Source organism: Malus sylvestris, chromosome 11, assembly GCF_916048215.2.
Source record: "Malus sylvestris chromosome 11, drMalSylv7.2, whole genome shotgun sequence".
Lineage (NCBI taxonomy): Eukaryota > Viridiplantae > Streptophyta > Magnoliopsida > Rosales > Rosaceae > Malus > Malus sylvestris.
This window is the reverse complement of record NC_062270.1, coordinates 17,880,313-17,952,401: the sequence shown is the minus strand read 5'-3', so window position 1 is coordinate 17,952,401 and position 72,089 is coordinate 17,880,313. Positions and strand designations below refer to the sequence as shown.

General features: G+C 35.6%; 1 protein-coding gene and 2 pseudogenes across 1 annotated transcript; 1 reads left to right on the top strand and 2 right to left on the bottom strand.

Moving 5' to 3' along the window:
* Positions 1–5,772: 5,772 nt before the first annotated feature.
* Positions 5,773–6,975, bottom strand: LOC126591638 (uncharacterized; annotated as a pseudogene).
* A 28,098-nt stretch (positions 6,976–35,073) lies between these two features.
* Positions 35,074–37,960, top strand: LOC126591637 (borneol dehydrogenase, mitochondrial-like). Its single transcript, XM_050257413.1, has 2 exons — positions 35,074–35,227; positions 37,025–37,960. The coding sequence occupies exons 1-2, from the start codon at positions 35,187–35,189 to the stop codon at positions 37,797–37,799; spliced, it is 816 nt and encodes a 271-aa protein (XP_050113370.1). The 5' UTR covers positions 35,074–35,186; the 3' UTR covers positions 37,800–37,960.
* Positions 37,961–45,434: 7,474 nt separating this feature from the next.
* Positions 45,435–46,804, bottom strand: LOC126590282 (uncharacterized; annotated as a pseudogene).
* Positions 46,805–72,089: the final 25,285 nt, after the last annotated feature.

The window sequence follows — 72,089 nt, the reverse complement described above, 5'->3', positions numbered from 1 at the left end:
AATATTGTGTGAACTCAAAGAAAATTTGAACTGAGGAAAAGATGTGTAAATTAACTTGCTTTCTTTGTCTTCGGAGTCTTCTTCTTTTAGACTTGGAAAATGAGACTTGAATGATTGAGTTTCTTTACTATTGAAGCACGGGATGGAAGATGACTTGCTTTTACTATTGATAAATAGTGAACTTATCGAAATAATTATTGCTTTTATTGTAGAATGTGTTGAGTGATTCCTGCTGACTAATTGATTCCTTGTTTTTACTGTCAAAATAATGTCTGAATGTGAATAATGTTTGAATGCTTCACATTGTATCTTGAAATGATGATTGAACTCCTCACATAGTGATTGATTGTGTTCACATGGCTTGACTTGTTGATTCACATGGCTTTATGCAAATAGGTCTTGTGCATCTTGGTAATCAGCCCACCTGGTACTTTGACTGTTTGGCTTTACCAGTTGCTGTGATGAAGTATCTGATGTCTTGGAGGAAGTTTCATCTTCTTCGTCTTCAGAGTTTAACTGTAATTGTAACTCAGTTGCCTGTGACTGTAACTTTGCTGCTTGAGCAAGAAGTTTATGTCCAAAGTCTTCAATTTCTACAACTTTGTGCTTTGATTTTGATGACTCGGAAGACTTTGACTTTCCTTTGAGTGAGAAAGATGGAGAGATGTCTGATAATGATTGTGTTTTGATAACTGGGTGTGGTTCAACTAGAAATTCACTAAGAACCTGTTTAATGATTCTTTGCTGATTGAATTTGTCCCAGCATTTAACTGATCTGACTCTATGAACTTCTTCATTGTTTCCTCCATACCCCCATTTTAAAATCCATGGAACTTTATATTTGGCCCTCAAAATTAAAAGAAGCGGTATTTTCTTGTTGAATAGGCTTCTGTCGAATCTTGACTGATAATGGTTAATTCTATGCATGAGTAATTCCAGGATAAGACTGGTTATTAGGTCATGAACTGACCACTACTTGGAGAACCAAGCTGGGAATATTCGTTGAAATTTCTTGTTGAAATTGATAAACCAAGAGTGACTGAAATCCTCTTTCTAATAGAGGAAAGTATTTGTCCATGCATTGATGTAATCATAATAATTATACTGAATATTGGGTGGTTAAGTGTGAAGCGACTTGTGTTTGTAAATAGGGATTCCCAATTCCTTTTTTGACATGATATTTTCAATGTGTAAATTATGATAAAGAATGTTGTTTTCATCTATGTGACTAGTGATAGATTTAATGGTTATTAATTCGGTTTCAAAGAGAATGCTTTTGTAAAATCCAAGGGTCTTGTATGACTCTTCCAGTCAGTAGTGGAAATTTGGGGGAAACCAGAATCTAGCTAACTTTGCTAGTATTGGGTTTGGAATAAGATATGGAGGGTAACTGAACAAATATTCACTACATGATTTTTGAATGCAGGGAGAGGTTTGACTGTAATTGATCATTGGTTGTGATGGTCTTATTGAGGTTTTGTAAGGATCATAAGGTTTGACTAAGGCTAATTGATAATTTGGTTGGAAATTCCTTACGGTAAAACCTAAGGGAGTAAAACGGTTTACTGAGTTACTGGCTAAGTAAGGTACAAGGCATGACTCTTGTTTAACTAATTCTTTTTTTACTGGGTTAAGAGAGGCAGGAAGCCTTCTTTGATAAGGATTTCGTCCTGATATTTTTTTGCTGCAGAAACTCACTTTTTAGGAAATCAAAAATGGAATTTTGGCTGCCTTTTATGTATTCAATTTCGAAAAAAAAAAAAAACTTAATATTGACTACCATCGTGCAAACATTTGTTTTGGTGTAATGTTTTGAATATCTTTTTGTAAAACATGTTTTGCACTTTTACAATCGACTCTTACTAAAAAAAATTTGATTTAACAAATCATCTTGAAATTTTGATATGCATACTACTATAGATAATATTTCTTTTTAATAGAATTCCAGACTTTTGAATGGAAACGAATAATTTGTTCAGGAGAACCGAGATGAGTTGACTGTTTAAGAATACCTCTGTAACCAATTTCAGAGGCATCACTTTCAACAATTTTGAATGAATTGATTGTAGAAATACCAAGACAAGGTCATGTCTGGACATGAAACTTGATTTGTTTGACTGTGGAAGTATGATAATGATTTGCATTGTTCTCTCAATTTTGGGTAGAAGTTTGCAACATAATTTAATGATCCTAGAAATCGTTGGAGTTGGATTTTTTCAGTGATTTCATCTAGGAATTTATCTGCAAACTGGATGACTTTGTCTATGTCACAGCCCATCCTGAGATATATTAGTTTCGATGGTATGAAATGTCTAAATTGCCCTTGGACATTGAGTTTGTTATGTGGTGTTGTGGCTAAGTTTGGGTTTAAACTTAATTGGTTAGTTCCTAAGTTTTTGGAATTTAAGTTAGTAATTTTTTGTTGTGATTAGTGACCCAAATTGGACCACACACACCCACACCTTCTATTGACCTTTCTCTCTCCTCCCTTTCTCGGATCTTTTTCCATTTTCGTACAACTCGTACGGATGAACCTCAAACCAACCCATTTTTGCATAGATCGAGCTCGTGATTAGTACCATCACTTTCATCTCGTCATCACGAACTCAACCATACCATTTTTAGGACTTGGAAGCTTCGAAAAACCTGTGAAAAACCCTACCCCGAAATTGGCACTGTTCATGCACGTTCAAATGAAGAGTTTTTAGAGGATTTTAAGCTCACAAGGAGCTTTATAAGGTCTTCACGAAGCTCGGGGTAGCTCGCTGGGTAGTTTTAGAGGTTGAGATTGTTAGTTTCAAGTTTGGCCGGTTTCTCTCGAATTTCTCTGACGAGATCCTGTGATCTTTGGGGCTTTAAACCGATAAGGAAATGTTCTACAAGTTAAGAGCTTCATTTTGGTACTAGTTTCATGAAATTTGGATGAAAAATGGGTGAGATAAAGGTTTAAAAATTTTCCAATTTTTCCGGCGACGGCAACGGTCCGACGAACCAAGGAAGAAGACGACGGAATATTCTGTCAAGTTTGACGGAATATTCTGTCAAGTTTGACGGAATATTCCAACGACGTGAGGTTAGTTTTAACGGTATATGCTACTTTTTAATGAAATATTCCCTAACGCCGTTAAGGTTACCGTCAGTGTGCAAGGCACATGGGCGGCGCATCTGGCCGTGCCTTGGCCAGCGCGTGGGTGGCCGAAAAAATTTTCTAAAAATATAAGGATGTTCGTGAGGTTGTGTAAATCACGTTGGTATATTCAAACATCCCATTTGAGCAATGTATGAGAAGTTATTAGCTAGTATTGGTTATGTGCTTTAAATTAATGTATTTATAGTTGTTTCGCATATAGGGGAGACTTATCCCGAGGACGAGCGCAGTTAAGGGCGACTCGGGGGCTACGACCCTTCGACATACCAGTGAGTGGGCTTTTGGTTTTCAGTATATACTTATATACTTGATATTTTCCCAGAAAATGCGTTTAAATGAAAGTATGCCTTGAAATGCCATGCATATAAATTTATATTCCGTATATGAACTGGTATATGATGCATATTATATAATTGTGGTGTTGTGGACGCTCAGGTAAGCCCATGTGAGTTATGAAGTGTGATTGTGATTAAAGTTGTGATTGAGAAACATTGAGCTCATAAATTTGCACTTAGGGTGATTGTGATTTAGCCAGAGATATGACACATGCCTGTTTATAATGTCACCCCCGCACCATATGCTCACATTGGATCCAATTTAGGTGCACAGTCTTGTCGTACAAACCATCATAGGTGGTTTTGACTTGTAGGTGACTAGCAATTTATCGCCCAGCTATCATGAGAACATAGTATTGAGCATAATTATATTACACCCAGTCTTATCGTACAAACCCTTTTAGTGGTTTCGACTTATGTGCAATGTAGTACCATATAGGTAAGCTAGATTGAATAATGAGCTATGAATTTAGCTGTACAGACTTATGCAGGGGTTCCGGCTAATATGTTATTTTCCATGAATTTATTTTCACCTGAGTTACTTATTCTATTTTATGTTTTGGCATGGCATACTTAAGAATATGGTTATGTGAAGCATGATTTGAATTGAAATATACATATATATATATATATATTTATTTATTTATGAATATGTTTATATTCTATTCTGGGAAAATTATACATATTTTACGGCGAGGGGTTAGAGCATTTTAATGATGAAATGGTTGTGAAAGACATTTTTTTTTGCCCACTCACATTTTCTATTTTGGGCCCCTCTAGGTTTTAGGTAGACTTGCGGTTGGTGGCGTATGAGGATTTCGGCGGTTCTGACATAATAAAATAATTGTAGGACATTTTTTGGTACTGTATAACTAGTACTTGTCCTATTGGACTGCACCTAGACTTTCTATGCTGTGATTAGGAGTATTTACACTTGTATCTCACTCGTAGCACTTCCTGTTTATTAGTGCACATTAGTAGTTTTCGGTTTTTATTGATTCGTATATTTCTTATCTTTATTGCTTCCGCACTATGCACATGGCTACATTACCCTCATGTGACGGCCATCATGCTTCGATCTCGGTTGGGGTGTGTCAGTCTATGGGTTAGATTGTTGACTAATGGATGTTGTATCCTAAAAATATTATGTTAGTTTGAGACAATTTTATTTTTACGGATGAAACAACTAACCCGTTTGGCTTAATTATTTTGGTGAACATGTTTAAATGTTTCCAATGTTCATTAATTAACTAACCATAATAGAAATAGGAGAAATTGAATTGAGGAGGAGTTGGAATGAGGAGAAGTCAGAATTTGATTCATGTTGAAGTTGTTTACTTAAATGTTCTAGAATCGGAATAGAAATTACACTAATTCTATAATGCTGTTTACTAATTCAGCATAATCGGAATATAAACCAGTATGATTACTAAAATTCCCTTATCCCAAATCAAATATTTATATACTTTTTTAATAAAATTTGATATACGATATAATAGTAAGAAATCAAAATTAAATTGCTTTTTTATTTCATATACACACTAAAATGTTTTTTTTTTTTTTAAATCTTTTTTTTTAATAAATTTAAGTATTTACTTTAATATTTAAATTTTCTGGTTCAAGTTGTAGTTTCTTCTCTTCGGAATATGCATGGAGTTTTGCATAATATGAATGAGCATGGAGTTGTGCATGATGTGAATGAGCATGGAGTTGTGCATAATGTGAATGAGCATGGAGTTGTGCTTAATGAGCTACAAAGACATGGAACGAGGTTGTTAGGAGCATTTTCAATCTTAACTCTTCAAGGATATATTTTGTTACATAATGTCAATGAGTAGAAGGAATGATTTTTACCATTTTGAATCAAAAAACTTGATTCCCCTTAAACTAAAGAGATCTTTAGGAGGCGGATTTTGTATAATAGTAAATAAATGAAGAAAAAAATTAGGAACAAACAAAGAGTAGGAAATAACTTCATTAAAGATAATATTTTACATCAAAGTACATCTATCTAACCATCATAACCAACCTAAACAAACTAGTCATACCCTGCACGGGCATCATATTATCAATAAAATATTCATAACCTGCCTACACATTAGATTGTCAACAAAATATTCCTAACCTGCCTAAACATCATAATATCAACAAAAAGTAGTTCTTCACCATCATGGTGTCATCTAATCAGTCATTAGATATACAAAACATTCACAAATTTCCCTAATATGTCATCATGGCAGCGAGCATGTCATAGCAAAAAACTAGTATTCACATTTTTTGGACCGTCACTTAGATGTCATTATGCATCCAAGTCTACAACAAAGTAATCACATAGGCACTCTTCCTCTCATCAAACATGTTGAAAAAGAACCTCAAAAGGTCATGTTCTTTGGCCAAGAAGTTGGTGACTTGAAATAATTCCATGGGAGCCAAAGACTCCATTTTGCTCAACTCACAGTTAAGTTTTTCTTGCACTTCAGTCAGATTTATATCGGTTGACAGTGCATGAGCTAGACCATCAATCTTAGGTCCCACATCGGATATAACTTTAGCCATAATAGAGAACTGCTTAGCCATTGCATCCCCTACTTTTGCCCTCTTACGACCTCTGTTTAATCTGTTACTTTCTGCATTCCTTTATTGTTGGGTATTTGGTGTTGAGAAAGAAGTATCAAAATCATTTCCACTTTCATCCTCGCCTTCAATTTGATTGACATTGGCATCTTCAGGTCTAACTTGTTCTTCATCGTCATCTGCGTTACCAGTATTTGCACCCACAACACGATCTTTTGCATAAATCTCTCCCAAACTATGGTAGTGTGGAAAAGGCTTATCATACAATCCTCTTACATCCTTTTTACCCTACAAACAAAAAACACAAAAAATAAGGCACGTAAGAAAACTATAAAACAAAACACAATAAAATAAAACACAAAATACATTCAGATATATGTGCAGCAAGATTCACCAATTTGATTTTATAAAGATACATATGTGCAGCTAGAGTTACCAATTAGCCGATTGGCTTTTATAAAGATTGATACCAATTTGCATTGGTATCATCTACTGATTAGCTTATTGGCATTTATATAGATTGATACCAATTTGCATTTATAAAGATTCACCATAATTTGCATTTATTCATTCAAATGTCCTTACAGGATAAATACAATTTTTGTCTAGTACTGATAAATATTAAAGTTTTCTTAAATTAGCAAGGGCATATATATGCATACAGTCGTAGTCTCGTCACACACACTTTTCTCACAAGCCAACATCATTTTCTCTTCATTCCACTCAAACCCACTGAGAGTTAGCATTTCAGTTAAGGCAAAATATTTTTGCCTTCAACGTGTTGATGCGTGATTCAATGTGGGGAGACGCCTTTAATTTGTATCCTGGGAGTTTGGCTTCCATCATAGCTTCTATCTTCCCCAAATAACCATTCTTGAAACTAGTGTCAGCTCGCCAAGTCGGGTCACTATGCAACTCAACCAATATTTTATCCTCATTTTGCAGATGAAAACAGACGCCATTCTACATAACAATATTAGAAATCATAAGCATTCCAAATTGATTTTGATTACAAATAGGTGTCTTTCTTTAACTTAGAAACAAATACAACATTCCAAATGTTATTACACAAACCGTTTTTGACATAAATAGACCATTCAAAATGTCTTTCTTGACTTAGAAACAAACACTGATGTCTTTCTTAACTTAGAAACAAATAGACCATTCAAAATGTCACTACACAAACAATGATGTCTTTCTTAACTTAAAAACAAAAGAAGCATTCCAAATGTTATTACAAACATTATAATATAAAAAGACACACTATTGTTCCATATTTCTTGTGCAAGGTTATTCCTCCATGCAGCCCACTCATTGGAGGACTCAACAGTGGTAATATAGTAATTCGCATCTGAATTCCCATCTTGAAATTGCCCGTCCGCATCAGCTTCTATAGGATCTACAACCATCTCACTCTTTATAAAATTATGGAGCATACAACACACTGAAATTATGCAATGGTGTGTCCTAATGTCGTAAAAGGATGGGCTCCTAAGAATTTCCCAACGCATTTTCAATAGCTCAAAACATATTTCAAGGACATTCCGAGTACTTGAGTGTTTCATATTAAAAAACTCAGCCAGTGTTGTAGGACGATAACCATCTTTCCACCCATTCAAATGATAACGGGTTCGTCTATAAGGTGCAAGAAAACCTTTTCCGTTTGTGTAGCCACCATCAACTAAATAGTAACAAACTATTGTTGACAAAGAATTAAATTGTCAAACTTACAACCCTATATCACTTGCAATTCAAAAGATAAGAATTTTAATTACTAAAAAAAGTTGTGAATGTTACCATTGGGGACTTTCAATCCATTTCTCATATTCACAACATCTCTAAGAACTTGACCATCATGTGCGGACCCTTCCCATCCAGGTAAAACATATATAAACTGCATGTATGTTGTGCAGACTCCCAAAAAATTCGTTACTATTTCATTTTTCCTTGTTCTGTACTTTTGGTTTACATTCTGGTACATGCACCTTAACCGGTGTTCCATCTAGTGCACCTAAGTAATTCCATAGTACATAGGACACTAAATTAACAAACTAAACTGTGAAATAAAAAACTAGTAATTACTAAGTAGTGTAGACATGTATATACTACATACCTTAAACCATTTCCACTTTGGGTCAGTTGAGTTCTTAGGGATAGGTTCAGGTGTTTTCCACAAATCCTTTTGGCATCAAATCATTGCTTTAATACACTCATGGAAATACTTACTAATTGTTTGACCAGACCTTCTAAAGTGATGGTTAACTATGCTATTCTTAAGATGGTGTGCAAGATTGTATAGAAACAATGCAACCATCTCCTTTATAAACACATTTTGAGTAGCTCATAGCTGTCCTCTAGTCACCAGAACTTGGACATAATTTATGACAGGATCATCTATCTATTCGTAGTTCAGCAATACATGTCACCTCATTCTCATAAATTAAACCATGTAAGTATTCTAATTGCTTTTAAACTCTTATAATTGTTTGAGAAGGTAAGGGACTTCTAAGACACTTTTGGAAATGATACCAAGAATAGAAACAAGAAGTAGCACATGCAACAAATATAGTTCGAAGATAGACAATCAACACATTCAACGTAGCATGTAATTTCTTCTTTGTGGACAAACTTAGAAGAGCCATTGGTCTACATGATATAATGAAGAAGAAAAAAATGTCATGAAGGACTTCAATTAACAAGTTAATAAACATATTGGCAAATTGAAATAAATTAACAGCACAGAACACAATCAATCACAAAAATTTATATTTTTTTTCCTCCATACCTAGTCTCACAATTAATGGAAAAATAACAACATAAATCATAGGATACCTGCAACCAATGAAGAGAGCTCAACCACAACCTTGTCCTCACTCTTCCTAATTTCATAAAGATGATGAATATTTGATTAATAAACATTTGTGAGCATAAAGAATTAGGGATAAAGTACTCTTCCTAAACATGACATTATTAGGATGTGGGCAAAAGGGATGAGGTTGGAGTGTATAAAGGGGCTGAGGTTGGTTCTTTATGCTCAGTGCCAACATGGAAGATAATACAAAGGGCTAGGCTTGGTGCTTATCAAGGATGCGGCAAGACTAAAAACTAAAAACTCAAAATGAAACCAATTACTCCATCATGAACTCCTTTCCACGAAGAATTGAAAACTAAAAATTCAACACAGAGAAAAAAACGTAGAAAAAGTAGGGATTTACCTGTCTGTAATTGTGACGAGAGCTGGGGCTTAGAGAAAGGAGTTGCGGTGAAAAGAGAAATGACAGTCTAAGGTTAATGGGTTTATAAAGGATAGTCTTAGAAAAAAAAAAGTGAGGGCATAAAGGGAACAAAAGTGTCATTCCGATTGCCCAAGCAATTAGGAATCCAAATACCATGTTAATCTAAGGAATCCAAATTCTTCAAATTTTAGAATTGAATTCCAAAATTTTTTGTGGGTCCCACTTTTTCATTTACTCTCCAAGTTTAGCAAACAAATGTATACCTCATAATCAGAATTCAATTTCGTGTTTTGATTCCGATTACTGTTATGTAAACGCGCTCTGATTGTTTTTGAAATATTGGTTTTCTTTAATTGGTTTATATTTTTGAGTTCTGCTCTGGAAGAGAACTTAAATTTTACTTCTTGACTCATAGTAGTGGTAGAAATTCCATCATAGTGTACTGTAAAAGAAAACAATAGGGCTATGAAAGGAAATCCTAAAATGATATGTGTCAATGTAAATTTCCACCATCTTCAGTCTTGACAAAAATGCTCCTGCAAAACAATCAACACCTTTAATCAAAGGCCTAACCCTCACGCGCCCATAAGGTGGGGGGTTAGGCTAATGGATCTCCGATGCCTAAGTTAGTTTTCCTGAAAAGAGTAAATGTTTAGGGCTTTTAGGGGTAGTAAAAGCTCACCGAAATTTGAAAGAGATGGAGGTATTTATAGGGGAGTGGTCAACCATGGTGTTAGGGTTTTACCCTACACATGGCGGCATCCTATTGGCAAAGGTTTATGAAGAAATATTCCCAAGATATTAAATAGGAAATAATATCTTGAGAAGATGGAGTAAATATCCCAAATTGATTTAAATAGGGATTATTTACTTGAATAGAGTAAATCTTCATTTGGGAATCCATTAAAGACATTATTTGGGTAATTAATCTTTATCTTTAATGCTTTGACTTTTCCTTGCGAAAGGTAGGTGAGCTATGGGCAATCGTATTCAATTGCATGGACCTTCAGGGGTGCTGAGCTGCACGCGGAAGTATCTGAGGAGTCTGCCTATTTAATGAGGGCAATCTTGTCTTTCTTGAGCAAAAGTCCATGTGTCGCTTCTGTAGTGAAAAATATGATTTTACTAAGTTTATTTGAGCAACATCTAATCATGCAATTAACAATTAAAGATGGAATCATGCTTGTATGTACTCAAAAACAAAACTTTGCCCATTAAAGTTCAAAGCCTAGTAGTTGTGAACCAAGAATCAACTCAAATAAAATAGAAAGGAGTTGAGATTTGTTATACCTTTGTTGAATTCTCTTTGTATAAGCAAAGGTTAATCACCCAAGAAAGTGAGGCTTCACTCCTTGCTTCTTGGCTTCATGGATTTCTTGGAGGAGGATGGAAGAATGGATTCTCCATGTTCCCAAGAAAGGGAACCTCTAAGTTTCCACACCAAGGAGAGACTTAAAGAAGAGATGAGTGACTTGGGGAGGATTTGATGCTAGTGAAATCCCCGCCCCCCTAAGTGCCTGCGTCCTAGAGAGAAAATGAGTGCTTTTATGGCCACTCACATTGGAGTAGCATAAATGAATTTGTCCTATAAATTTCCTTTTATAGCCACTCACATTGGAGTAGCATAGTTGAAATTAAACCAAATCCTATGTATGGTTGGCCTTGGGGTTATTATTGGGCATTTGGGCACTTTGTATTTAAGTTGTCATACAACTTAAGTTATTGGGCTTGACTACTCAAAGCCCATTGGGCCTTGAGGCCCAAATCTAACCCGAGGTCTAAAATGAACTTATTCGTTTGAATAATTAATATATTAATTAATCCTAGCGATAAATAATTAAACTATTTAATTATCATTACTCAACTCCGTTGTTTCTTCAATCTCTACCTTACACGGTGTACGATCCATTAGGTTCTAATTAGTGAGGTAGTGAGTGATTAGAACTCTTACTAATTGATTGTGAACTGAAACTTACTTTCAATTCTCCCTTTAACGAAGATTAGTGATTGCTAATCTTCAGGGCTTTTACAAACAATGAATTCTCATGGTTACCTAAGCTAAGCAGAAGAGGTGGACAACCTATTCAGTTTGTGATTAGAATGCAATACAATCCTTCTCGAAACCAATACTCTTAATCACATTGTTTGGATGATAGTTAATTCATGCCTTCTATACAATGTGATCCTCTCGTTATATGATTACCTAAAATGTGATTTGGAACATACTTCCCAAATCGTATTCATATGCTATGGCCATAGACTCTTATTCATATCATAGAGTATTCTCTTTCAATGGTTTGAAGGTTAGGATATATGTATGAAAGAGAATGGTCTCATGAATCTAACGTCTTTAGATCACATTCTCCTAATTACATATTCCTCAGACTTATTGTTTAAGCATACAACATTTATATGAGATGGCTTTAAACAATAATTTTTGCTCTTATATTAAGCTAGTTTAGTTTAACATGTCAAATATCTGTAAAGTATCATCATATGATTGGATTTAGGACACAATTCCAATAGCTTCTAGAATTTTTGGGGATTATTATAGGCTCCACAATATGGCCTGATATGTTTTTATTAGAACAAATGGTGTTTTAAAACAAACATTGTCTTGACAAGTGTGTGCTTTTAGTATTTCGTAATTTAATTGCATTGGCGAATGGTTGATTGCGCCAAGGATTTCAGTTGATTTATGAAAGTATTTGGTTGGAATTATTCCTTCCTGAATACAATTCAAATCTACTCCTGAATCGATTAGGGCAATTGTTTCTAATTGGAAATCTTCAATTATTATTTTGACTTTTGAATGCCATTTTCTTATTCTAATTTTGTTAAGTAAACTTAAAATTAAACTTTTGGTCGAACCTTATCATTTTCCTCATGGTTGTTTTCTCTTGGTTCTTCGTCAGATGAGGACGAAGTTGATTCATTGTTTTGTTTAAATTCTTGTGTTAATTAATTTTTGTGTTTGAATGAAGTTGAAATGTGATATAATTTCTTGATTGTTTGTCTTGAGGATTTTTATTTCTTCCTTAATTTTGTTTACTTCGTATTGTAAATCTTTAACTGTAATTTCCTTTTTTGGTTTATTAAATGTTTCCAAGGTTGTACTGAGACATATTTTACTTTGTGGAGTTGGCTGCTGACTGGTGCTAGCTTTTTCTTAACTTACTAATTTCTTTAATTTTTTCAAGTAATGGGATTTTAATTCTAGATCATTGATTTTACTTAATTAATTCAATTAATAAACCTTCGTGTTTTTCTTGTTTGTTTAAAAATGAAATTATTTCACAACAACTATCTCAACATCCCATATTTATGTCGGGGGAGTCAAAGTTGTTTGAATGGTTAGACTCTGTGGAGTTAGAATCGAACTCTTGTTCATTTTCACTTTGGTATGTGTCTTTTAACTCTAGTACCTGGATTAATTCGGTTTTCTCTTCTTCAGATATTTTTAACTAATTAATTGTCTTTTTGACTCTGCATTTGTTTGCATAGTAGCCAAATTTACCACATTTATAACAATTACCTTTGTTTTGGTCTTTGAAATAATTTTTATTAAATGAATTTTCCTTCCAATTTTTGTTAGGTTTGCTTTTGTCATAGAATTTATTGGTGTTAAAATTCTTTTTTTGTTGTACATGTCATATTTGTGAATTTTTTATTTGGGTATTTACTGAGATATCTTTTGGTTCTTTTCTTTTTACTAGAAGCGGCAATAAGGGGTAAACCATATTGTTCATAAAATGTTCCTAACTTATATTTGGCTATTGATTTATCTTTGTTTACGTGTTTTGTTATTTTCATATCAATATAAATTTTTAATCCTTCCTTCTCGATAATATTAATAATATTTCCATAAGTAAGGGTATTATATGGTATGATACCTTATTCGTTGACTAAAACTTGCATGATTTTGTGTGCAAACAAGTTTGGTAATCCATTTATGAACTTTTCTTTCCAAAATGACTCTTTATTTTCTTCTCTAAGCATTACTCTAGACATTAAAACGTCTTTGTACCACCTAAAATCGCTTAAAGTGGGGTATATTAGATTACTTAGTTGATCATTTATTATGGAGGTTACGTTACTTGGTGTTCCTACGAAGTGTTCAATTATTGTGAAGAGTCATGTGCAAGCAGCACCTGGGACTCCCATACCGATTCTTTCATCGAATATAGAGGTTCCATCTTCATCCCTTTTTACTGCATGTTTTATTGCATTTCTGGATTGTTCCATAAGATGTTTTTCCCACCAGGAATATAATATTCCTGTAAATCCAGTGATTAAGAGATCAACAACTTCTTATTGATTGAGATTATGATTGTGTTTGGGCCCAAAATATCGGTTTGGGCCGAATTTAGAGTTGTTCTCGGCCTAGAGGCCGTACTTAGGAGTCACTGGGGGTCATCCGATTTATGGGCCATATAGCCAAGGCCAGCCGTGTCCTATTAGGAATCCATGGGTAGTGGAATCCTGATACGAGAATGAGTTTTAACAGGATAAGGATGTTGAAGTTTGGGATTGAATGCAGCCTGATAAGGGGGTTGAGTTCAAAGTCCTAGTAGGAGTAGGACTGGCCGAGATAAGGTTGGATCGAGGGAATGAGTTCTAATTCGAGTATGGTTGTGATTCGATTGGAAGCAAGTTGACTACTATAAATAGAGGGATGAGGACATCATTAAAGCCCTCTCCAATTCAACACACAAACTGCCCTGTGCAAACCTTTGCTTTCATGAAACCTTTTAACAACCTTGAGATTTTTATTTTCCTTTTCCGCTGACACATATTCAGTTTGGATAAACAGCACTGTGAAGGCAACCGGTGATACCTTCAGTTTGGATAAACAACATTGTAGCCGTAGAACCAGCTGACTGCCGTAGAACCAAACATCCACCCACTACACCCATTACATCCACTCATGACCAAACATCCATCCACTCATTACCAAACATCCACCCACTACACCCATTACATCCACTCATTACCACAACATACACCACTACCACCTTAATTAAATGGTGTTCCTCTCCCTAGCCTATAAATACATCCACCCTTCACCATAACAAGGGGGAGGAGAAAAGATCCATCAAAAGACACTACATTCACATCTCACAACTCCATACACTTACACTTTCATTCCTTGGCCGGGAAAACACAATCCACCCATCCACCCTTCACCATAACTCACCTATATCCATCCACCACCATAATTTACCACTCATCCATCAAACCACACCTTGTGCCGCAACAAAGAGAAGAAGGAGGACCCTTGGACGTGCTTGTCATTCAAGTTGGATTGTTGGAGCGTTTTTAGGTGTTTTCATTCTTTTGTTTTCAATGTCTGAATTCGTTTATCTTTGCTTTGTGAGTATGAGGAACTAAACCCCCCTTAGCTAGGGGGGAATTCGAAACCATGTTCATGCTTGCAATATGATTTGATTACCTTCAGTTGTGATTTCATAAGTTATGAATTCAATTTGTTTAATTGCTTGATTGATAACTTATTCGTGTATGTTTATTAAGAGTGCACACTTAGTTTGCATGCATGAATATGATGCTAGAGTATAAGGGAGTTTCACCTAATAGTTACAAACTTATATTCACAAGTAGTGGAGGTCGCTTATAAACGATTGCATTAAATAAATTCTTAGCAAGAGTTTCATGCTTATCATAGTAATGAATGCCTTGTCAATACTTATAGTTTTCATAATGCTTAATGATCTTTGATTGTATCTTTATTGTGTTGTTCATGTAAAGAACTTTTGAAGAATGCTTGAATTGTTGTATGCGCTTTCCCATCCCATTCAATAACTTAAGGAGAACTTGAAGGTTAATTTAAGCGGACTTAATTAACCTGGGGTGTTGAGTTTCATGATTGATCGAAAGAACAACTGAAAATTGGTTTATGTGCAAGTATGTCATGTGTGGAGAAGAACCTCCTAGCTAGCCTTCCATCCATTCAATTTACTCAAATTCGTGCAGATTTCATGAGTTCTTTAATTTACTTGTTTTGTTTTCAAATTCGTCAAAACCAAAACCCCCTTTACTTTAAAGTGTTTTATTAGTCAAAATCTGTTTTGATTTGTAATTTAAGGTGTCCCAAAAGTGTGTTAGAGTCCAAATCTGCCCAGTTTGTGTTTTTAGGCAGATTTGAACGTTTTTAGCTTGTTTTTAGTCCTTTGAGTTTGTTTTAAGTTATTTGAGTCTAGTTTAGTGTTTTTAACTTTGTTTATATGTTTTTAAGTCAGTTTAGAGGTTTTAGCAAGCCCTCCTAATCCCTGGTTTAGAATGATCCCTACTTGCATTTATACTACAATTTGACAACAAGAGGGTTTAATTTGTGTGTTAAGTTAATTTTCGCATCAGCCGACTGGTTATCTATCCAAGTCTCGGTAGAGAAAGACTTTCGGGACTTTATTGGCAGAGGTCATCTCATTAGCCTTTTTGGTGAGGTGAGGTGTTACAATTTACTAGGGCTCGGCTCATTGAACACCAAGTTGTTTTATGATTGGATACTCATAAGTAAACTTTAGAGTTCAGCATTCTGACGGCCGAATCACATTTACCATCAAGACATATTTCTGTTTTGAGTATCTGTGCCCCTATACTCTTGTGTCAATTCGGCGTGCTTATACCCTTACAAATATAATCACTGTGACCGAATACGGCGCCAACAATTTGTGAACTTCGCAAAATTAATAGCCTTTTCTTTAGACTCTGGAACTCGACGACCGAGAGTGTTCCTTCCTCAACTGCAGTCTCAAGATCAAGAAGTCAGCCGCGCGCTCAGTGCAACATCAACACATTTTACTCCTCGGCCGAGGTTGACCAATGAGTTGGCACGCCCCGCATCATTCAAAGGATGTAGTTAGCTCATTAGTTACTCGGCCTGCTGATGGGAAAATTATCTTAACACACAAATTTAACCCTCTTTTGACAATTGTAGTACAAGTATAAGTAGGGATCGTTCTGGACCGAGGATTAGGAGGGCTTGCTAATAACCTCTAAACTGACTCAAAAACATAAAACTAAACTTTAAAAACACTTAACAAGACTCACAAGACTCAAAGAAAACTTAAAATACTCAAAACAGCTTAAAACAACCAAATAAACTTAAACTAGACACTAGGAATGACTTTGGACGAAAATTGACTTTTACTTGAATCAAAACACTTAAAAACACAAACTAAAACAGATTTGAAACACTTTGAAACAAGAAACTAAAAAGGGGGTTTTGATTTGGATGAAGTTGAAACAAACAAACAAGTATGAAAAACTAGACAAATTGTAAAATAAATTTGAGAAATAAGATGATGGATGGGGTAGCTAAAGGCTTTTTCTCCTCACATGACATGTATGCAAATAACTTGATTTCCAGTTACTACTTCATTGAATTATGAACGACAATGCTCCAAATTAACCGTGACATCACTAGTTAACTCTCAGATTTTCCTTGTTTTATTGGATTGGATGACATCATTTGACAACCTAAAAGATTCTTCAAAAGTTCCCTACATGACATCATAATAGAGATACAATCAAAGATCATTACGTTTAATGAAATCATAAGCATTAACAAAGCACTTGCAACTATGACATCATGTCGCTTATGCTAGGAATTGAACTTAACACGATTATTTATAAGTGACCTTCACTACATGTGAATATAAGTTTGTAACGATTATGTGAAACTTCCTTATATTCTAGCAACAGATTTATGCATGCCAATTAAGTGTTGATCGTTAATTAACAAATACAAATAAGTTTTCAATCAAATAGTTAAGCCAATTGCATTCATGATTCAAGAGTTCATAACTGGAATTTATCAAATTATATTGCACACATAATCATGGCTTTGAAATCACCCCTAGCCAAGAGGGGTTTGGCCACTCATATTTACAACAAAATGAAAGGACATGAATTTAAACATTAGAAACAAAAGAAAGAAAACACTTAAACGCTCCAACGATCCAAGTTGGACAGCAAGCACATCCAAGCACTTTCCTTCCCTTCCTTTGCTATGGCACAAGGTGTTGGTGAGTGTTTGAAGGTTTGTTTATATGGAGGAATGGATATAAAGATGAATGGATGTGTTTGGATGAAGGTTGTATTGAAATGGGGATGAATGATCAAGCAAAAACTCAACTATATGGCTGCCACACACACCTTTTATAGAGGAAGTGCACGGCAATGGAGGGAAATTGGTGGTGTTTGAAATGATTCAAGGGTGAAAATGAAGTAATGATGCAAAGCATGGGGGTAAAATGGAGTAGTGTTGCAACAATGAGTGCATTGAGTGGTGTTTGAAATGATTCAAAGGTGAAAGTGAAGTGATGATGCAAAGCATGGGGGGTAAAATGGAGTGGTGTTGCAGCTAGGGAACATGAATGATTGTGCACATGGTAGAGAAAGGAAAGGGAGGTGGAATGGTGCAAAAATAAGTCAAAGGTGCAGCAAGACTCATGATGCAAGGCATGAGATTCCAAATGTGGTGGATAATGCATCAATGAGTGCATGTAGTGGAGGTAAAAGTTGTATGAAATCTGATGGGTGAAGGGGACAAGAAATGTGTAGCAATTGAGTGCAATGATTTAATGTTTTGATGCATGAAATCAGAAATAATGAAGGAGACAAGGGTGGTGCACGGCATGGGTGGATAATGAGTGCAAGAAATCTGGTGCATGAAGGGGACAAGGGTGATTATGCATGGTATGGGTGGAAAGGTGAGTAAGTGGTGAATCAATGAGTGCAAAGATGTGAAAGAATGATTGTGCACATGGTAGACAAAGGAAAGGAAGTGGAATGATGCAACAAATGAGTCAATGGAGGGAACATGGATGATAATGCACGGCATAGGAATCCAAAGGGAGTGCAATGGTGGTGCACGACAATGATGCAAAGGTGAATGGTGGAGTGACACCCCTTTGTGGCTGAGCTCTTTGTCCTTTTTACATTAATTCTTCTTTCTTTTTAACACATTTCTAGCCTCTTTAGCCTTCAATTTCATCCATCCACCTTGCTCCATGCATGTGTTATCCATTCCAAGCCCAAAACTGCTCCAAAATGCATCTTATTGCTTTATAAGGCCTATGGACCTACAAACACACGAAAATAGCTTAAAATACATAATTAACTAATAAAGAACAACATAAATGCATGAGAACAAGCTAACTCAGTCGCATAAATATGCTCCTATCACTTGCGCGCGTAGGCTTGGTAGTTTTTAGAGTCAATAGATTGGTAACATAACTATTAGCAACCATAGACACATGTTGTATTTTTTTTAAAATATCTTGTTTGGATAAACCATCTATATTCTATTCATAGAGTTTATCTGTCAACACTGAGAATTGACTTTAGAAATTTCTTTCTTCAAATTGAATATTTGGAGATGTTGGCCTTGGATACCAATTCTTGATAAGACTGGTTGGATTTATTTTGCCTTTGTTTGTTATTCTTTTTAATTCAAAATTTTGGAAAGCTTCTTCCAATTTTTTTATTGAGTTACTGCCTTCTAATTTTGAGTTTTTAGAGTTTGTTTCTTATTGTGATTCTTGGTGTCGTACTACATTAATGGTGATTTGTTCCCTTTTTAATCCCTTTAACATTTGGTCTATTTTGTTACTAGTAGAGTTTGTTTTTAGAGCTATTTTACTGGATGAGGCATTTGGGAAGTTTACTAGGGGTTTTTCTATGGTTATGGTTTTTTGTTGTGGTCGTCTGTTTATTTTACTTTCAATTTTATCTAATTGTTTTCCTATGACATGTAGGCTTTGGTTTGTGAAATTGTTTTGTTCTATGACTGGTTTAATCCCTGCATCTTCTTTAGGGATTTTATAAGGTGTGGCTGTTACTTGTGCATTTGAGGTGGTGATTAGTATTGTTTCTTGTGGAGGGTGACTCGAAGAAATTACTATTTTGTCTTGTTTGACCCAATTTTCTTTTGTGATCACTTCAATTTTCTTTTTTGATTCATAATATTCTTTAACAAAATCAAAGAAAAATATATCAATCTTGTGTTTACTCATAATGTGTTCCCATTTTTTGTAAATATCTAATTTTTTTATCTTGGGTGTAACTGTGTCTGAATCTTTCTCTCCTTGGTATATTTTCTTCTGCTTTGATGTCAGCTTTTAATGATTTCCAATGTATTTTAAATGGCTTGCTTAAAACTAATAATGGTTAGTTTACTTCAAAATCAGGACTTGTTGGTGAAGTTGGCTCTTCTTGAGTTTGGATAGTTTTGTTTTGGGATTGGCTTTCGTAGTAAGGGTGAGCAACTTGGGAGTTTGCCTAACTTACTTGAGTCTAATATTTATTAAATTATTTATTAACTCTTGGTCACGATCTAATGCGTTTGTTGAAGTTGATCCTGAAAAAGAATTTCTAACTGGTTCTTTGGACCTAGTTGATTGACTTAATTCTTGATGTTGGACGCTCGACTTCCTAGCTAGAGTGTTGAAATTGATTTTAAATGTACCATCAAAGTATTGTTCTATGTTGTCTAGGTTGACTAAGTTGTTTTGAACATTAACTGGTTTACTTTCATTAATTAGGAACCAATCTGATCGTAAACTGATGTTTAACCATTTAATGGTTCTAAGTATTTTGATATTGTTATTTTCTTGATTACTTTGGATTAATAAGGTTTGTTCTCTGAGACTTTTAGCTATGGCTTGGAAGTTCATGTTTCTACTTGTGCACTCGTAATAGAATCTGAAAATTAGAGCTATGGTTAGACACCTTCCAAGACTTGATAGCCACATATTTTTATGTTTAATGTGAGTGCTTTTAACACATGTGGGTCTGTTAGGCTTACTGTGAGGTCTGGGAAACAATCAAAATGGATTGGTCTGTTGTATAGAATTGACTTGATCATTCTAAGAATGCTATCATTAAAGTCAGTCAATCTTTCATCTTGGAGACATAACATGATAAAGGTGCTGAGACTTCTTCTTGTTAATGATTTATTGCAATATGTACAAGACCATTGTGAATGTAATTATGACTGTCTTTTCTATGAGCTCTTATTTGTTCTGGTGTGAATAGTTGACAAGTTTCATGTTCTTTACCGACAACATAAGCTTGCTCAACTGTTCTTACTTGGTGTTCACTTCTAAATGAAGAGAGTGATTCTTATAAAAAAATCTACTGGATACTTTGGGGTATTCCATTCTTCAAAGTCGAGACTTTCGTCTGACTGAAATTATAACTTTTGTTCTTCATTTACTATGTCTGGGATCCTATTTAAATTGGGCCTAGAGCTAGTATTGGCATATGAGTGTGTGTGTGTGTGTGTGTGTGTGTGTGTGTGTGTGTGTGTGTGTGTATGTTTAATATGCAGATGCATATTATTATGTTAGTCTCTGGTGAGACTTGTGACTATATTTGATAATATCCTTAGATCATCAGTGATCTATTTTCACCATATAAACCTATTTGATAATAGTATTTGATTTTCAATGAATGATACTCTATATTAATATACATTTGATATATTGAACTCTAGTTATATAACAACATAAACCTATGTAATTTGTGGTATTTTATGTAATTTGAAAAAAGCATCTACACATAATTATCAATGATAATCAACCAAATTGAAGAATGATGATCAATCTGTGTTACTATTTGTTGCGCTGGAACCTAATTTGCACCAATGAAATCAATGCTCTCATAGTGGGAAATCTGGTGAAAAACTGTTATGTAATGTATTTGAGATAGCGAAATAGAAGAAATCTTGGAAATAAACTTGCAAGAGCTTGATGAAGTTCCTAACAAATTATTGAAAAATAAATAAATAAGAAAAAAAAAAAGAAAAAACCTCTCCAACTAGTGCAAAAGTGGATGCTATTCCACCAAAGAAAAACTAGGTAACCATACTTTACCCCTATTTTTTTTTCACAATATAAGTCTATTAATATATAAATTTCATACATGTGTTTCAATATTTTATAGCCTAGTTGAACTGAACTCGAGCTAGTTTGAACTCTTGAAAATTTAATACATGTGTTTCAATACTTTATTGTATTTTACCTTTGTATAGGTCATTTTATCAACAATTCATAATACAAGAGGAAAACTTTTGTTGTTCTGCTAAAGAACGTTGTCATCCTTTGTCATTGTAAATAGAACAATGTTTCCTAATATTTTTTGCCATGTAAATAGCATTGCAGAGCTAGGACTCCCCATTCTTTTTTGCATATGAACAAACAATCTAGTGTTTTGTAATCTTTTATGCACAGGTGCTAATGTTGATCAAAGAGTACTACTCAAGGGCAATGTATGAACCCAATCATTTTTGTATGTGAATGGCCAAACATTCTGTGATCTTTTGCATGTAAAAAATGTTCTCGACATTTTCAGTAAAGAATGCTAATCTTCTATAACACCATCTTTTATATATTTCTAACACAATATATCATCTTTAAAATAATAAAAAAGAGTCATTAAGAGAGATATTATAGGAGTCCTTTATTAGGAAGGAATTATATTGTATTGTAGTCTTCCTTGTAGAACAAGGTTTGTATGTATATGTAAAAATATATTTGGCTATATATTATTTCAAATAGATACCAAGACTTTATACAGAGTCATTCCCTTGATAGAGAGTTAATCTAGCCTACATTCTAGTTATACAAAAGAGAAATATTTTGTACAAATCAATTACAGACTTTGTTTCCTATTCTAAGCCAAGATATCAGGGATCTTGATATCATTGACTTCTCAACACTCCCCCTCAAGTTGGAGAGTGGACGTCAAGAACTCCCAACTTGTGTATAATGGTTGAGAAAGCCTCATTTCCCAATGCTTTTGTGAATACATCTGTGAGCTAGTGTGAAGAGGGAATGTATCTTGTGACAATTGAACCATCTTGTATCTTGTCTCGAACAAAGTGGCAATCAATCTCTATATGTCTAGTTCGTTCATGAAAAACTGGATTAGCAACTATATGGAGTGTCGCTTTATTGTCACAATGTAGCAAGGTCGGTTTTGAATGAGGCAAACATAAATCCCTCAAAAGATATCGAAGCCATGATAGTTCACAACAAGTTCCAGTCATGGCTCTATATTTAGCCTCCGTTGATGATAAAGAAACAGTCTTTTGTCTTTTTGACCTCCAAGAGATCAATGAAGAGCCCAAACAAGCACAATAACCTGTAGTTGACCTTCGTGTCGTAGGACATCCCGCCCAATCTAAATCACAATATGCACTTAAGGTCAAGTCATTTTGAGAAGAGAAAAACAAACCTTGTCCAGGTGTACTCTTCAGGTACTTTAAAATTCGGAAGGCTGCTTCCATGTGTGGTTTGCGTGGTTCATGCATGAATCTACTCAACACATGTATTGGATAAGTGATGTCCGACCTTGTGATTGTTAAATAGATCAATCGGCCGACCAACCTTCTATACTTTGCCGGTTCTTTTAGTAACTCACCAATATTAGAAAGCTTAACATTTTGCTCCATGGGAAACTCCACTCGGCGAGCTCCCAAAAGACCACCATCTTTCAAAATTTCTAAAGCGTATTTCCGTTGGGAAATAAAAATCCCTTTCCTTGAACGTGAAACTTCTATTCCCAGAAAGTACTTCAAGTCACCAAGATCCTTGATTTTGAAACAACTATGAAGGAATTGTTTAAGAGTATTAATTGCTTCTGGATCATTGCCGGTGATCAAAATGTCGTCAACATAAATCAAGAGGGTTGTGAAGGATTGCCCTTGCTGCCTTGTAAATAGAGAATAGTCTGCCTTTGATTGAATATAACCAGCGGATTTAATAGCTTCTGAGAATTTTGCAAACCATTGCCAGGAAGCTTGCTTCAAGCCATAGAGAGATTTATTAAGGCGGCAAACGATATTCTCCCCCTGTCGCCGAAGACCTAGAGGAGGAGACATATATATTTCTTCATGAAGATCACTATGAAGAAAAGCGTTGTTGACGTCAAGTTGGTGAAGAGACCAATGACGGGCAGCAGCTAGAGCTAGCAAACAACGAACAGTGACCATCTTAGCAGTAGGAGAAAAGGTATCATGATAGTCAATACCTTCAAGTTGAGTGTAACCCTTGACGACTAAGTGAGCTTTATAACGCTCAATAGAACCATCAGAATGATGTTTGATCTTATACACCCAACGACAACCAATTGGAGATTTTCCAGCAGCAGGAGGAGTAAGCGTCCAAGTGTTAGTGGCCTCCAAAGCTTGCAATTCAGAGTCTATGGCAGCTTGCTAATGGGAATGGGGTGCAGCCTGAGCATAAGTTTGAGGTTCTACCTGTTTACTGATGGAAGCAAGAAAAGATTGTCGTGGGGTTGAGAAATTATGGTAAGTGAGAAAATTAGGAAGAGGATACCTTGTATCGGTGGCAGGACCTGTCAACGAAGATGACGAAGTGATTGGTTTGGTAGATGGCAAAGTAGGGCAAACATAGTCGCTTAATCGAGCTGGCGGAGCGGAGTGACGGCCAGAGTGGCGAGTCACTGGCGCAGGGAGCGCTGAGGATGTGGGAATCACTGGAGGCGCGGGAAAAACTGGTATGTCAGGAGCAATGGCAGGGATATGTGGATCATCGGACGCATGGGGTTGTCGAGATGGAGACACAACAAATGACACTAAAGGAAGGTTGGTGTTAGGTGGTAACTCTGGGGAAATATGGGAGTCAAGAATGGGATGGGGTAAGACAGGTCCGGGAAGATGAATAGGGATATTAGATGATGATGGGTTTTGGTAAGGAAAAAGGTGCTCGTGAAAGATCACATCACGACTTGTGAAAAACTTATGGGTGGTAAGATCATAGAGCTTGTATGCCTTTTGACCAGCGGGATACCCTAGAAAAACACACTTATGAGCACGAGGAGCAAACTTATGAGAAATGTGAGTATTGGTAGCATATGCAAGGCATCCAAAGACCCTTAAATGGGAAAAGGTAGGTGATTTGGAATAAAGACGTTCAAAAGGTGTAGTGTTGGAAAGAATCTTGGTGGGAAGACGATTAATAAGGTGAACTGCAGTGAGCACACATTCACCCCAAAAACGAAGTGTATGGTAGCTTGAAAATGCAAACTACGGGCTTTTTCAAGTATATCACGATGCTTGCGTTCTACGACCCCATTTTGTTGAGGCGTATAAACGCAAGAGTGTTGGTATATAACACCATGTTCTTGGAAAAAAATTTCGAAGGGAAAAAAATTCACCTCCATTGTCTACACATATTTGACAGACAGGAGTATTAAATTGAGTATGAACATAAGAAGAAATGCTTAATGAGTGGTTGGGTCTCAGTTTTGTGGTGCATAAGAAATATCCATGTGAAACGAGAATAATCATCTACAATGGTAAAAAAATATTTTGCTCCACAAGTAGAGGCAATCTTATATGGACCCTAAATATCACAATGAATTAAATCAAAAGGTTTCTTGGTTGCAATGGTACTAACACCAAAAGGTAAACGACTCTGCTTGGCCAATGGACAAACATCGCAAGCATTATTAGACTAAAAAGGAAAATGTAACATGTTTTTGGACATGAAATCTAATCGAGAGAATGACAGATGACCCAAACGCCGATGCTACAACTCCGTAGGTGAGAGAACCATGTTGCAAAAACGTCTCGAAGTGCCATCTTTGGTAGGAGCCAACGCCACCAAATAGTAAAGTCCTCTTCTTTGCTTACCCAAACCAATCGTTCTCTTCATGGTCAGGTCCTGCAAAATACACCAAGTGGGAAAAAAAGTCACGGAACAATTTAATCCTCCAGTAATTCGACTCACAGACATCAAATCTACATTAAAAGTAGGCGCACACAACAATCTCGTAGTAAAACAGTAGCACTAAAAGGTAAACTTCTAGTGGATACAATAGGTGCTTATTCTCCACTTGGCAATAAAACTGGTAGCAAACTTGTATTTTTCACACTATTAGTGAGCAATCCCGGTGAGGAAGTTATATGATCCGTCGCGCCACTATCGATAATCCATCGATGGAGGTGCGAAGGATTTTGTGACAAACCTTTAGTAGTTGTGGCAGCATTAGCTTGAGGTGCAGCGGATGTATCTTTGCTATTCATAATGCTGAGAATCTGTTGAAATTGAGAATCTGACAAACCAGACATTACGGACTGCATTTCTTGCATAGAGGGCCCTTTAAAGGAAACTAGATTTGCTGAAGAAGTTGCTGACAAAGAGCCGTTGTCTCGCTTGGATCGATTGCCACCACGTTGATTGGATTTGTTTGTCTTATGAAGGCGATGCCCAGGTGGATGCCCATGCAACTGGTAGCAAGTGTCAATGGTGTGGTAGTCTTGATCGTAATGCGTACAATGAAGGGGTTTGCGAGCAGAAGAACCTGAGGTCTTGGAATTGTGGCCCGGATGAACTGCCATGGCTGCTGTTTCAGTGGTGGTGTGGGAAATGCTTAAAGAACACTGTTTCTCCTCCTGTGAGATTGAGGAGTAAGCTTGACGTACGGTAGGCAAGGGATTCATCAAGAGGATTTGTCCTCGAACAACACTATATGAATCATTGAGTCCCATAAGGAATTGCATCAACCTGTTTTTCTCATTTTGGGCACCACATGTGCATGAGGATGAATTGCTATAAGATGATAACTCGTCCCACAGACTCTTCAATTTGGTATAGTAAACTACAACAAAGAGTTGATCTTGTGAAAGAAAAGAAATGTCCCGTTGCAACTGAAAAATCCGAGGGGCACTGCTTTGAAAGTAGCGCTCTTGCAATTCGTCCCAAATCGCATGAGCACTAGTCATGTAGAGAATATTGTCTGAAATATTTGAATCAATTGAATTGATGATCCAAGCAACAATCATGTCGTTGCATCTCTTCCATGAAGCATGGTCGTCCGGCTTGGTTTCAACGGAAGGTTGTGTAACAGTGCCATCAACAAAACCAAGTTTGTTTTTGGCACTCAAGGAAATCTTCATGGCGCGAGACCAGGTTGAATAGTTGTCCCCATTAAAAGGCTTCGAGACCAACACCATAGCTGGGTGGTCTGAATGATGAATGAACAGTGGATTGGAAGCATCAGGCTTGCTTTCGCTCAAAGTCCGATCGTCAACCATGGCTGCTTGTGTTAAACAGCGGCAAAAGGAAACAACGGCTGCAAAAAATAAGAACTAGGGTTTTGACCTAGCTCTCGATACCATGTAAAAATATATTTGGCTATATATTATTTCAAATAGATACCAAGACTTTATACAGAGTCATTCCCTTGATAGAGAGTTAATCTAGCCTACATTCTAGTTATACAAAAGAGAAATATTTTGTACAAATCAATTACAGACTTTGTTTCCAATTCTAAGCCAAGATATCAGGGATCTTGATATCATTGACTTCTCAATAGTATACAGATTATAAATTCTTATTGGATAATAAACAAGAAAGTATTGTAGGTATACACTACTAGGAAACCAGTTATTAGTGGTGTTTTGAAAACCGACAAAAAACATATATTATTGTCTGATTTTAAGCAAAATCCGACAGAAAATGGATGCAATGACGGATATAATAAGTGACAGAATTGCTTGCGTCAGGAAATTAATTTTCCGACAGAAAATACTTTAAAACCGACAGAAATTGTGTCGGATATAACCGACAGAAATATTTCTGTCGGCTAAAACCGACAGAAAATCATTAAACCATCCGACAAAAATTAATTAAAAATGAATAAATAAAACCATTTACTGTCGGCTAAAACCGACAGAAATTAATTAAAATAATAAATAAAATCATTTCCTGTCGGCTAAAACCGACAGGACTTATATTTATAATAAAAAAAATTAAATCACTTTCTGCATTTTCCATATCCCCACCGCCCATCCCCACCGTATGTCACCATTGTCTGCCTCCCTTCATCACTTCATCCAACCCTGGTTTAAAGTCAGGTGTGAGACAGACACCAACGAGAGAGAGAGAGTCTTAGATAGGAAGGATGCATAAACAAAGGTATGCATAAAGAATGAATTGAATAGAAAAACATAAGGATAGAAATTGAAGCGTTCTTAAAACGCAAACCCAATTCCCAGTGTCAGCTATCAGGTCTTAAATGCTTGATATTTTGAGCCAACTCATTGATCATTGCGACAAATTGGAAACAAAACAACATAATTCAAACCACAGATATCATGAATTCTCCAAAAATGGTGCAAACTTCCCAATAGAACCAATTACAAGACATCTGCATAATCTGAGTACCTTGTATACAGTTCCAAAACCTCCTCTCCCTATCTTATTACTCAAATGGAAATTATCCGTCGCCAATCTTAATTCGTCGTAGGAGAAAGCCTTGGTATTCTCCAGCAAATTCTCTATGCAACACACAAAACAAACAATCAATCACATAACAATGATGATCCAGCCGATTAGCACGAACAAATACCAAATATGGAGGTAAAAAAAGTAACAAAACCAAAAAGCGTGGAACAATTTATTCATGTCCGTACCATCGTGACCACGGCCAAATTGACCAGAACCAGAACCCCTTTTCCTGACAGCAGCTGAAGCACCGAAGCAGCCTGAATCTCAGACTCTCTCTGTTTATGCATACCTTTGTAAACTTTCGAATAGGAAGGATGCAGCAGAATGAATTGAAAATTATTTGTTACCTTTCGAATAGGAAGGATGCAGCAGCCCCTGACAAATCAACCCATACCTCTGACTCCTATGTCCCTTCCTCACTCTTTCTCTCTATACCCGTTCCGTTCCCCTCAACCCTACCCCCATACTTTTCCCCATCTCTCTCTCTCTCTCTCTCTCTCTCTCTCCGCAACCAACGTCAGTGGACAGAACCCACCCCCCTCTCTCTAGCTCCTACCCTTCCCATCAACCCTCTGTCCACGCCCAACCCTTCCCATCAACCCTCTGTTCACACCCTCTGCAGTGTGTGTGGAATTGTTGGTTGGAATAAGTTACAAATGTTCGAACAAAATAGAAAAGAGAGAGGAGAAGGAAAAGGAAATGAGGACAGAAGAATAGGGGGAAGGGGAAAGCATCGGCGCAAGGAAGATGGATGGGTTTTAAAAATTTAGGTTATTTTAATTACTATCGGTTAAAACCGACAGAAACATTTTTTTAAAATAAAAACCGACAGGAAAAATTCATCACTGTCGGTTATAACCGACAAAAAAAAAATGGCGGCAAAATTCCCTCCAAAAATTTTAAAATTTTCCCTCAAAATTTTAAATTCCCCCCAAAATTTTGTTACAATTTAAAAAAATAAAATAATAATTGTTTGGTTTAATAAATAAATAATATGTATTTAAATAGAATATGTTTTTTAAAATTAAATAAATAATTGTTTGGTTTAATAGGTAATTTTTACACTTTTGGTTTAATAGAGAATAATGCATGTAAAATATGCAATAAAGAAACAAAAAAAGAATTGTACAATGAAAATGTCATCACACAAACTAAATATTGTCTAATCAATACTTGAAAAACATAAATAAATATTGTCTAATGAATAAATTTGATATTCAATTTAAAATATTTACACTTATACTTAATAGAAGTATAATATTAACGCTAAGTGTTTGTTTAATCTACCGTTTTGATGGGATACGCATTCTACGAAGCGTTTTTCAACAATCCAATCGTCAAACTTGTTTGTACACACTCCGAGATCGCATACGTAAAAAATCACAAAAAACAAACATTAAGAGATTAGGTAACAAAACAAAAGTTTTTAACGGTTATAAACGAAAAATCACAATTTAACGGTTACTTTAGCTCCGATTTTCATGATTTTTTACAGCAACACTCCTCGACCCTATAAGAATGCATTGAACGAATTTGACCTTCAATTTAAAATATTTGCACTAGTGGATAAATCTTATTTTATACTTAATGGAAGTATAACATTAACTCTAAGTGTTTGTTTAATCTACCGTTTTGATGCGATACGCATTCTACGAAGCGTTTTTCAACGATCCAACCGTCAAACTTGTTTGTACACACTCCGATATCGCATACGTAAAAAATAAAAATAAAAACAAACATTAAGAGATTAGGTAACAAAACAAAAGTTTTCAACGGTTATAAACGAAAAATCACAATTTAACGGTTACTTTAGCTCCGATTTTGATGATTTTTTACAACTACACTCCTCGACCCTATAAGAATGCATTGAACGAATTCGATCTTCAATTTAAAATATTTTCACTAGTGGATAAATCTTATTTTATACTTAATGGAAATATAACATTAACTCTAAGTGTCTGTTTAATCTACCGTTTTGATGCGATACACATTCTACGAAGCGTTTTTCAACGATCCAACCGTCAAACTTGTTTGTACACACTCCGAGATCGCATACGTAAAAAATCACAAAAAACAAACATTAAGAGATTAGATAACAAAATAAAAGTTTTCAACGGTTATAAACGAAAAATCACAATTTAACGGTTATTTTAGCTCCGATTTTAATGATTTTTTACAGCTACATTTCTCGACCCTATAAGAATGTAATGAAAGAATTTGATCTTCAATTTAAAATATTTACACTAGTGGATACCACAAAATTTTATTTTATACTTAATGGAAGTATAACATTAACTCTTAAGTGTTTATTTAATCTACCATTTTGACGCAATACACATTCTACGAAACTTTTTTCAATGATCTAACCGTCAAATTTGTTTGTAAACACTCCGAGATCACATACGTAAAAAATCACAAAAAACAAACATTCAGAGATTAGGTAACAAAACAAAAGTTTTCGACGGTTATAAACGAAAAATCACAATTTAACGGTTATTTTAGCTCCGATTTTGATGATTTTTTGCAGCTACACTCCTCGATCCTTTAAGAATGCAATGAATGAATTCAATCTTCAATTTAAAATATTTACACTAGTGGATAAATCTTATTTTATAAATAATGGAAGCATAACATTAACTCTTAAGTGTTTGTTAAATTTATCAATTTGATAGGATATGCATTCGTCAAATATGTTCATATATATTATGAGATAGCATGTATAAAAAATCGAAAAAAAATATAATATTTAAAACATGTGTTTATTTATTTTTAATCAATATAACATTTTAAAATAATAAAATCAGACATGATAAAGTACACCAGATGTTCATGTGTGTTTATGTGCTAGACAATGTGCATTGTGACGCATTGGAAAAAATTGTTTAAATTTCTTTGTATCTTGTTGCTTGCCTATGAGGGAGCATAATCCTCATTACAAAAATGATAGAGTTTTAGATTGTAGTCTCTTGTCATTATTCTCTCAGAAAATTTATGGCTTGTGAGAATTGGGTTCATTAGGCTTTAGGGTCATGAGTGAAAAAAAAAAATTTTAAATATGTGTTTATTTATTTATTTTTAATCAATATAACATTTTAAAATAATAAAATTTTCATCTATTTTGGTTATAACCGCCAGAAGACTAAAATAATAACAGCCATAAAGTAAAATAATAAAATAGTTAATTTCTGTCGGTTACAACCGACATTATTAACCTAAAAACCGCCAGGATATGTAAAAAAATATTAAAAAAAAGATTCAAAAATTCCGCCAGTAAATATCCGCCAGTAGTTTCTTTTTATCCGCCAGTAAATATCCGTCAGGAATTGATGTCGGATATAACCGACAGAATTTTTCTAATATCCGCCAGTAATTAAATGATGTGTCGGATATAATTTATCGGACAGGATTTTCTAATATCCGCCACCATCATCCGCCACCTAAAGCTAATATTGTAGTAGTGATACAATTCTACTCTTTTATATGTTTCTAACAAATATGTTAAAGCATTTTTAATCCCGCATCAATATGCAGGTCAAACTTTCTAATTTGCTTCTACTTGTGCGATGTGTACTACTTCTGTATACAATTTCTTTGGATGCAAAGAAATCGGCTTAACAGCTGTCTGCATGTGAATCCGTTTGTTAATCTCTAAAACTAAACCAGGGCAGATGTGGCTTCTGCCAAGGAGCACCTTTGTTTTGATTAGAAGAACATAACCATATTTCAAATGCTTTTAACCAGAATTGTTGCATTTTTTTTAAGTTCCGTCACGTAGTGCTATAGTTCTTTGTTTCTCAAAATTGGCTTTGTTTTCTTCTTTTGGAAAATTTTCCTTTGCCATCTAGATTTCACAATCCATATTTTGTGTATTGTAACAATAATATTTTTGCGACCAGTCTCATGTAATTAACGTTATTGACAGAGAAATATACCATAGTTATTTTGGCAGGGTGTTTGTTGAAGAAGTTATCTCATTTGGTGCTTTGTTAATTGCAATTTATGTATTTATATGTTTATATTTTTGGCATGTACTATTAGAAAAGCCGGAAGTAACCAAGTTACCATGACTGAAACAAGGATGGCCCGTAGTATATCTGACAAGGATATGATTGCTATCTTGGAAAGGGAACCTCAGATATCAAAGACGTTCACTTTACTATATCGGTTGCATGAGAGAATCCAGTCCGATACTGCTATCGCTTAGTCAAATTAAACGAACAAAAACTCAAAGAGATCCCGTACATCAATCTGTCTGAAGGGTTCTAATGGCCTTACAGGGAAGCATAGAATTGTAAAATTTGCAAATTTCTTTACAGGTATGGAACGAGTAGCATAAAATAAGATCTTACAAGAGCATCCCCAAAGGACTAGGCAATTGTTTTAGGGAAAATTCTGCTTTTGTTGGCTGATGTGGCATTTTGCCTAGTTCATTTAGTTGGTGAGTTTGTATATAAGCGTGAGACATTTCTTAAGTAAAGAATTTCCTTTTCTATTTTTTATTTTGGATAAGACAATATATTTACAAAATGAGCAAATCATAATTAATTGGACTGAACTCAAATTCGACAAGGATCGAGCTAAAGACTTTTTACTTACAAGTGAAGATAAATACTATTAAACGTGGTAGTAAATAGCATCATCCCTCTAATTTAAAGGAAAACTTTTTGCAGAAGTGACATGCATTCGTGCTATTTATGTAGTTATGATGGTTTTTGGCTGTTGATATATTTAACGATGAAGGGCAAAGTGAAATGTAACAAATGAGTCACGGGAGATGGGTCATGGTGGCTTTTCTGAAGGCAGCACGGAAATCGACCTAGGTTTGGGGACAAATTCAACTTTTGAACCCATATAGCGAAGGAACATCACACATGCATGTAAAAGTAACTTCATATTTTTCTGAACATCACATGTGTGTGTACGTATATAATTTTAGAATCTTTACCAAAAACAAACAACTGTCTTGGCCAAGGACAGAGCTAGAAATTTTTTTGATTGGGGACGTCTTAAAACAACCAAGTAAAATAATGGGTTTTAGGTTATTGAGGATCAGATACAGTAAAAAATCTCTAAATTAGAAAGTTAAATTCTAAATTGTAATGCCACAAACAAATGAATGAAGTAAATTCATATAAAATACTTTGGAGTAAAATTTTTGTATTAAATTATGATATTTCATCAGTTGAATCCAATGTATTTATGAAATCTCCAGTTCAATTGAGTTTGATTTAGGTTAGAAAACGTGAAATATTTGGAACCAAAATCAAAATTTTAATTGTCATGACATTTTTGCTTTCCTTACCCAAAAATCTAAGTGGGGGCGGATGCCCTCCCTGGGCCTTATGTAGCTCCGTCCATGGTCTTGGCAAATTCCCATTATTAATGTGTGTCACGTTTCAAGACAAAAAATGAGTGTGAAGTGTTATTTATTTATTTTTTCTATGCAATGATACTTGTAGATAGTAACTTTACTATTCTTAAGTTTCGACAAAATCGCTTATATCTAAAGTTTTTTTTTTATATATAAATTTTTATTATTATTAAGAAGAGAGGGGAATGATTCGAAACTATATATTTAACGATGAAGGGCAAAGTGAGATGTAACAAATGAGTCACGGGAGACGGGTCATGGTGACTTTTCTGAAGGCAGCACGGAATTCGACCAAGGTTTGGGGACAAATTCAACTTTTGACCCCATATAGCGAAGGAACATCACACATGCATGTAAAAGTAACTTCATATTTTTCTGAACATCACATGTGTGTGTACGTATATAATTTTAGAATCTTTACCAAAAATAAACAACTGTCTTGGCAAATTCCCATTATTAATGTGTGTCACGTTTCAAGATAAAAAATGAGTGTGAAGTGTTATTTATTTATTTTTTCTATGCAATGATACTTGTAGATAGTAAACATTAGGTTTTGATTATTCTTACTTTACTATTCTTAAGTTTCGTCAAAATCGCTCATATCTAAAGTTTTTTTTTTATATAAATTTTTATTATTATTAAGAGGAGGGAGGTATGATTCGAAACTATATAAATAATTTAGCCTAATCGTTAACTTTTTGTTAATTGATGACTTGACAGGATCTTAACCCCACTAATTCACACTTTACTATTCTCAAGTATTTTGAAATTCACACTCTTATCACTTTTAGTTTTTTCATCTCACTTATACATAGGCACATTTTGCTCCCAAATTCATGCTTATGTTAGCCTGGTAGTCATCGGCTTCGTTAAAAGTGTGATGTTACACTTGATTAGATGATGACTATCAGAAACGTGGCACTATTGGCCAAGTGCCATGTTAGGCTTTGATTGGAAGTTGATTATGGAAAAACGTGGTACTGTGGGCCCCTCAAGGTGTACAAGATTGTTCAAGCGGAGACTTTGAAATAAGTTCTAGTCAAATTCAAAAATTTCAAAAACTAAGAGCAACAAATGTTGCCACGTGAAAAATAAATAAAAAAACCTAAATTCCGCAAAAAAAGTTGACATTTGAAAATTTTATATGGCAAATGTTTTTTAATTGTTTAAATTTTTTTTTCTTAAGCCATAGTGCCACCTTTCCACAAAGTCATTATGCAGTCAATCTCCACGTTACGCTTTAACGAAGCCAAGACGCTCAGGCTAACGGAACTATGAATATAAGAGCAAAATATAAATTTAGTTACAAGAGTGAGACAAAAAAAATTAAGGATAACAAAGTGCGAATTTCAGAATACTTGAAAGTAGTAAAGTGAGAATTAGTGGGTCAAGATACTGTCACGTCAACAGCTAACAAAAAAATGAACCGTTAGGCTAATAGAAGTACCAAAGTGGTAGAAAAATCAAATTTTAGGTATGAAAGTGAGACGAAAAAAGTGTACAAAAGTGCAATTTTGACAAAACTTGAGGATAGTAAAGTGGGAATTACCCAAACTTTTTATTTACAAGTGTTTATGAATTTCACATTGATGTATGAAGAGACCTTACATGTGCTTATAAGTAATTTAGCTAAGTTTCATATTTCCAATTAGTTTTATAGTGGAACATCAACTTTCGATATGGTATCAAAACAGTTTGCCCCACATGTGAAGCTTAACGGCTACGTGTGCTCCACGTCATCTGATTTGTATTGTCCACATGTTAGGTTTGACAATTCACCACGTGTAAGGGGTGTGTTGAAGATAAATCTCATACTAATGAGAGAATGGAACTTGGTGTATAAAGCTTAACGGCCACATGTGTTTTGTCATCTGAATTGTGTTGTCTATATATTAGGCTTAACAATTTATCACATAAAAGATACATGTTGAGAAAATTTTTTATACTGATAAAAGAATAGACCTTGCATATATTATGTTCAATTATCGTCGAAGAATAGCTCAAATCAAATTATTATTGCGTGACGTCTCCCGATTGGATCTCAATTATTGATAAAGCAGACAAACCTCATTCACCTAAATGAGAACACCGCATTCCACATGGTCTGCTACAAAATGCGCACGTGTGCTTTGAAAAGAAGTTATATATGCATCTAAATTACTGAAAAGAAGTTAGAACAAGGTACCCACCTCCAGGAAATGATTCTCTTGTTGTAGAGGAGGTTAAATCATTTTGAAGAATATGGGAAGCTTCTCATTTGTCTCAGCTGCTGCTGCAAGAAGGTACTGTGTATGTTATCTTCTTTTTACTCCTTCCCATCAAAACCACTGAACTTTCGAGATTTGATCTTACCATATGTTGTCCATTGAAGAAAATAAAATAAAATGGTATTGTGTATGTTAATTTATACAGTTTTACCAATGTAACTAATGAGCTATCGCAGTCAAGTTTTAATTTAATTAACATCAGAGTTTATTCCTGAAAATTTCTAGTTATGTGCAAATGGCATTGAACTAAAGTGGCAGAAAGTAATAATGTTTATGCACTCTAGTATGAGTTTGATTCCTATCAATTCCCTTCTCCCCAATATTTAACAATTTAACCCATATGTTATCGTTTGCAAAAAACAAAAAAAATTCTAATTATGCTTTAAGGTCTTAGTGGTTATTATCTTTTATATAATGATATATTTAGACTAAGAGTTGGGGGAATAAATTAATTTTGAACTCGACATCCATCGAATCTAAGACTTCTCAAAATGAAGAGGAATATCATTAGACCATAGTACTAAGATGCAAAAATTATATTATTTAAAATGACAAATTATATAGTGATAATTGTTTAAAGATGACAAATCATATGTTAGTTGGTTAGAGCAATGTGTCCCTTTTTTCAAAGGTTGAATTCCTCTTCTTGTAGATTTGTCCTAGTTGATAAAATTCCTCCTATATTAGAGTAGTAGAACATCCCATTTGCCAAAAAATGACAATTTTTCTCTTCATTTAATATTCGGTTCTGAGTAATGCTAGGTAGATTAAATTTGTAGATCAAATTAGCAAACCAAATATGTGTCACCAATAAGAAATAAGCACGTTAATGAATACTTACGTAATAATTTTTTTTTATCAACACTTAAGTAATAATTCAATCATCAACTTTTATATCATTTAGTTTATAAGTTTAGTCTGATTTTCTATAAGGTCGGTGTCATGAGCAGCATATGGCATCTAGTTTTAAAGATGTTGCTTCTTTTTATCCTTTATGTTTTGGAATTAATAGTTGCAAATTTGCACATTACATTATTTCTTTTGTATTTTTTTTTTTTGTACTTATTTGCATTTCGACAAGAACTAAATTTGCAATATGAATAAAAATTGGAATTTTTGAGTCAAGATACATTAAGTTCGTTGTTTGGATTCATAAACATAAGTTTAGAGATTTCATTCATAACAGAACTTAGGAATTCCAACTTAAACTTCATCTTAACAGTGGTTATACGTCATTCATTTGTTTCTAATTCTTTTAAAGTATTCAATCATTATCTTAGGGTGTTGTTTACATCCTCCCGAGTGTAATTTTTCTCTTATATTTCTATCTTTTTGGAGGACACATGACTTTTTTAGAGTGCCTTAAGGTACCGTTTGGTACGTAGACGGGACAGAACGGGACGGAATGGGACGGAACAGGACAGAACAGATAATGTAAATATTGAAAAAGATAAGGAGAAATTTTGTCATAAAATGTTATAAATTTGTGTTCCACGGATGTGGAATGAGTCGTTCCAGGGGGAAGAGGTGGAACGAAAAATCAGCCAAATTTCGTCCCGTGGGACAACCCGTTCTACAGTTTTTAGACGCACCAAACGTGGGACGGTCCCGTTCCGTCCCGTCCCGTCCCACGTACCAAACGGTACCTAACAGCTTCCTTATTTTATTGTTAGCAAAGATTCATCACCAACTAATGTTAGATAATTAGGTGCCTAAGCTAGCTTGTTACTAATAAGAACAATCTTTCCTTTAATTAAATGTTGTGTTGAAACTAGACTAATATGAGAGGAAAATTATGCTTCAATGTTGAAGGCTTGAAGGCAAAGTGGCACTAATCACTGGCGGAGCCAGCGGCATAGGGGAGTTCACAGCAAGAGTCTTCACGAAACATGGAGCTAAAGTTGTGATTGCAGATGTGCAAGACGACTTGGGTGAATCTGTTTGCACAGATCTAAATTCTTCATCCGCTTCCTTCGTCCATTGCGATGTAACAAAAGAAGAAGACATCGAAAATGCGGTTAATACAGCCACAAGCAAGTATGGAAAGCTAGACATCATGTTCAACAATGCAGGCATAGCTGGCACACCCAAACCCAACATCCTTGACAATGACAAGGCTGAATTTGAGCAAGTGCTTAGTGTAAATCTAGTCGGATCATTTTTGGGGATTAAACACGCAGCTCGCGTGATGATCCCAGCAGGCCAAGGCAGCATAATCAACACTGCTAGTGTTTGTTCTACCATAGGCGGAGGTGCTTCACATGCCTACACAAGTTCGAAGCATGGGGTAGTGGGGCTAATGAAAAACGCGGCCGTTGAGCTTGGACAATACGGTATTCGTGTAAATTGCGTGTCACCATACTTAGTTGCAACGCCGTTGGCGAAGGACTTCTTCAATCTTGATGACGATGGAGTGCATGGAGTTTATTCCAACCTTAAAGGTAAGGTTCTTAGGCCAGAAGATATTGCTGAGGCTGCTCTTTACTTGGGTAGTGATGAGTCAAAGTATGTTAGTGGGCATAATCTTTTGGTGGATGGAGGTTATAGTATTGTGAACCCAAGGTTTTGTATGTTTGAGAAACCTTGAGGAAAAAAAATTCACTCTAATGCATGTGACAAAAGGAATAAAGTGATGTTGCCCAAATGATGATGATAACGTTTGTGCAGTTTGTTCCAATTGAATAATTTCACACTTTTGTTTGCTATGTGACTCATTAAGAGCAGAGAATGAAACAATTTTTATTTTTATTTTTTTGCGGCAATCGGCATAAATTTTAATTAGATTTAAATTGAAACGTTTACATTAAATGACATTGCATTAAGCAACCAATATGGTGCATAACAGTCCCATATATGAGAGTCAACTATTACAACTTGTACCTTAAAATAATCTATCTTATTTCCGAGATGTGTGAAATGACTATTTTGCCCCTGAGTGAGTGTCTTAATTAATTTATCGATTCTCGATTCGAGAATTTCTATCCTCATACTTTCTTCAGTTTCATAACTTTACTTTTCGTACATTAGTTTAACATTGAAATCGAATCTCAAGTCAAGACCCCGAGTACCAAATTGTTATTTGCAACTTAAGAGGGCAATTGGGTAATTTCACTTAAATAATTCTTAAGTGGGGTAGGGTTAAACCCACATCCGACCCACTCCTCTCCTTCTTCATTTTTTTGAAGCCTAACTCTAACTCTCGACACTCTCCCTCTATCTAAGCTCCGAGAAGGATCCCCCACCATAACTCTCGACACTCTACCTACTATTTTCCAAATTCAGGAGAGTTGCACCGAGCCCAAACCATTGAATACAATAAGGATTCAACATCTCATCGTCCTTAAAGGGTCCTAGGTGAGTTCCTGGTGATTTTTAGGACATGTTTATACAAATTTTGGCTTCAAAATCATTGAAATTGAGCTCAAGAAGCCCTAAACCATATTCTGGTCTTTATTTGCAGATTTCGATGAGTCACCGGTGATCGGCGATGGTGACCTTTGACAATCACCGTTAACTTTAAAGGCAGGAACTGAGATTCTGTTAACTTTAAAGAAATCTTGTATCGAAGAAGGTATATTTTCTTAACCCTATCTAAATTCACTGCACCAGCACGTGGCTCTGGCGACGGCGAGTGTGACGTCTACTCACCGAACCGCAGTAGCGAGTATGATGATGTGTAACACCACAATAGCGGCACGTGGTGGCGCATGGCTGAAGCACAATGGCTCATGGCGGCGCGTGACAGACATGAGGATGCAAATTCTAGAACGAGATTGCTAAGTACTTCAATTCTAGAACGACTGAGATTGCAAAGTAAAACTGGATCATACATTATGATGAAAACAATGGATTTAAATTGATGATGCAAATTAATTACTGAAAATAGAATTTATTTTTTACTTTTAAAAACTGACAATTGACTAATAAAATTTACTGAATTAACTGGATGATGGTGCTTGTAGACATCCATCTTCTTTTTCTAAATTGATATTTTATTTCTTTGAATACAGCGTGAACTCAAAGAAAATTTTAACTGAGGAAAAGATGCGTAAATTAACTTGCTTTCTTTGTCTTCGGAGTCTTCTTCCTTTAGACTTGGAAAATGAGACTTGAATGATTGAGTTCTTTACTGTTGAAGCACGAGATGGAAGATGACTTGCTTTTATTGTTGATGAATAGTGAACTTGTTGAAATAATTGTTGCGTGCTGAGTGATTCTTGTTGACTGATTGATTTCTCGCTTTTACTGTGAAAATAATGTCTGAATGCTTCACATGTTGTCTTGAAATAATGATTGAACTCCTTACATGGTGACTCACTATGTTCACATGGCTTGACTTGTTGATTCACATGGCTTTATGCAAATAGGTCTTGTGCATCTTGGTAATCAGCCCACCTGGTTCTTTGATTGTTTGGCTTTACTGGTTGTTATGATGAAGTATTTGATAACCTGGAGGAACTTTCATCTTCTTCATCTTTAGAGTTTAACTGTAATTGTAATTGGGCTGTCTGTGACTGTAACTGAGTCGCTTGAAATAGAAGTTTATGTCCAAGGTCTTTAATTTCTGCAGCTTTGTGCTTTGATTTTGATGACTTCGAAGACTTTGACTTTCCTTTGAGTAAGGAAGATGGAGAGATGTTTGATAATGACTGTGTTTCGATAACTAGCTAGGGTTCAACTGGAAATTCACTAAGAATCTGTTTAATAATTCTTTCCTGGTTGAATTTGTCCCACCATTTTACTAATCTGACTCTTTGAACTTCTTCATTGTTTGCTTCATACCCCCATTTTAAAATTTATGGAACTTTATATTTGGCCATGAAAATTAAAAGAAGCGGTATTTTATTGTTGAATAGGCTTGTATCGAATCTTGACTGAAAATGGTTAATTCTGTGCATGAGCAATTTCGGGATGAGACTGGCTATTGGGTCATGAACTAACCACCACTTGGAGAACCAAGCTGGGAATATTGGTTGTGTAACATCCCACATCGCCCAGGGGAGTGATCCTTAAATGTATAGTCACATCCCTACCTAGCACAAGGCCTTTTGGGAGCTCATTGGCTTCGGATTCTGTAGGAACTCCGAAGTTAAGCGAGAAGGAGGCCAGAGCACTCCCAGGATGGATGACCCACTGGAAGTTGCTCATGAGTTCCCAAAAACAAAACCGTGAGGGAATGGTAAGCCTAAAGTGGACAATATCGTGCTACGGTGGTGGAACGGGCCTGGGATATGGTGGACCCAGGCCGGGATGTGACAGGTTGAAATTTCTTATCGAAGTTGATAAACCAAGAATGACTGAAATCCTCTTTCTGATAGAGGAAAGTGTTTTTCCATGCATTGATGTAATCATAATAATTCTACTGAATATTGGGTGGTTGAGTGTGAAGGGACTTGTGTTTATAATCATTTTCTGACATGGTATTTCCAATGTGTAAATTATGATAAAGGATGTTGTTTTCATTTGTGTGACTGGTGATAGATTTAATGGTTATTAATTCGGTTTCAAAAAGAATGCTTTTGAAAAATCCAAGGGTTTTGTATGACTCTTCTGGTTAGTAGTGGAAATTTGGGGGAAACTAGAATCTAGCTAACTTTGCTAGTATTAGATTTGGATTAAGATCTGGAGGGTAACTGAACAAATGTTCACTGGATGATTTTTGAATGTAAGGAGAGGTTTGATTGTAATTGATCATTGGTTGTGATGGTCTTATTGAGGTTTTGTAAGGATTATAAGGTTTGACTAAGGCTGACTGATAATTTGGTTGGAAATTCCTTACGTTAGAACCTAAGGGAGTAAAACGGTTGACTGAACCGCTGGTTGAGTAAGGTACAAGGCCTAACTCTTGTTTGACAGATTCTTTTTTGACTGGGTTGAGAGAGGCAGAAAGCCTTCTTTGATAAGGATCCTGGCATTTTTTTCCTGCAGAAACTCTCTTGTTAGGAAATCAGAAATGCAATTTTGACTACCTTTTACGCATTCCATTTTGAAATAAAAAAAAAACTTAATATTGATTGTCATCATGCAAAAATTTGTCAATGTTTTGAACATCTTTTTGTAAAACATGTTTTGCCCTTTTACAATTGACTCTTACTAAAAAATTTAGATTTAACCAATCATCTTGAAATTTTAATATGCATAGTACTATAGATAATATTTCTTTTTTAATAGAATTCCAGACTCTTGAATGGAAACGAACAATTTGTTCAGTAGAATTGAGATGAGTTGACTATTTAAGAATACCTCTATAACCAATTTCAGAGGCATCATTTCAACAATTTTGAATGAATTGTTTGTAGGAATACCAAGACAAGGTAATGCCTGGACATGATACTTGATTTAATTGACTATGGAAGTATAAGTAGAAGACCAAGATATGGGATTAGTCTTGAGTTTGTCAAATAATGGTTTGCATTGTTCATCAATTTTGGGTAGAATTCTACAACATAATTGAATGATCCTAGAAATATGTGGAGTTCGGTTTTGTCAGTGATTTTATCTATTAATTTATCTGCAAACTGGATGACTCCGTCTATGGGTTAGATTATTGACTGATGGATGTTGTATCCTAAAAATCTTATGTTAGTTTGAGACAATTTTATTTTTATGGATGAAACAACTAATCCGTTTGACTTAATTATTTTGGTGAACATGTTTAAATGTTTCCAATGTTCATCAATTGACTTTGAATAAATGAGGACATCATATATGTAAATGATGGAAAAGTGACTGTATTGATTGACTATTTCATTCATAATATTTTGGAATTCACTGGGTGCATTTTCAGACATTACATTCCATTCATAATGGTCGAATGGATTGACAAATGCCGTTTTGTATTTGTCATTTTCATGACTTTGAATTTCCCAGATGCCCAATTTCATGTCAAATTTTGAAAAGATTACTGCTTGACTTAATCTATTTATTAAATCTCCTTTATTGGGGATTGGATATTTTGTCCATTCTAAGACTTCACTTAAACGTTTACAATTAATGACTAATCTTGGGGCACCTCTTCCTAATTTAGCATTTTTTTACACAAGGAAAGTAGGGCATAACAAATGTGACTTTCTTTTTCTAATTATTCCTTCGTTGAGTAATTATGTGATTTCATTTTTACAAAATTCCCTAGTTTCTTGACTCATTTGGATTGGTTTGGCTTTTGTGGGTATTTTCCTTTCATTGAAGTCCTTGATGTGAGGAAGTTTGACTATATGTTATTTCCTTCGCCAAAAGGCATTAGGAATGTCTGAACATATTTCTTGAACAAGTTTTTGTTGCAAAGAATTAATTCTTTGTTGTAAAGGTTTATTGTTTAACTATTCTTCAATTCTTTTTTAATTTATTTATTCTTTTAAATAACTGATTTGTTGCGTTTTTCTTTCAATTACACTGATGCGCATTTATGTAATTATAATAAAAATAGGAGGAATTGAATTGAGGAGGAGTTGAAATAAGGAGAAGTCAGAATTGGATTCTTGTTGAAGCTGTTTACTTAAATGTTTTGGAATCGGAATAGAAATGATACTAATTCTATAAAGCTATTTACTCATTCAGTAGAATTGGAATATAAACCAATATGATTACTAAAATGTTGTTATCCCAAATCAAATATTTTATGTACTTTTTTTTAATAAAATTTCTTTTTTATTTCATAGAAACACTAAAATAAATGCTTTTGTTTATTTTTTAATAAATTTAAGTATTTACTTTAATATTTAAATTTTCTCGCCCAAGTTGTAGTTTCTTCTCTTCGCCATACGCATGTAGTTGTGCATAATGTGAATGTGCGTTGTGCTTAATGAGCTAGAAGGACATGAGGAGCATTTTTAATCTTAACTCTTCAAGGATATATTTTGTTATGTAATGTTAATGAGTAGAAGGAATGATTTTTACCATTTCAAATCAAAAAACTTGATTCCCCTTAAAACAAAGAGATCTTCAGGAGGAGAATTTTGTATAATAGTAAATAAATGAAGAAAAAACATTAGGAACAAACAAAGAGTAGGAAATAACTTCATTAAAGTTAATATTTTACATCAAAGTACATCTATCTAACCATAATAACCAACCTAAACAAACTAGTCATACGCTACCTAGGCATCATATTATCAACAAACTATTCATAACCTGTCTACACATCAAATTGTCAAAAAAATATTCCTAACCTGCCTAAACATCATAATTTCAACAAAAAGTAGTTCACCATCATAGTGTCATCTAATTAGTCATTAGATTTACAAAACATTCACAATTTTCCCTAATATGTCATGGCAGCGAGCATGTCATAGCATTCACATTCTTTGGACCATCACTTAGATGTCATTATGCAAAAAAGTAACATTCACATTCTTTGGACCGTCACTTAGATGTCATAGCAAAAAACTAGCATTCACATTAGATTTACAAAACATTCACAATTTTCCCTAAAATACTAGGCCTGTGCTTGTTTATGGAATGCATCAATTTTAGATCACAATTTCATGGCAGCCATTTTCCTCCTAGTGAAAGCACTATCATCCCTTAGACCGTAGATTAAATTTTAGCCGTTGATTGTCGTTTATGTTTACGCTCCATTCTTCTAACAGAATTTCGTTTTTCAAATTTTCTTTTCAAAAAACATAATCTTCTAGTGAATTCAAAAACATGAACGGTTTGGATCGTTGATATCACGTTTAGATTTTTACGGTTAGTGAAATTATTGCTTTGAGTTTATAAAGTCTCCATAAACTATATAACATCAACTCATATTTTAGTTTACCGTAAACATCGGAACGTGATATGTAAGATCTGAACCGTTCATTCGTTTTTATATCCTCCAAGATTGTATATGTAAAAAATCGCAAAAAACAGACATTCGAATATTAGGTAACGAGACAAAACCTTTCGACGGTTATAAATGAAAACTCACGATTTAACGGTTATTTTAATTCCGATTTTGATTATTTTTTACAAATACAATCCTCAACCCTATAAGACTACGATGAATGAATTCTATTTTCAATTTAAAATATTTGCACTAGTGGATACCACAAATTATTATGTTTTACTTAATGGAAGTATAAAATAAACTCCAAGTGTTTGTTGAATATATCATTTTGAAGGGATACACATTCTACAAAACTAGTTTCAATGATCAAACCGTCAAACTTGTTTGTATATGTTCCAAGATCGCATACGTAAAAAATTGCAAAAAACAGACATTCAAATATTAGGTAACGGGACGAAAACTTTCAATGGTTATAAGCAAAAACTCACGATTTAACGGTTATTTTAACTCCAATTTTGCTGATTTTTTACAACTACACTCCTCAACCCTATAAGGGTACGATGAATGAATTCAATCTTCAATTTAAAATATTTGCACTAGTGGATACCACAAATTATTATGTTCTACTTAATGGAAGTATAAAATAAACTCAAAGTATTTGTTGAATCTATCGTTTTGAAGGGATACACATTCTACAAAACTAGTTTCAATGATCCAATCGTCAAATTTGTTTGTATATGCTCCAATATCACATAAGTAAAATATCGCAAAATATAGACATTTAGATATTATGTAACGGGACAAAATCTTTTGACAGTTATAAACGAAAACTCACGATTTAACGGTTATTTTAACTCCAATTTTGCTTATTTTTTTACAATTACATTCCTCAACCCTATAAGAGTACGAAGAACAAATTCGATCTTCAATTTAAATATATGCACTAATGGATAGTACTATTTTAATAGGATTTTGTGTTTTTTTCCATATGTATTCTAAGTTATATGATCTATTTATTGTTGAATTTAGATTAAGCATCAAACTTATTTCAAGAATATTCCAACGACACATGTGACCATTGGTAAATAATTGATTCCAACAAAACCATATGCCTTAAAAATTTATTCTGACAAAGAAAACATTTTGTCGAAAAAAATATGATTACTTCCGACAACAACTAATCACCCTCGAAAATATAAAAGCATTACCGAGATGATTTTTTTCCCTCAAAATATAAAATCATTACTGAGAGGACTTTCTTCCCTCGAAAATACTAAATCAATTTCGTCAACATGAGTAAACCTTCGGAAATAACCATTCTATTTCCGATAAGAACTTTACTCGTCGTTAATCCAATTGGCGCCAATTCTTCCCGCCAAACAAAAGTGCATTTCCAATGAATCTTGATACTTTTTCTGAGGGCATTATGTGGGTTGGTAATAAAAATTTATTTCATACTATGTTACCGACGACCCATATTTTATGGTCGTAAAATGTGCTTTTTACAACGGTTTTTTTGGGGCCCTCGGAAAATCTTCGTCGGTAATGACTACTTTTTTTTGTAGTGCAAGTCTGCAACAAAGTAGTCACATATGCACTCTTCCTTTCATTAGACATGTTGAAAGGACCCTCAGAAGGTCATGTTCTTTGGCGAAGTTGGTGACTTGAAATAATTCCATGGGAGCCAAAAACTCCATTTTATCAACTTACCGTCAAGCTTTTGTTTCATTTCGGTCAGATTTATATTGGTTGACAATGCATGAACTAGGCCATCAAGCTTAGGTCCCACATTGGCTATAGATTTACCCATAATAAAGAATTTCTTAGCCATTTCATCCCCTACTCTTGCCTTCTTGGGACCACTATTTGATGTGTTACTTTCTGCATTCCTTTGTTGTTGGGTATTTGGTACTGAGAAAGAAGTATCAAAATCATTTCCACTTTCATCCTTACCTTCATTTTGATTGACATTGGCATCGTCAAGTCTAACTTCTTTTTCATCGCCATCCACATTACCAACATTTGCACCCACAACACAATCTTTTGCATAAATCTCTCCCAAACTATGGTAGTGCGGAAAAGGCTTATCGTACAATCCACTTGCATCCTTTTTACCCTACAAACAAAAAACACAAAATACAAGGCACGTAAGAAAACTATAAAACAAAACACAAAATGCAATCAGATATATGCGCAGCAAGATTCACCAATTTGATTTTATAAAGGTACATATGTGCAGCAAGAGTCACCAATTAGTCGATTGGCTTTTATAAAGATTGATACCAATTTGCATTGATATCATCTATTGATTAGCTGATTGGCATTTATATAGATTGATACCAATTTGCATTTATAAAGATTCACCACAATTTGCATTTATTCATTCAAATGTCCTTATAGGATAAATACTATTTTTGTCTAGTACTGATAAATATTAAAGTTTTCTTAAATTAGCCAGGGCATATATATGCACACCTTCGTAGTCTCGTCATACACACTTTTCTCACAAGCCAACATCATTTTCTCTTCATTCCACTCAAACCCACTGAGAGCTAGCAATTAGTTAAGGCAAAATATTTTGCCTTCAACGTCTTGATGTGTGATTCAATGTGGGGTGATGCCTTTAATCTGAACCCTGGGAGTTTGGCTTCCATCATAGCTTCTATCTTCCCCAAATAACCATTCTTGAAACCAATACTAGCTCGCCAAGTCGAGTCACTATGCAACTCAAGCAATGATTCAACCAATATTGTATCCTCATTAGTTGTCCAATAACGTTTCTGTTGTCCCCTTCCTTGTTTTGTAGATGAAACAGACGCCATTCTGCATAACAATATTAGAAATCATAGGCATTCCAAATGATTTTGATTACAAATAGGATGTCTTTCTTTAACTTAGAAACAAATACAACATTCCAAATGTTATTACACAAACAATTTTTGACATAAGCATTCCAAATGATTGTGATTACAAATATTGATGTCTTTCTTAACTTAAGAACAAAAGAAACATTCCAAATGTTATTACAAACATCATAATATAAAAAGACACATTAATGTCTTCATTAAAACAAAAGGACATATCAAACACCGACTCAATGAACTGCCCTGTTGTTCCACATTTCTTGGGCAAGGTTATCCCTCCATGCAGTCCACTCATATGAGGACTCAACAATGGTAATATTGTTATTAGCATCTGAATTCCCATCTTGAAATTGCCCATCCGCATCAGCTTCAATAGGATCTACAACCATTTCCCTTTTATAAAATTATGGAGCATACAACACACTGAAATTATGCGACGATAATCCTAATATCCTAAAAGGATGGGCTTCTAAGAATTCCCCAATGCATTTTCAATAGCCCAAAACGCCTTTCAATGACATTCCGAGCACTTGAGTGTTTCTTATTAAAAAAAAACTCAGCCGGTGTTGTAGGATGATAATCATCTCTCCATTTATTCAAATGATAATGGGTTCGTCTATAATGTGCAAGAAAACCTTTTCCATTTGTGTAGCCACCATCAACTAATTAGTAACAACCTGTTGTTGACAAGGAATTAAATTGTCAAACTTACAACTCTATATCACTTGCAATTCAAAAGCTAAGAATTTTAATTACTAAAAAAGTTGTGAATGTTACCATTAGGGACTTTCAATCCATTTCTCCTAGTCACTGCATCTCTAAGAACTCGGCCATCATGTGTGGACCTTTCCATTCTAGGTAAAACATATATAAACTGCATGTTCAGAGTGCAAGCTCCCAAAACATTCGTTGCTATTTCATTTTTCCTTGTTTTGTACTTTGGTTATCACATTCTGGTACATGCACCTTAACCGATGTTCCATCTAGTGCACCTAAGCAATTCTACAGTATATAGGACACTAAATAAACAAGCTAAACTATGAAATAAAAAACTAGTAATTACTGAGTAGTGTAGGAATGTATATACTACATACCTTAAACCATTTCCCCTTTGGTTCAGTTAAGTTCTCAGGGATAGGCTCAGGTGTTTGATAGAAATCCTTTTGGCATCGAATCATTACTTTAATACACTCATGGAAGTACTTACTAATTGTTTGACCAGACCTTCTAAAGTGGTGGTTAACTATGCTATTCTTAAGATGGTGTGCAAGAATGTATAGAAACAATGCAACCATCTCCTATATAAACACATTTCGAGTAGCTCGTAGTTGTCCTCTAGTCACAAGAACTTGACATAATCTATGAAAGGAACGTCTATCCATTCATAGTTCAGTAATACATGTCACATCAATCTCATAAATTAAACCATGTAAGAATTCTAATTGCTTGTAAACTTTTATAACTGTTTGAGAAGGTGAGGAACTTCTAAGGCACTTTTGGAAACGATACCAAGAATAGAAATACGAAGTAGCACACGCAACAAATATAGTTCAAAGATAGATAATCAACACGTTCAACGCAGCATGTATTTTCTTCTTTGTGGACAAACTCAGATGAGCCATTAGTCTACATCATATAATGAAGAAAAAAAAATGTCATGAAGGACTTCAATTAACATATCAGCAAATTGAAATAAATTAACAGTACATTACACATTCAGTCATAAAAATTTATATTTTTTTTCCTCCATACCTAGTCTCACAATTAATGGAAAAATAACAACATAAATCATAGTATACCTGCAACCAGTGAAGAGAGCTCAACCCACAACCTTGTCCTCACTCTTCCTAATTTCATAAAAATGACGAATATTTCATTAATAAACATTTTTTAGCATAAAGAATTAGGAATAAAGTACTCTTCCTAAACAATACAACATTCAAATAAAAATGAATAAAAAATGCAACTCACAGGACATTATTATGGATATGGGCAAAAGGGATGAGGTTGGAGCTTATAAAAGGGCTGAGGTTGGTTCTTTATGCTCAATGCTCACATGGAATACAAGAAAAAGGGCTGGGCTTGGTGCTTATCAGGGATGCAGCAGGACTAAAAACTAAAAATTCAAAATGAAAACAATAACTCCATCATGAACTCCTTTCCATGAAGAATTGAAAACTAAAAATTCAACTCAGAGATAAAAACACAAAAGAAGTAGGGATTTACCTGTCCGTAATTGTGACGAGAGCTGAGGTGAAAAAACAAATGACAGTCTAAGGTTAATGGGTATATAAAGGATAGTCTTGGAAATAAAAAAAAGTAAGCAAGGGCATAAAGGGAACAAAAGTGTCATTCTGATTGCCTAAGCAATCAGGAATCCAAATACAATGTTAATCTATGGAATTCAAATCCTCCAAATTTTGGAATTGAATTCCAAAATTTTGTGTGGGTCCCACCTTTTCTTTTACTCCCCATGTTTAGCAAACAAAGTTATACCCTGTAATCGAAATTCAATTCCATGTTTTGTTTCTGATTACGTTTAATTAAATGTGTCCTGATTGTTTTGGAAATATTGTTTTTCTTTAATTCGTTTATATATTTGAGTTCTACTCTGGTAGAGAACTTAAATTTTACTTCTTGACTTATAGCAGTGGTAAAAATTCCACCATAGTGTACTGTAAAAGGATACATTAGGGCTATGAAAGGAAGTTCTAAAATGATATGTGTCGATGCAAATTCCCACCATCTTCAGTCTTGACGAAAATGCTCCTGCAAAACAATCAACACCTTTGATCAAAGACCTAACCTTCATACACCCATGAGGTTTGGTTTGGGGGGGGGGGGGTTAGGCCAATGGATCTCCGATGCCTAAGTTAGTTTCTCTGAAAAGACTATGTGTTTAGGGCTTTTAGGTGTAGCAAAAGCTTGCCGAAATTGGGTAAAGATGGAGGTATTTATAGGGGAGTGGCCGGCCATGGTGTTAGGTTTTACCTTACACATGGCAACACCTTATTAGCCAAGTTTATGGAGAAATATTCTCAAGATATTAAATAGGAAATAATATCTTGAAATAATGGAGTAAATATCCCTAATTTATTTAAATAAGGATTACTTACTTGAATGGAGTGAATTTTCATTTGGGAATATAGGATTTGGGTAATTAATCCTTATCTCTAATGCTTTGACTTTTCCTTGTGAAGGACAGGTGAACTATGGGCAGTCGTATTCAACGTATGGACCTTCAGGGGTGCTGAGCTACGCACATAAGTATCTGAGGAGCCTGCTCATTTAATGAGGGCAATCTTGTCTTTCTTGAGCAAATGTCCACGTGTCGCTTCTATAGTGAAAATATGATTTTACTAAGTTCATTTGAGCAACATCTAATCATGCAATTAACAATTAACAGCGGAATCATGCTTGTATGTACTCAAAAACAAAACTTTGCCCATTAAAATTCAAAGTCTAGTAGTTGTGAAACTCTACTTAAATCAAAGAGAAATAAGTTGAAATTTCTTATATCTTTGTTGAATCCTCTTTGCATAAGCAAAGGTTAATCACCCAAGAGAGAGGACCTTCGCTCCTTGCTTCTTGGCTCCATGGATTACTTGGAGGAGGATGGAACAATGGATTCTCCAAGTTCCCAAGAAAGAGAACCTCTAAGTTTCCACACTAAGGAAAGACTTGAAGAAGAGATGAGTGACTAGGGGAGGATTTGATGCTAGTGAAATCCTCCCTAAGGGCCGGCCTCCTAGAGAGAAAATGAGAGCTTTTGTTCTCTTCAACTTCCTCAAAAGCGAACCCTAAATGAATTTGGCCTATAAATTTCCTTTTATAGCCACTCACATTTGAGTGGCATAGTTGAAACTAAGCCAAACCCTATGTATGGCCGGCCTTGGGGTTATTATTGGGCATTTGAGCACTTTGTCATTTAAGTTGTCATACAACTTAAGTTATTGGGCTTGACTATTCGAAGCCCATTGGGCCTTGAAGCCTAAAACCAACCCAAGGTCTAAAACAAACTTATTTGTTTGATTAATTAACATAATAATTAATCCTAGCCATAAACAATTAAACTATTTAATCATCCTTACTCAACTTCGTTGTTTCTTCAATCTCTACCTTACACGGTGTATGATCCATTAGGTTCTAATTAGTGAGGCAGTGGGCGATAAAACTCTTACTAATCGATTGTGAATTGAAACAAACTTTCAATTCTCCCTTCTCTAAACCAATACTCTTAATCATATTGTTTGGATGATAGTTTATTCATGTTTGCAATCCAATGTGATCCTCTCGTTATATGATTACCTTGAATGTGATTTAGAGCATACTTCCTAAATCGTATTCATATGTTATGGCCATAGACTCTTAACAATATCATAGAGTATTCTTCTTCAATGGTTTAAAGGTTAGAGATCCCTTATTGCACACTCACATGCCTCTACGATTAGGTAGCTTAGCCCCAACGATGTCGTGGACATTCTCAATGGAATGTCTTCAACATAATCAAAGATTAAGGACTTAAGCATAAGACAACTATGGTGTCTCAAATCAGTGGACTACTTTGCATTATCCCAACCATGAGTTCTTTCATAACTTTCTCTCCCTCTCGGACATTTCTCTCACAACTCACCCTCGTCCTCTCCACCCCCAAGCACCACACATACACACATGTAGCCATCCCCTCTGACGAGCATCATTAGCCACTGTCGTGATGGGCCTCTCTCCCTCCTTTATTCTTTGGGAAGCATAGAGTCTACCCAACCCTCATCGACGAGTTCCAACGACTTTAAACCAAATTCTCGACCATTTCCTGGCCACAAGCTGGAATTGAAAATGGTACGATCCTCTTTCTCTCCCTCATAGCTTCATGTTTATGGTTTAATCACCAAGTTTAATGTAGACTCTAGGTCGCTTAGAGCTCGGGGAGCTTCGTCCTTCTTCCTAGTCGAAACTTGGTTAAACTGACCCAAACCCGGAAACCCAGGTCACTATTCAGCCCAAACCCAATAAAGCCCAGCCCATTTCCCTCGGCCCAAAACCCAAATGGAACCTGGTCCAATACTCTAGGCTCAGACCCAAGTGCCTCAGGCCCAACCTTGAGGCCCAATACATATAACCCAAGCCCAACCCAAATAGAACCAAACCCGACCCGGATCCAGCCCAGACCCAGTCGGATCCTAAAGCTCTGGCCAACGAGTGGGTAGCAGGTGGGTGTCTGTCCTAGGTGGCGTGTGGAGCACACGTGCCTCCACCGGAGGTACTATGCTCCACCACCGTCCACGGCGGCTCTAGCGGTGACGCCAGTGACTTTCTTGGCCAACTTTCCAGCAACCCAAAATAACGCATGGCCATCAGGGCCGCCATCTTGTGGTGGTGCATGAGGGCGCGTGGGGGTACCCGAGGTCCCCTTTTACTATTTTATTGGATGAGTCACTTGGGAAGTTTACTAGGGGTTTTTCTTTGGCTATGGTTTTTGGTTGTGGTAGTCTGTTTATTTTACTTTCAATTTTATCTAATTGTTTTCCTATGACATGTAGGCTTTGGTTTGTGAAATTGTTTTGTAATGTGACAAGTTTGATCCCTACATCTTCTTTAGGGATTTTATAAGGTGTGGCTGTTACTTGTGCATTTGAGGTGGTTATTAGTATTGTTTCTTATGGAGGTTGGCTCGAAGAAATTACTGCTTTGTCTTGTTTGACCCAATTTTCTTTTGTGATCACTTTAATTTTCTTTTCTGATTCATAGTATTCTTCAACAAAATCAAAGAAGAATATATCAATCTTGTGTTTATTCATAAAGTTTTCCCATTTTTCGTAAATATCTAATTTTTGATCTTGGGTGTAACTCTATTTGAATCTTTCTCTCCTTGGTATATTTTCCTCTGCTTTGATGTCAACTTTTAATGATTTCCAATGTATTTTAAACGGCTTGCTTAAAACTAACAATGGTTAGTTTACTTCAAAATCAGTTGTTGTTGGTGAAGTTGGCTCTTCTTGAGTTTGGATAGTTTTGGTTTGGGATTGGTTTTCGTAGCAAGGGTGAGCAACTTGGAAGTTTGTGCTAACTTATTTGAGTCTCATATTTATTAAATTATGTATTAACTCTCGGTCATGATCTAATGTGTTTGTTCCAGTAGATCCTCAAAAACAAATTCTAGCTGGTTCTTTGGACCTAGTTGATTGACTTAATTCTTGAAGTTTGACGCTCGACTTCCTAGCTGGAGTGTTGATATTGATTTTAAATGTACTATCAAAGTATTGTTCTATGTTGTCTAGGTTGACTAAGTTGTTTTGAATATCAACTAGCTTACTTTCATTAATTAGGAACCAATTTGATGATGAACTGATGTCTGACTATTTGATGGTTTTGGGTATTTTGATATTGGTATTTTCTTAATTACTTTGGATTAATATGGTTTATTCTCTGGGACTTTTAGCTATGGTTGGACACCTTCCAAGAGTTGATAACCATAGGTTTTTATGTTTAACGTGAGTGCTTATAACACATGTGGGTCTGTTAGGCTTACTGTGAGGTCTGGAAAACAATAAAAATGGATTGGTCTATTGTATAGACATGACGTAATCATTCCATGAATGCTATCACTAAAATCATTCAATCTTTCATCTTGGAGACATAACAGGATAGAGGTGTTGAGACCTTTTCTTGTTAATGGTTTTACTGCAATATGTACAAGACCAATGTGATGGTTTTGGGTATTTTGATATTGGCATTTTCTTGATTACTTTGGATTAATATTTTATTCTCTGGGACTTTTAGCTATGGTTAGACACCTTCCAAGACTTGATAACCATAGGGTTTTATGTTTAACGTGAGTGCTTTTAACACATGTGGGTCTGTTAGGCTTACTGTGAGGTCTGGAAAACAATAAAAATGGATTGGTATGTTGTATAGACATGACGTAATCATTCCATGAATGCTATCACTAAAATCATTCAATCTTTCATCTTGGAGACATAACAGGATAAAGGTGTTGAGACATTTTTTTGTTAATGGTTTTACTGCGATATGTACAAGACCAATGTGATGGTTTTGGGTATTTTGATATTGGCATTTTCTTGATTACTTTGGATTAATATTTTATTCTCTGGGACTTTTAGCTATGGTTGGACACCTTCCAAGACTTGATAACCATAGGTTTTTATGTTTAACGTGAGTGCCTTTAACACATGTGGGTCTGTTAGGCTTACTGTGAGGTCTGGAAAACAATAAAAATGGATTGGTCTGTTGTATAGACATGACGTAATCATTCCATGAATGCTATCACTAAAGTCATTCAATCTTTCATCTTGGAGACATAACAGGATAGAGGTGTTGAGACCTTTTCTTGTTAATGGTTTTACTGCGATATGTACAAGACCAATGTGAATGTAATTATGACCATATTTTCTATGAGCTTTTATTTGTTCTGGTGTGAATAGTTGACAAGTATCATGTTCTTTACTGATAGCATAAGCTTGCTCAACTGTTCTTACATGGTGTTCACTTTTAAATGAAGAGAGTGACCGTTTTTTCTTATAAATTTCTTTACTCGATACTTTAGGGATATTCCAATCTCCAAAATCAACATTTTCGTCTAACTGAAATTCTAACTTTTGTTCTTCATTTACTATGTTTGGGATCCTATTTAAATTCGATCTAGAGCTATTGTGTGTGTGTGCGTGTGCGCTTAATATGCATCCGCATATTATTAATTTATTATGTTAGTCTCTGATGAGACTTGTGATGATATTTGATAATATCTTTACATCATCAGTGATCTACTTTCACCACATGGTCATCATGTGATATTGCATATATCTATCTTCGGCCGTTGATTTATTTGCAGGCGATATTTGTCCTAATGGATGCTAGGGTTGATGATTATTACCGGTATTGAGATTAACTAGTTGATGTTAATATATTTCTTGCTTGTTGTGCTTATGTTAGTTGATGCTAGCATTATTGATTGAAGGAAGGTATGATTTTTGAACTTGACTTGATTGTTTTCGATGGTATTGATGAATGAGATTTACTATTATGATAGTAAATATTATTATATAGTTTTTGCTAGATATGTTTTCAAAACAAGAGTTATTATGTTCAACGATGATTTTATAACTATGATAAAACTGGTACACTCACGTTTTGTTTAAATCGACCCCTATAGGACATAACGAGAGTAAGGAGAACATTGGTAGGGACGAGTGGGCTTGGCAATGAAGCCTCCATCCTCTGGACTTTGCGTGATGGTTCCTTTATTGCAATTTTATCGTAGTTGTAATAATTGTGACATGATCTTACTTTTGATTATGCATAGTACTGCGCTATGTTGTATTTACTGTTGCCTGAAAATTTTAGTTGCTCTGTTGTTATATGATGATAACGGGGTTAAACCCAAGATAACTTGTGCCCCTAAGTGGGGAGGCTGATCAGTGATTTCTTGTAGCAGCTTTGGATTTATATTAAGTGAACATCTTTTGGTTCAAATTCTTACACGTCATAAATATCTTACTATGGTTTCATCATTAAATTGGCTATTGACATCATCTCTAGATGGGGTTATATGGTCAATTTAGTGTCGGCCAACATACATAGCCTCATAACTTATGTTATTGGGGTTGGGGTACGTCATCAACAATTCTAGACACAAAAGAGGCCATTAGTTGTATAGAAAAATTACAATCTCGGGAAGCAAAAACATATTTCTTATTGAAAGAATGAATAGTTGTACTATTTGCTTCTCCAGTATAATTGTGAAGGAAAATATTTGAGAAACTAAGAGATTTGATAAGTGAAGATGCAGGAATTAGCGAGATGGTGGGTGGCACACCCTGACCTGGAATGTCCACCTGGACTTCGAATCGAGCTGTGTTGGTTGACATCAGGAAGGTGAAAAAGCCATTAGTTTAGTGTTAAAATAATTAGTGACTAAATGCAAGAATGCACATGTGGGCGGGATTGAACCCATTTCAAACATGATGTCAGAGCATAAGCATAGTACAGTAAAGGAAAAGAAGAATTATGCCATTCAAGGTACTCTTCTATACCAACATTTGCCAAGAATCCTCGTCGACAAAAAACTCTGCCACTAAAAACCTAGAGGGGCCAAAAATAAGGGTGAGTGGACCTAAAAATAATGCTTTGTAAAACCTTTTCGAAAATGTAATTATTCATCGCCGTAAAATAGCATACTACGTATAGAATGAAAATATTTACCATAAACGATAATATCTTGAGAATGCGATACTTCACAATATTTCATGGGGAATTGTTATTAACACTTCAAAAATCTTATTTGGCACTCCAAACTTTCTATAATTAGAAAGAAAAATACACTTGTGAAAAGTGTAGAATGAGATTTTTGGAATGCTAATAACAGTTCCCTATTTCATAAATAAACACATAACATTCGGTAATCACAATATCTCGCATAAGATCATACAGAGATATTGGGTAATGTTTTATGCTCAGTACTACAATCACGTGAAGATTGGTGCTATGCGCATCACATATGAGTCCTAATTGCCTATAGCAATCTAGGACAGGATTGGCACTTATAATGGATCCAAAGTGAGTGTCCAGTGTGATGTGAACATACACGTGAAGGCTTGCCCTGGTCCGGGCGAGTACTAACACCAATGTAGCAAAATATAATCATGTAATGGTATAATCGATAATTCTAGCTAACATAATACTATTCATGGCTGTAAATATAATTAAGGCATCCTGTAGGATTTATAATGATCTCATAATTCTCATCATTATGACTTTTCTTATAAAAGTTAATTTAATTATGGCATCACGTAAAAATTCATTATTAAACATATATGAAAATTCAATAAGTATATATATTATATAAAAGAAAAGACCCACTCACAGTTACTGGCAAAGTCGTAGCCATTCAAACTATTAAACACAGATCACCGAGGCTAATCGTACCTAAACATAATAGAGACCCATTAGTAAAAATCAATTTAAATGTTTGAATTTGGAAAAATTGATGCCCAATATGGAATCAGCACATCGAAATACCTTAAGAAAGGTCCCTGACAAATTTTGTAAAAAGTCAACCGTCAACCAAAAAGTCAACCGAGTCGCTGAAGTGGTCAACTATGTTAAAACTTTGAAATTTCACTACACAAATGCCAAAAATGGATTCAAGGCATCAAAATTATTCTAGAGGATTTTTGAGAAAATTTTGAAAAAGTTAACCGGAAGTTAATGGAATATTTTAACTCGATTAAGAAATGGGTCCGGGTGGAATCCAGGTTGATCAGATTAACGATTTGAGTCCTGAGTTTGGGTCGGTGCACGGATCCGGGTTTGGATTCGATTCTGGGCTAACGGGTCGGGTCGACCTGTTTGGGCTCGCAGGTTGCACCCGCTGGACCCAACAAAAAAAAAGGCTAAAATTCGTAGGAGAAGCTCGGAAAACTTCAACGGCTTCGATAAGGGTCCTAAACTCAACCATTTTTAACAATTCAAAAGCCCAAATGAAGCTAGGGGATAAGGATTCAAAATATAAGTAAATGAGACTGAGCACGACCAGAGGTGCCCGGCAAAAACTTGCAAAACTCTTGGAATCTCGCTGGAAAATTGGGAAAACCTTCCCCAAGCTATCTTTAGGTCCAAACAACACCAAAACATCTTTAAAATGTTGTAATGCTACTTCTAAACATGATCTACAAAGATTTGAAGAGTTTTTTAGCATTACCTTCATCAGAGACGGTGAGAACTCGTCGGGAAAAGTTTTGTACAGTGACAGTACCACTGTGCAGAGAGATAAGGGGAGAGAGAGTGATCACGTTCCTAGGCTTGAGGTTTGCGACGTAAGTGGTTTGGTGGTGGTGCGGTGGTGCTCGTTGGAGTGGTGAGAGATAGTGGTGCAGCAACAATGTACAAAAAGGAGAAAGAGAGAGCTAAAAGAGAGTTTTGAGAGATGAGGTGAGGGAGAAAGGAGCTCAAGAGAGTTCTAAGAGTCTGGGTTAGAGACGTGTGGAAAAGAGGGAGAGAGTTTTCGTGGTGTGGGCCCTACGTGCCACAAAACCCCAACAAAATTAATAAAATAAAAGACGAAAATATCTAAATTTCAATTTACTAAAATACCCTCGAATTTTGTAATTCCGTAAAATTTTAACTGTAACTCCGATTTCGATTCTGTTTGCACCCATGCGTTTATAGCAATGAGTACTACATGAATACGGTAAAATAATAGCCCATATACATCACGAAATGACGGTCAATGAAAGTCAACAATTTCGCATCTAAGGGCATTTTGGTCAATTCACAACTTTATAATTATAAAAACCGTAAGATTAGGGACGGGTTATTACAGTGGGTGACAACAACTAATGAAGAAATTTACAAGTTCATAAGTTTAAAATGGTTTCAATTTTAGTTTAGACATTTTAATTTTGGTTTTCATGTTGTGATACTTTATGTTTCTTGTTTTAAGTAGTTTATGTTTTGCACTTGGTGTTTCTTGTTGTAGTACTTTATGTTTTGGATGACTATATGTTGTGGTACTTCATGTTTCTTGTTGTGGTACTTTATGTTTTGGATGACTATATGTTGTGGTACTTCATGTTTCTTGTTGTGGTGCTTAATATTCATAAACATAAAGGCTGATTTCATAAACTATCACAAACATTCATTCAACATAAGGGTTTGTTTAATAAATTGTAACTAAAATTCATTCAATATACAAGTTTCATCTTATGGATATCAACAAATAAGGGTTTGTTTAATAAATTGTCACTAAAATTCATTCAATATACAAGTATCATCTGAAGGATATCAACAAATAAGGGTTAGTTTCATAAACTATCACAAACATTCATTCAACATACGGATTTGTATCTTAACCTGTCACACATTCTTCAACATATAAAATTGCGAGGGATGACACTTTAGCCATCCAAAACAAGTAACAATGTTGAAGGAGATTAAGAAAGAATCCCCAAACAATTGGAATTCATCCAAATCAACTGCAAAGTTGGAGGCCACATGATACTGCGGTCTAGTGGTATTCCTCTCCACTTATAAGTGTAAGTGAGAGGTCTTAGGTTCGATTCTCGTCAAAAGCGAATTTGAACCACATTATTGCTTACTTATTGTGAGACTTATCCCACTCTCCCACTCCCTTAGAGTAGGGGTAGTATTGCTGTACCCCAAAAAAAAAAAAAATCCTTGTCAACAAGTTGTCCAATACAATGAGTTCATCCCAAACAATTACAAACTCGGTCAACAAATCAATAAATTGAACAAGTTGAGAAACAATTTCATAATATAACTAAACTCAATAAAGATTTTATGAATTAATGGTGACATTTTATAAATTGAGATGAAACTAGTGAGACATATCTATTATTGTCGCTTATGCATGCTCCGCAACTTATCGAGTTTAATCATCAACCCGGTACACTATTCCAAGTTATAGAAGTTGTTTTTGTAAAATTACAGATAGCTAGAGGCAAGGAATTTCGAGTTGTGTATCGGTATTCGGGCGCTGCAGTGGAGAGTAGAGTTCAGTGTGTTGTCTAGTTATTTTGATAGCTAGATCATCTTTGAACTAGGGTTTATTATTAACTATTATGCCACTAATTCTTAGATATATTTCTATAAATTTTTCAAAAGATTTTCTTCAAGGAACTACCATTTAAAATTTGGAAGCCTTCAATTAAGGGTTGTTGATACCAAAACAAATAAAACCAGTAAACGGATCTAAAAGGGCTTCAAAGTTGCCTATTACGGTCTAGTGGTATTCTTTTTCATTTGTAAATGAAAGGTATTAGGTTCGATTTTTGTCAAAGGTGAATTTGAACCATATTATTATTAGCCCATTGTGAGGTTAAGATCACCCCCTTCCCCTTGATGTAGATAATATCGTTTGTTAAAAAATAAAAAAAATAAAAAAAGCTTCAAAGTTGGGATGAACAAACCAAAGTGCCATACGAAAGTAAGGGTGGACAAGCCACTTGTGATAAAAGAATCTAATAATTTATCGAGATACTATTATTTGCATTTTACTCGACGAACAACACAACATCGGTAACCTATGGTTACCTGGAGAGGTATTTGGTAATATCAAAGATATATGTTGGTGGTACTGAATACTTTTGTCTAATGGTGTAATGAGTTGCATATTTGTTTAGAATTGCTAAACACACATCATGACAGTAGAAAAATGCTTTTGATTATATTTGGTAGAAAAATTTTGACTTATAGAACCGCATTTTGAATAAGCACCTAGCTATCACCTCATCAGATACTGGATTGCGTTGAAAGGGGGATTAATCGGTCACCAATGTGTAGTAGGATACTTTCTATATTAAAATACAATAAAATTAGGGAAGTGCTATTAGCACTCCAAAAATCTCATTCTACCCTCCTTACAAGTGTATTTTTCTTTCCAAATATAGAAATTTTGGAGTGTAGAATGAGATTTTTGGAGTGCCAATAACAATTCCCTAAAATTATTAACATGTTATAATAAAAGCACAGGAAGTGTTATTGGCACTCCAAAAATCTCATTTTACACTCTTCACAAGTGTATTTTTTTTTTCAAATATAGAAAGTTTGGAGTGTAGAATGAAATTTTTGAAGTGCCAATAACAATTCCCTAAAAGCACTTAGAGCAACTCCACTGTGTGAAGTAGCCCCAGCGATAGGCCCCAAAACAAAGGGCAATAGCCCGGCCTACTTGCTCCAGCATGTGCCAGCCCGAGGGAGAGGTCTGGCACGAATTGCCAGCCTAAGAGCCCGAAGGCTTCCTGACGCACAGTTGACGTCGGCCAGACGTCAGCTCCTTTTTTTATTTTTTTTTCAGTCAAGCGCGTGGGCCTCAAGCATGCGTAGGTGCGCGTCGGCAGACAAGATTGCAGGAATTGGGGCCCGCGACGTAGTGAAAAAATGTTACCGTTGGGAAGTCACATGGCTTCCCCTAGTCCGTTGGATTTCAACGATAATAAATTTTGGGCCATTGGATTTTCAAAGGTAAAAAAATTTTAAAAACCTTATTTAATTTCAACCGTTGGATCTAAGATCAACGGTCCACTTTATTCGACATTATAAATTAAAAAAAAAGAAAAAAACATCTTAAAATTGTGAAATGTTACCATTGTGCCACGTGGTACAATCTGGAGTGTTAAAATTCAAAAATTTTAAAATCCAACGGCAGAGATTAATTAGGTGAATAAAAATAAAAAAAAATGTAAAAAATTAATAAAAATCCGGAAAAAAAATTTTGAAAAATTAAAAAATAAATGATTTTACTTTTTTATAAATACCTTCTCATTATCTTCTATCTTACACCACAAATTCATATTTTCTCAACTACTTTCAACCACATTCCTATCTTTCTCTCAAAGTTTCAATCCAATTTTATCCAACAAAATGACTACTGTTCCTGGTACGAATTAGACGCTTCTTGAAGATGTTGCGTTGTGTAGTAGCTAGGTTGAAGTTGCTCATAATTCGCTTACGAGTAATGAGATGCAGTTGCAAGAAATTTGGAGCCTTATTCATACCAATTATCTTGAGAAAATGGGTGGGAAAATAACCAAAGAATCGATGTCCAGTCGTTGGAAAATATTTAGCCAATCGTTTAGTATGTGAAGAGACGCCTTGGCACAAGCTAGTGGTAATATTCGAAGTGGGGAAAATTTAGCGAATCAGGTAACAGTATATTATTTATTTGTTTGTATTATTTATTTGTTACCTACTTTCATTATAATTATTTGTTTGTATTATTTATTTGTTACCTTCTTTGATTATAATTATTTGTTTGTATTATTTATTTGTTAGCTACTTTCATTATGATTATTTGTTTGTATTATTTATTTGTTACCTACTTTCATTATAATTATTTCTTCTCCGCATTGTGTAGGAACTTCAAGCACAAACTTGGTATAATGCCAAAAGCAAAAGCAAAAACAAGTCATTCACCTGGTGGGAATGTTGGAATATTGTTAAAGATTGTCCTAAATTCAGAGTTGTGCCTGTCGGTACAGAAGTTTTCATGAACAGCGCCCCTCTACACTCTACACCCGATCTTGCCTCGCATGTTGATGAAGATGACGCAGAAGAAGTGCCCAAAACGCCCCCCTAAACAAGCATCAAGGTTGACCCGTTTTCCAATTAGGCCTCAAGGTAAGAAGGCTTCCAAGAATGATTATGCAAAGTATATGGAAGAACTTGCCCGCCAAGATGAAATAACTTTGGATCGGGAAATGGCGAAATTTGAGGCTGATAAGGCTAGAGAGAAGGCAAAAGCTGTAGCTGTTGAGAGAGCATTTCAAGCTAATGAGAGGGAAAGAGAGCTACATAGGCAAGAAAGGGCACATGTTAGAGAAGAAAGAATGACTCAACAAGATCGTGAAATTATGAACACGCCTCTAGAAGGGAAGTCTCCAAATTCTAAATATTTTTGGCAGTCGGAGAAATCGGAAGTGGTGTGAAGGAGGCGTGCAAGAGAAGTGAGAGCAAGTGGAGATGGTCCTAGCACGACAAGAGGAGATCATCCTAGCATGACAAAAGAAGATCATCCTAGAACCACAAATTGGTTAAGTGATGATGAATAAAGTACTTTTCTTAAACGGAGCCCATAATTTTCCAATCATTTTGGGTTGTAATTTATTATTTATTGAATAGAGTACTTTATGTTGTTTCCAATTTATTGAATTTAGTACTTTATTTAAAGTGATGATGATTATATTACTTTTTGGTAATTTATTTCAAATGACATAAACAAACCAAATAAAATTACATAAACATACCAAATAATAAAAAAAAAACTCACTAAATGAACTAAAAAAAACACACCAAATAAAATTAAATAAACACACCAAATAAAAACAAACACACTAAATGAACTTGAGTATCAAGAGTTTGTTTCAATTCCCACTGGTGCTCTATCAAGTCAATTGGCTGGGCATTGTGCATATATGGCCTTTGAAGTGCAGTATATCGTTGAACGATCAATTCATTGTAACATCCATCCCTTTCTAGTGGCTCATGTTGCACAGGTTCTTTGGTTGTGTCATGAGCACAATATATATGTGTTCTTGAATTGTTCATCGTGTCTGGCTCATTTTCATCAATGGCATCATAATCGTACTCATCTTCCACAATCATGTTGTGAAGAATGATGCACGTCATCATGATGGATCGAAGCGACAGATAGGAGTATATTTATGCGACTTAGTTAGCTTGTTCTTGTGCATTTATGTTGTTATTTCTTAGTTGATTTAGTATTTCAAGCCATTTTCATGTGGTTGTAGGTACAAAGGGTTAAAGAGGCAAAAAAATGCATTTTGGTGCCTTTTGGAGCAATTTTTTGCATGGAATGGATATCACATGCATGGAGCAAAGTGGTTGGACGAAATTAAAGATCTAAAGAAGCTAGGAATGTGCCAAGGAAAGGAAGAAAATAAATTGAGGACCAAGGAAGACAAGGAAACCATTAAGAATGAGAAAAGACTAGTCAAACTTGCATTATCTTGTCGTTACCCTTCCTAATCCTAAATTACCAAAGACTTAGTCACACGAAGGGTTCCTAAATTCTTTGGGACATTTCATTACATATTCTACAAGTCCTAAACCTGCCCTAAAAGTCCAAGCCATACGATCCTTCACCATTTCTCTTCCCTGTCGTGCAAGGGAGCCATTCCTTTCTTATTTTCTGCCATAAATCACTCCATGCCGTGCACATTCATCCATGTTCCCTCCTTGCACTCATTTGTTGCACCATTCCACTTCCTTTCCTTTGTCTACCATGTGCACAATATCCTTTCACCTCCTTGCACTCATTGATTCACCACTTACTCACCTTTCCACCCATGCCATGCATAATCACCCTTGTCCCCTTCATGCACCAGATTTCTTGCACTCATTTCATGCACCATTATACTCATTATCCACCCATGTCGTGCACCACCCTTGTCTCCTTCATTATTTCTGATTTCATGCATCAAAACATTGAATCATTGCACTCAATTGCTGCACATTTCTTGTCCCCTTCACCCATCAGATTTCATACAACTTTTACCTCCACTACATGCACTCATTGATGCACCATCCACCATATTTGGAATCCCATGTCGTGCATCGTAAGTCTTGCTCCACCTTTGACTCATTTTTGCACAATTCCACCTCCCTTTCCTTTCTCTACCATGTGCACAATCATTCATGTTCCCTAGCTGCAACACCACTCCATTTTACCCCCCATGCTTTGCATCATCACTTCACTTTCACATTTGAATCATTTCAAACACCACTCAATGCACTCATTGCTGCAACACCACTCCATTTTACCCTCCATGCTTTGCATCATTACTTCATTTTCACCCTTGAATCATTGCATACACCACCAATTTCCCTCCATTGCCGTGCACTTCCTCTATAAAAGGAAGTATGTGTGGCAGCCATATAGTTTAGTTTTTACTTGATCATTCATCCCTATTTCAATACAACCTTCATCCAAACACATCCATTCATCTTTAAATCCATTCCTCCATACAAACAAACCTTCAAACACTCACCAACACCTTGTGCCGTAGCAAAGGAAGGGAAGGAAAATGCTTAGACGTGCTTGCTATCCAACTTGGATCGTTGGAGCGTTTAGGTGTTTTCTTTCTTTTGTTTCCAATGTTTAAATTCATTTTCTTTCGTTTTATTGTGAATATGAGTGGCTAAACCCCTCTTAGCTAGGGGTGATTTCAAAGCCATGATTATGTGTGTAATATGATTTGATAAATTACAGTTATGAACTCTTGAATCGTAAATGCAATTGGCTTAACTATTTGATTGAAAACTTATTTGTATTTGTTAATTAAGGGTCAACACTTAATTGGCATGCATAAATCCGTTGCTAGAGTATAAGGAAGTTTCACATAATCGTTACAAACTTATATTCACATTAGTGAAAGTCACTTATAAACGATCGCGTTAAGTTCAATTCCTAGCATGAGTGACATGATGTCATAGTTGCAAGTGCTTTGTCAGTGCTTATGATTTTCATTAAACGTAATGATCTTTGATTGTATCTCTATTATGATGTCATGTAGGGAACTTTTGAAGAATGTTTTGGGTTGGCGAATGATGTCATCCAATCCAATAAAACAAGGAAAATCTGAGAGTTAACTAGTGATGTCACGGTTAATTTGGAGCATTGTCGTTCATAATTCAATGAAGTAGTAACTGGAAATCGAATTATTTGCATACATGTCATGTGTGGACAAAAAGCCTCTAGCTATCCCATCCATCATCTTATTTCTCACATTCGTTTTACAATCTGTCTAGTTTTTCATACTTGTTTGTTTGTTACAACTTCATCAAAATCAAAACCCCCCTTTTAGTTTCTTGTTTCAAAGTATTTCGAATCTGTTTTAGTTTGTGTTTTTAAGTGTTTTGATTCAAGTGAAAGTCAATTTTCGTCCAAAGTCATTCCTAGTGTCTAGTTTAAGTTTATTTGGTTGTTTTAAGCTGTTTTGAATATTTTAAGTTTGCTTTGAGTCTTGTGAATCTTGTTAAGTGTTTTTAAGTTTAGTTTTATGTTTTTGAGTCAGCTTAGAGGTTATTAGCAAGCCCTCCTAATCCCTAGTCCAGAACGATCCCTACTTATATTTATACTACAATTGTCAAAAGAGGGTTAAATTTGTGCGTTAAGTTAATTTTCGTATCAAGTTTTTGGTGCCGTTGCCGGGGATTAGCAACTTTGCTAATCCCTTGTTATTTCTTTTTGTTTATTTTCATGTGTTTTTGTTCCTAGTTGCTGATTTTACTTGTTTTCTTGTTTTAGGTGGTTTATGACTCAAAGTTCTCAACTTGTTCATAAGCACATCTTTGACTTTGACGACGATTTTGAACGAACTTTGAGACGAGCGAGGAATCAACAAGAACCCCAACTATCTCAACCTGCACCAGATCTTGAAGAAGACAAAGTAGAAGAGCAAGAGGAAGCCACGGCAAGGACTTTTTATAAGTCCAAGACATGGCAGTAGACAATTGAACAATCAAGGAGCTTTCCGCTTTGGGATTGGACAATGCTCTGCCTTTATGCATTCAATATCCAAAGGCGACCCAAAATAAGACTGACGAGTTCGAATTAAAGTCCAGTTTATTGCACCATATTCCTAAGTTCCATGGGTTGTCCATGGAAGATCCTAATAAACATTTGAAGGAGTTCGAGGTTGTTTGTTCGAGCATGACCCCTGTGAATGTTGATGGGAGTAGGGGTGGGTTCGGTTTAAATCGGTTCGGTTTTTTGCCAAAACCGAAACCAAACCGAAATTTCGGTTCGGTTCGGTTCGGTTCATTTTTTTTTCGGTTTTTTTCGGTTCGGTTTTTTTTCGGTTCGGTTTTTTCCGGTTCGGTTTCGGTTCGGTTTCGGTTTTTTGTTTTTTTTTTTTTCAAAAAAATGAAAAACATTGAAATTTTAAATTTTAACATATCCAACACAATCATAACATAAGCATTCTAACTAGAATCAAAGACAATGAAAATAAACATTTAAAATTGAACTAAAATCATCAATCAAGTCTTCCAAAGTCCAAACTAACAACCTCACAACACAAAAATTGTACAAATGACTTAGAAAAGTTAAATTGTATGATGTTGTTCAAAGATCAAGGTTGTTTGCTTGTATTTGCATGTTGACAACTTGATTAGTAAAAATAATGCGTGGGTGGATTTATTTAGTGTGTGTTAGATTCTTTTCCATCACAAATTACCCAAGTAATCTACCCGAAATAAATGTTTATGGATTCTGTTACATGTTATATGAGAGTAGATTTGGAAAAGAAAGTTGGGGCAGAAGTAGGCAGTGCTATGGAGATGGATGTAGGTACTTCTGGAGGAGGTTTGGTTCCGTAACCTTATATGGGGGATAAATAATAGGTTAGGGTTTAGAGTTTTTATAGGCCTTTTTTAAATATTTTGAGCTTAAAGTTTGGCAACACATTGGGTTTAGCACATTTTAACTTACAAATTGGGTTTAGAAAATAATACCCAAAACAAATAATTAAATAAAAAAATTAATTTAATTAATTCGGTTCGGTTCGGTTTAGTTCGGTTTCTAGATCACTAAAACCGAACCGAACCAAAAGAATTCGGTTCGGTTCGGTTTTTTCAATTCGGTTCGGTTTTTTCGTTCGGTTCAGTTTTTTCGGTTTCGGTTCGGTTTGGTTTTCGGTTTTTTTCGGTTTTCGGTTTTTTGAACCCACCCCTAGATGGGAGCATTCTGAAAATGAAGGCTTTTCCCTTTTCTCTCTTGGAAAAGGCTAAAGATTGGTTGTATCAGCTAGCCCCCGGAACTATCACATCATGGGAGAGTATGAAACGGGCATTTTTGGAGAAGTTTCTCCCAACTTCTCGAGTCATTCTACTACGCAAAAGGATTAGTGGCATTCAGCAAAACCAAGGTGAATCCTTTCCCACTTACTATGAGCATTTTAAAACCCTTGTTACTTCATGTCCACAACACCAGATGAATGATGAGCTTCTTCTTCAATATTTCTACGAAGGGCTTCTACCAATTGAACGCCAAATGTTAGACGCCTCAGCGGGATGAGCTTTGGTGGACAAAACACCCATGGCTGCCAATACCTTAATTGCTAACCGAGCATTGAATGCTCAACAATATGAAGGCGTTGGTCAAAGAGACAACCCACAACAGCAACAAGTTAATGAGGTAAGTGCTATTTCCGAACTTCAAAATCAAATGGCTAATCTTACTACCCTTCTTTCACAGGTGGTTGAAAAACCAAAAGAACAAAGTGTAGATGTTTGTGGCGTGTGCTCAATGAATGAACATATCACGGATAAGTGCCCTCAATTGATCGAAAACCGAGGGTGGGAATCTGCCAACACCGTGGGTTTTGGGAGTCAAAACCAACCAAGGAATGATCTGTTCTCGAATACATACAATCCAGGTTCGAAAGATCATCCAAATTTCAAATGGAGGAAACCCTAACAAACCCAACAACAAAGTGCATTCAGACAGCAACCTCCGGGCTTCTATCAAAGGCCGTATGCACCCGCACAACCCCAAACACAACCTGCCCAAAATAACTCAGGTTCGTCTTTTAATAATGCTCAAGTTATTCAGTTACTAACTACGTTGGCGAAGGGTCAGGAAAATCAAGCCAAAGATATGCACAATTACGCCAAGGAAGTGCAAAATCAAGCTCGAGAGGTGACTGAATTGAAAAGACAAATGGGACAGATGGCTGAGTTCATGAGGCAATTTAGTAGAGAACCAGGTAAGTTACCTAGTTCGACAGATGTGAATTCAAAGGGAGGCTTCGAATCTGCCAAAGCCATCACCTTGCGAAGTGGAAAAGAAGCTGGATCTGATCCCAACCCATCTAAATCCAATCAAAAGGAGGACGAAAAGATGTAATTTGAGGAGAAGGAACAAGGCCTGCCCTTGGCAAAGATTGAGCAATCTTTGCCGCAGCCACCTACACACACTAATTTGACCACCAAAGGTAAGTTGGGTTCAAATTCCATGATTTCTAATTCCATTCCAACCAATGCACCATTTCCTTGCAGGTTTATGCAATCAAAGAAGGATGAGAGTGACAAAGACATCCTTAACACATTCAGAAATGTGCAAGCCAACATTCCACTTCTAGATGCAATTAAACAAGTCCCCAAGTATGCTAAGTTCCTGAAGGAGCTGTGCACTATAAGGAAGAGGGCTTCTAACAAAGAGGTGGTAAGGGTAAGTGAGAATGTCTCAGCTGTGTTGCAACGAAAATTACCTCCTAAGCGCAAAGATCCAGGCAGTTTTATGATTCCTTATGTTATAGGAAATACTCGCTTTGAATCTGCCATGTTAGATCTAGGTGCATCAATAAATGTCATGCCTTATTCAATATATGCATCTATGAACTTGGGAGAATTAAAAAATGATGGAGTGATCATTCAACTAGCTGATAGATCTAATGCGTATCCAAAAGGTGTTTTGGAGGATGTTTTAGTGCAGGTGAATCACCTAGTTTTTCCGGCGGACTTCTACGTACTTGAAATGGAAGACTCGAACCATTCCCCTTAATTACCAATATTACTTGGCCGACCATTCATGAAGATTGCTAGTACAAAGATAGATGTATTAAAGGGAACATTGACCATGGAATTTGATAGGGAAGTTATTGATTTCAATATTTCTGATGCTATGAGATATCCTCATGATGGTCACTCTTGTTTCTCTATTGATGTGATTGACTCTTGGGGGCAGGAATTCCTTGATGATTTAAGTGAGGATTCACTTGAAAAGACTCTCACACAAAGCATTGGACTCAAAAACGAAGGGTTAGCACTTAGGCATGCACACGGCAACAACAAGGAACATCTTGCCGTGCCTATTCAAGAAGAATTGGTGGAGATGGTTGCTGCCCTAGAGTCAAATCCAAGGCATATTGGTAAGTCTCCTAACCTAATTTCAATTCCCAATTCGACTAACAAGTTGCTTCCTTCTGTACCCCCTCCCTAGAGCTTAAACCATTGCCGAGCCATTTGAAATATGTGTTTTTGGGAGAACAAGAGACGCTGCCCGTCATCATCTCTTCTTCACTCACTGCACAAGAGGAGGAAAAGTTGGTGAGGGTGCTTCGGGAATACAAAACTGCCATTGGGTGGACATTGGCCGATATCAAAGGAATTAGCCCTACCACTTGCATGTATCGAATACTCTTGGAAGAATGAGCCAAACCATCTAGAGAAGCACAACGCCGGCTCAATCCACCCATGATGGACGTTGTGAAGAAGGAAATCATCAAGCTATTAGATTGTGGAGTGATTTACCCAATTTCTGATAGCCATTGGGTCTCACCGATCCAAATTGTTCCTAAGAAGTTCGGAGTCATTGTGGTAAAAAATGAAGATAATGAGCTTGTGCCCACCCGAATCCAAACCGGATGGAGAGTTTGTATTGACTATCGGAAGCTCAACGCTACGACAAGAAAATATCACTTATTGCTGCCCTTTATTGATCAAATGCTGGAAAGGTTAACCGGTCATTCATTTTATTATTTTCTTGATGGCTATTCGGGGTATAACCAGATTGTGATAGCTCCTAATGACCAAGAAAAGACTACCTTCACATGTCCCTTTGGTACCTTTACTTATCGACGCATGCCATTTGGGCTATGCAACGCACCAGCCACATTCCAAAGGTGTATGGTAAGTATTTTCTCAGAATTTGTGGAAAAGATCATTGAAGTGTTTATGGATGACTTTAGTGTTTTTGGTGACTCATTTGATGCATGCTTGAATAATCTTACTTTGATCTTACAACGATGTATCGAAACTAATCTTGTCTTGAATTGGGAAAAATGTCATTTTATGGTAAAACAAGGTATAGTTTTGGGGCATATCATATCAGAAAAAGGGATTGAGGTTGATAAATCTAAAATAGATCTTGTACGTCACTTACCCTCTCCCACTTCGGTGAGGGAGGTTCGTTCTTTTCTTGGCCATGCAGGATTTTATAGGAGATTCATCAAGGATTTCTCAAAAATCGCTTAACCCCTTTGCCATTTACTCCAAAAGGAAGTAGCCTTCAAGTTCAACAAGGAGTGTGAGACCGCTTTCAAAACCCTCAAGGACATGTTGACTTCGGCCCCCATCATCATGCCACCAGATTAGAACCTTCCATTTGAGCTGATGTGTGATGCATCAGATTATGCCATTGGTGCTGTTTTAGGCCAAAGGAGGAACAAACAACCCCACGTCATCCATTACGCTTCCCAGACCCTAAATGATACTCAATTGAATTATTCTACCACTGAGAAAGAACTTCTTGCAGTTGTATTTGCTTTAGATAAATTTCATTCATACTTACTTGGTACTAAAGTGATTGTATATTCTGACCATGCAGCGTTGAAGTATCTTCTCACCAAGAAGGAGGCCAAACCAAGGCTGTTTCGTTGGATGCTCCTACTTCAAGAGTTCAACATTGAAATAAGAGACAAAAATGGGAGTGAAAACGTGGTGGTTGACCACCTCAGCCATTTGGTGCACGAGGAGGACTCCTTACCCATTCTAGAGACTTTCCTTGACGAGCAATTGCTGTCCCTGGAGGTAAGTGAGCCCTGGTATGCTGATTTGGTCAATTATTTGGTCACAAAACAAGTTCCTAGCACTCTAGATAAATAAATACAAGCATGATAAACTCAGAAATGATGCACGATTTTATGTGTGGGATGATCCATATTTGTGGAAGTATTGTCCTGACCAGATTAGTCGTAGATGTGTACACAATTCCGAGTTTAATTCAATTCTTGCATTTTGCCATAGTTATGCATGTGGGGGTCATTTTGGCACCCAAAGGACAGCCCTTAAGGTTTTAGAGAATGGTTTCTATTGGCCTACATTATTTAAGGATGCTAAGACATTTTGTATAACTTATGATAGATGCCAAAAAACAGGTACAATAAGTGCCAAGGACCAAATGCCGTAAACCCCCATCTTTAATGTGGAGATCTTTGATGTATGGGGTATGGATTTCATGGGACCCTTTCCGCCCTCATATGGTTTTACTTATATTTTGCTAGCCGTTGATTATGTGTCGAAATGGGTGGAAGCCAAAGCCACCCATACTAACGATTCTAGAGTGGTGGCAGATTTTATCAAGGCTAACATCTTTTCCAGATTTGGCATGCCGAGGGTGTTCCTAAGCGATAGAGACTCCCACTTTGCAATCGAACCATTGAGGCGCTGCTTAAAAAGTACAATGTGAAGCATCGGGTTTCCACGCCATACCACCTTCAAACAAGTGGCCAAGCCGAAGTCTCAAATAGAGAAATCAAGAAAATCTTGGATAAGACTGTTGGGCCAAACCGGAAGGATTGGAGCCTGCGTTTAGATGATGCACTGTGGGCATATGGCACTGCCTACAAAACACCTCTAGGGACGTCTCCATTTCGACTAATCTACGGCAAGCCGTGTCACCTACCTGTGAAACTGGAGCACAAAGCGCACTAGGTTGTGAAAACATTCAATTTGGACTTAGATGCTGCTGGAATGAATAGGAAGCTCCAACTGAATGAACTTGAGGAGATACGGAACGAAGCCTATAAGAATGCACGAATTTACAAGGAGAACACAAAGGCGTTTCATGACAAAATGATTCGAGGAAAAACATTCTCAATTGGACAGAAGGTGCTACTATTCAATTCCCGTCTACTATTGTTCCCTGGTAAATTACGGTCTAAGTGGATTGGGCCATTTGTTGTCA

What these genes read in the sequence shown, in the direction of transcription:
- LOC126591637 (XM_050257413.1), top strand. Translation starts at nt 35,187, where the DNA reads ATGGGAAGCTTCTCATTTGTCTCAGCTGCTGCTGCAAGAAG. An exon ending in TCAGCTGCTGCTGCAAGAAG is followed by an intron (nt 35,228 to 37,024) that starts GTACTGTGTATG and finishes TCAATGTTGAAG; the next exon opens with GCTTGAAGGCAAAGTGGCAC.